The sequence below is a fragment of the Solanum lycopersicum genome, chromosome 12 (assembly GCF_036512215.1).
Source record: "Solanum lycopersicum chromosome 12, SLM_r2.1".
Classification (NCBI taxonomy): domain Eukaryota; kingdom Viridiplantae; phylum Streptophyta; class Magnoliopsida; order Solanales; family Solanaceae; genus Solanum; species Solanum lycopersicum.
In genome coordinates this window covers 14759383-14831471 of record NC_090811.1, presented here as the reverse complement: position 1 = coordinate 14831471, position 72089 = coordinate 14759383, and the positions used below count along the sequence as shown (strand labels likewise).

At 36.2% G+C, this 72089-nt stretch overlaps 3 protein-coding genes across 8 annotated transcripts; 1 reads left to right on the top strand and 2 right to left on the bottom strand.

Moving 5' to 3' along the window:
* Positions 1–42025: 42025 nt before the first annotated feature.
* Positions 42026–42865, bottom strand: LOC104644884 (uncharacterized). Its single transcript, XM_010315716.4, has one exon. It carries the CDS (start codon positions 42863–42865, stop codon positions 42026–42028), a length of 840 nt encoding a protein of 279 aa, XP_010314018.3.
* A 10384-nt stretch (positions 42866–53249) lies between these two features.
* LOC101249246 (homeobox-leucine zipper protein REVOLUTA) lies at positions 53250–58922 on the top strand. Of its 6 annotated transcripts, XM_069292524.1 has the most exons (6): positions 53430–53836; positions 56929–57017; positions 57145–57255; positions 57346–57430; positions 57767–57922; positions 58655–58922. In XM_069292524.1, the coding sequence occupies exons 4-6, from the start codon at positions 57416–57418 to the stop codon at positions 58733–58735; spliced, it is 252 nt and encodes an 83-aa protein (XP_069148625.1). In that variant the 5' UTR covers positions 53430–53836; positions 56929–57017; positions 57145–57255; positions 57346–57415; the 3' UTR covers positions 58736–58922. The 6 variants fall into 6 exon arrangements, 4 of the variants coding, with proteins under 4 accessions (XP_069148623.1, XP_069148624.1, XP_069148626.1 ...); XR_738772.4 differs by lacking the exon at positions 57145–57255 and having other exon boundaries at positions 53250–53836; positions 57275–57430; positions 57772–57922; XM_069292522.1 differs by lacking the exon at positions 57145–57255 and having other exon boundaries at positions 53250–53836; positions 57275–57430.
* A 4073-nt stretch (positions 58923–62995) lies between these two features.
* On the bottom strand, positions 62996–71826 carry LOC138340230 (uncharacterized). The gene is made up of 5 exons (XM_069291939.1): positions 71670–71826; positions 63995–64605; positions 63774–63884; positions 63389–63571; positions 62996–63277 (listed from the first exon to the last, which is right to left on the bottom strand). The coding sequence occupies exons 1-5, from the start codon at positions 71824–71826 to the stop codon at positions 62996–62998; spliced, it is 1344 nt and encodes a 447-aa protein (XP_069148040.1).
* Positions 71827–72089: the final 263 nt, after the last annotated feature.

Genomic DNA, 72089 nt, shown 5'->3' with positions numbered 1-72089 from the left:
TTCTGCCTGGGATTTGCGCAACCTGTGACGGGCCGTCGTGCCTGCGACGGTCCGTCCTGCAGGTCGTCGCAAAGTTCAGAGAATGGATTTTCACTGAAGTCTCCATGACGGTCCGTCACGCCTGTGACGGTCCATCCTGCCATTCCGTCACGAAGTTCAGAGAGTCGATTTTCAGTACCCAATTTCAGATTTTCTAAGTGTTTTGAAACGAGACCCTCCGACGGTCCGTCGTGCCCTTGACGGTCCGTCGTGGGGTCCGTCGCTTCTGCCAGTTTTTCCAGAATTGAAGTCTGTTGCTCAAAACGACTAAACAGGTCGTTACAATAGATACCAATTTACCCATCGTTCGTCCCCGAACGATCAAAAGAAGGAAAACAAGGGCGAAAAGGAGTACCTGAATCTGTAAACAGATGTGGGTATTTTTCTCGCATATCCGCCTCCTTCTCCCAAGTGGCTTCTTCAACGGGTCGATTCTTCCATTGCACCTTGATGGATGCAATCTCTCTTTACCTCAACTTGCAAACTTCTCTATCTAAAATAGCAACAGGCTCCTCCTCATAAGACAAGTTCTCATCAAGCAAAATTGAATCCCAACGGATGATGTAGTTTCCATCCCCATGGTATCTTTTCAACATCGACACATGGAATACCGGGTGTACTCCGGACAGCCCTGGAGGCAAGGCTAACTCATAAGCCACCTCCCCTACTCGCTTAAGTACTTCAAATGGTCCAATGTACCTTGGACTTAGTTTACCCCTTTTTCCAAACCGCATCACCCCTTTCATGGGCGAAACTTTCAACAAGACTTGTTCACCTTCCATGAACTCTAAGTCTCTAACCTTTCGATCTGCATATTCTTTTTGTCTACTTTGCGCCGCTAGAAGCTTTTCTTGAATAGACTTCACTTTTTCCATCGAATCCCTCAAAAGGTCAGTACCCCAAGGCCTAACCTCAAATGCATCAAACCAACCAATGGGAGACCTACATCTCCTATCATACAATGCTTCGAATGGAGCCATATCATTACTTGAGTGATAGCTATTATTGTATGAAAACTCCGCTAAGGGTAGGAAGCTATCCCAATGACCACCAAACTCTATCACAAACGCACGAAGCATATTCTCCAACACTTGAATCGTCCTTTCAGACTGACCATCGGTCTGAGGATGGAACGCAGTACTAAGGTCCAACCTAGTACCCAATTCCGCATGCAATGTTTTCCAAAACTTAGAAGTAAACTGCGTACCTCTATCTGATATGATGGATAGTAGAACCCCATGCAATCGCACCACTTCCGAGATGTAAAGTTTGGCTAACTTTTCTGCATTGTAAGTCACCTTGACCGGAATGAAATGAGTAGATTTAGTTAACCTATCAACAATCACCCAAATGGAGTCATACTTACCCATTGTCTTCGGAAGACCAACCACAAAGTCCATTGCAATTCTTTCCCACTTCCATTCCGGAATGGGCATTCTCTGAAGTGTTCCTCCAGGCCTTTGGTGTTCATACTTTACTTGTTGACAGTTTGGACATTTGGCAATAAAATCCACAGTGTCACGCTTCATTCTACTCCACCAAAAGTGTTGTTTTAGGTCATGATACATCTTGGTTGCACCCGGATGTATAGAATACCTTGAACTATGAGCCTCTGTCAGAATAGTGTTGATCAAATCATCGACGCGGGGTACACATACCCTTCCCTTGATTCTCAAAACACCTTCCTCATCGATTTGTGCTTCCTTAGCCTCTCTTTGCAATACCTTATCTTGGATTCTTCTTAGTTTCTCATCATCAAACTGTTTTCCCTTAATTTTGGTAAGAAAAGAAGATCTTGACTCCACAGAAGCCAATAATCCTCCCTTCTCATTTACTTCTAATCTCATCAAGTCATTAGCTAGAGTCTGAACCTCTCTAGACAAAGGGCGTCTAGAAGCTTGCAAGTGAGCTAGACTTCCCATGCTTCCCGCCTTTCTACTTAAAGCATCCGCCACAACATTCGCCTTTCCCAGATGATACAAGATAGTGATATCGTAGTCCTTTAGTAACTCCATCCATCTCCTCTGTCTTAAGTTCAAATCTTTCTGAGTAAAGACATACTGTAGGCTACGATGATCCGTATAGATCTCACACTTAACCCCATACAAATAGTGTCTCCATTGCTTTAATGCAAACACCACCGCAGCCAATTCCAAATCGTGGGTCGGATAGTTACGTTCATGCACCTTTAGTTGCCTGGAGGCATAAGCAATCACACTCTTCTCTTGCATTAGTACTGCACCAAAACCAGAATAGGATGCATCGCAATAAACAATGAAGTTCTTACCCTCTACTGGCAAGGTAAGGATAGGTGCGGTAGTCAACAAAGTCTTGAGCTTCTGAAAGCTTTCCTCACATTCGTCCGACCATACAAATGGAACATTCTGCTTAGTCAAGTTCGTCAATTGCGAAGCAATAGAAGAGAATCCCTTGACAAATCGGCGGTAGTAGCTAGCTAACCCAACAAAGCTCCTTATTTCTGACACATTAGTGGGTCTTACCCAATTCTTCACTGTTTCAATCTTAGAAGGATCCACCATCACTCCTTCCTTAGAAACCACGTGCCCCAAGAAGGACACTGCATCTAGCCAAAACTCACACTTAGAGAACTGGGCATAAAGCTTTTTCTCCCTTAACATTTCCAATACCAATCTCAAATGCTCTTCATGTTCCTTCTTGCTCTTTGAGAATAACAATATATCATCAATAAATACGATCACGAAGAGGGCTCTGAGAGGGCAGCACCCTGAGCCCCTACCCAGGTGCACTCCGACTTGGCTATTTCCCCAAGCGCTTAATATCAACTATACCATCAATATATGAAATATTCTAATCAAATTCACATCTAAAATCATGAATTCTGATCGAACAACTTCTCAAAAATTTCAAAAAATCAAGAATTCAATCGATTTTCAATAAACCCGTTAAGAACTCAATTTATCATATATTTATGCGTGTGCGTGCTTGAGTGAACGTGTGTTTAATTTAATCATGTTACACAATAAATTTATATATGAAAATAGTATATTTTACACTTAATTAATTTGGTATTAACATCGAGAGAGATAAATAATTGTTAATTTTTAGATATATATATCCAAAATAATATGATTTTCTCATACCAAACATACCCTAAATGATAAAATATAAAACTCTAAATTTCCATAATTTTTAATCGTAAACCTCTATTACTATTTTAACATTAGTTACAAATTCATGACAATCTCGTGGTTTAGGCAACATGAGTGGTACTTAATAATTAACTAAAGAAAAGAAAAATAACTTAATTATTTTAAGATTCCATTCAAGCAAGAAATTTGTAATGTCTCATACAAAGCAAAATTCAAATTTGATCCGTAATACCGTTAGAAAATGACAGTTTTACATTAAAATATATTTTTACTAGAAAGAGAATTATCACTCACATAGATGACAAGGGATTTGATTAGTGGGAAAATCATTGTACACTGTTTAAATTTGATTGATACTAAATTTCATTTTTATTATTAATGTTGAATATAACTTAGATGTAAAAAAGATTCCCTTAATGATTTTAAAAATTCTTTTATAATGTCATTTCATCAAACCATATTATACTTTTAATAGAAATATATAGTGCACATCATCAACCCATGTTTATGTCACGACCCAAATCCGGGCCGCGACTGGCACCCACACTTACCTTCCTATGTGAGCGAACCAACCAATCTAAACCTTAACATTTCAATGTAATATCAACATAAAGTAATGCGGAAGACTTAAACTCATTAATAAAATCAATAACTATTATTATCCCAAGAATCTGGAAGTCATCACCACAAGAACATCTATGATCAAAGTACTAAACTAAGAGTATTCTAAAAAGCTAAAACAAATAAAAGCTAGTCCATGCCGGAAGTTCAAGGCATCAAGACATGAAGGAGAAGATCCAGTCCAAGCTAGAAGCGTTAGCTCACCCTGAAGATCCGGTGTGACTAAGACTGGCTAGAATTACTGCTGAGTTGAAGACGACGGCACGTTTGCTGCACTCCACAAATAACAAGAAGAAAAACATAAAAGTAGGGGTCAGTACAAAACACGAGTACTGAGTAGATATCATCGGCCAACTCAAAATAGAAAACAATATATATCAAGTAATATCATAAAATCAACTATGATACTCAACATGTAGCAACAGCAAGTACTATATCATTAACAATTACCGTCAAGTTCATACATGAGGACTCAAGCCTCAATACCATACTCATTTGGGAATTATGTACATTAGATTGAGTATATTAACATCTTTCAAGATTCATTATCTTTATTTCTCTTGTGTCGGTACGTGACACTCCGCTCCCTCATATTCATTAATCCTCTTGTGTCGGTACGTGACACTCCGATCCCCTAAATCTACGTGTCGGTTCGTGACACCCGATCCCCTAAATCTACGTGTCGGTTTGTGACACCCAATCCCCTAAATCTACGTGTCGGTTCGTGACACCCGATCCCCTAATTCTACGTGTCGGTTCGTGACACCTGATCCCCTAATTCTACGTGTCGGTTCGTGACACCCGATCCCCTAATCTCATTCTATCAACTCGTCAAGCCTTCTCCTTTACCAAGGCATCATCAATCTCATTACTTTAGTTCATCAAGCCTTCTCCCTTACCAAGGAATCATCATTAAAAAGAGATTAGGTTTTTATCAAGATTTGGGATTCAATAACTTCATCATGCTTAATATAATCACAATTATATAATCACGTTCATGCATGCATACAATTAAGCACATAGCAGGGTTTACAATACTATCAATACATATCATTCTCTATTAAGAGTTTACTATGAAAGCATGAAAACCATAACCTACCTCCACCGAAGATTCGTGATCAAGCAAGCAAATTTTCCCAAAGCTTTGTGTTTTTCCCCTTCTCGATCGTCTCTCTCTCTATCGATTTCCTTCTCTCTCTTTCTATTCTTTTCTTTTTCTTATTCCAACCCTCTTTCTTTTACCCTAATTAGTATATAATTAAGAATAAAAGGTGGCAATAATGACCCACTAATTAACTTAAGGTTACCTCTTTTAATCCCCCAAGTAATTAGACTTATTAACATTAACCCACTAACTTTATAATTAAAGCAGAAAAAGTCAAAAACGTCCCTTTAAAACTTAACCAAAATTTCGACTTCAACTGGGATTACGCAACCTGTGACGGCCCGTCGCGCCTGCGACGGTCCGTCATGCAGGTTCGTCAGAGACTCGATTTCCTTTAGGAGTCTGTGACGGCCCGTTGTACCTACGACAGTCCGTCCTGCACTTCCGTCACGACGTTCACAGAATCGTTCCCTGTACCAAATTCTCAAGAGTTGAAGTGTTTTGAAACGGTAGATCACGACGGTTCGTCGTGCCTGTGACGGTCCGTCCTGCAGGTCCGTCACAGAGTTCAGAGAGTCGATTTCAGCACCCAAATTTCATAATTTCTTAGTGTTTTGGGATGAGACACCTTCGACGGTCCGTCGTGCCCATGACGTTCCGTCGTGGGTTCCGTCGTCTTAGCCTGTTTTTCCAGAAATAAAATCTGCTGCTCAAAATGACTAAACAGGTCGTTACATTAGATACCAATTTACCCATCATTCGTCCCCGAACGATCACAAGAAGGAGAATAAGGGCGAAAAGGAGTACCTGAATCTGTGAACAGGTGTGGATATCTTTCTCGCATATCAACCTCCTTCTCCCAAGTGGCTTCTTCAACGGGTCGATTCTTCCATTGAACTTTGATGGATGCAATCTCCCTTGATCTCAACTTGCGAATTTCTCTATCTAGAATGGCAACAGGTTCCTCCTCATAAGACAAGTTCTCATCAAGCAAAACTGAATCCCAACGGATAATGTAGTTTCCATCCCCATGGTATCTTTTCAACATCGACACATGGAATACCGGATGTACTCCAGACGGCCCTGGAGGCAAGGCTAACTCATAAGCCACCTCCCCTACTCGCTTAAGTATTTCAAAGGGACCAATGTACCTTGGACTTAGCTTGCCCCTTTTACCAAACCGCATCACCCCTTTCATGGGCGAAACCTTCAGCAAGACTTGTTCTCCCTCCATGAACTCTAAGTCTCTAACCTTTCGATCTGCATATTCTTTTTGTCTACTTTACGCCGCTAGAAGCTTTTCTTGAACAGATTTCACCTTCTCCATCGATTGTTGCTTCCTTAGTCTCTCCTCGCAACACCTTATCTTGGATTCTGCTTAGTTTCTCATCATCAAACTGTTTTCCCTTAATCTTGTCAAGAAAAGAAGATCTTGCCTCCACACAAGCCAACAATCCTCCCTTCTCATTTACTTCTAACCTCATCAAGTCATTAGCTAGATTCTGGACCTCTCTAGCCAATGGGCATCTAGAAACTTGCAAGTGAGCTAGACTTCCCATGCTCCCTGCCTTTCTACTTAAGGCATCTACCACAACATTAGCCTTTCCCGGATGATACAAGATAGTGATATCGTAGTCCTTTAGTAGCTCCATCCATCTCCTCTGTCTCAAGTTCAAATCCTTCTGAGTAAAGACATACTGAAGGCTACGATGATCCGTGTTGACCTCACACTTAACCCCATATAAATAGTGTCTCCATTGGTTTAATGCAAACACTACCGCAGCCAATTCCAAATCATGAGTTGGATAGTTACGTTCATGCACTTTTAATTGCCTCGAAGCATAAGCAATCACATTCTTCTCTTGCATTAGTACTGCACCTAAACCAGAATAGGAGGCCTCACAATAAACAATGAAGTTCTTACCCTCTATGGGCAAGGTGAGAATGGGTGCGGTAGTCAACAAAGTCTTGAGCTTCTGAAAGATTTCTTCACACTCATCCGACCATACAAATGGAACATTTTGTTTAGTCAAGTTCGTCAGTTGGGAAGCAATAAAAGAGAATCCCTTGACAAATTGGCGGTAGTAGCTAGCTAACAAAACAAAGCTCCGTATTTCTGACACATTAGTAGGTCTTACCCAATTCTTTACTGTCTCAATCTTAGATGGATCCACCATCACCCCATCCTTAGAAATCACGTGCCCCAAGAAGGACACTGCATCTAGCCAAAACTCACACTTAGAGAACTTGGCATAAAGCTTTTTCTCCCTCAACATTTCCAATACTATTCTCAAATGCTCCTCATGTTCTTTCTTGCTCTTTGAGTATATCAGTATATCATCAATAAATACGATCACGAAGACGTCCAAATATGGCTTAAAATCCCGTTTATCAAGCTCATGAACGTAGCAGGGGCATTCGTAATACCAAAAGACATCACTACAATTCGTAATGCCCATACCTCGTTCGAAAAGCAGTCCTTGGCACATCCGTTGCCCGTATTTTCAATTGATGATAACCAGATCTCAAGTCAATCTTAGAGAAGACACAAGCACCTTGTAACTGATCGAACAAGTCATCAATGTGAGGAAGAAGATACTTGTTCTTTATGGTTACCTTGTTCAACTGCCAATAGTCTATGCACATCCGAAAACTCCCATCCTTCTTCACAAACAAAACCGGAGCACCCCAAGGAGATGCACTTGGTCTAATGAAGCCTTTGTTCAAAAACTCTTGAAGTTGGGCTTTTAATTCTCTTAACTCCGCGGGAGCCATTCTATAAGGGGGTATAGAAATGGGGCGAGTACCCGATTCAAGATCAATACAGAAGTCAATATCCCAATCTGGTGGCATACCAGGAAGATCTGCAGGGAACACATCCAGAAACTCACGGACCACCGAAACCGACTCAATCGAAGGTACTTGGGTAGTGTCATCCTTGAGATGTGCCAAGAAAGCTAAACACCCTTTACTAACCATTTTCTTAGCACGAAGAAAGGAGATGATACGCACCGGATTGGAAGTGTAGTCACCCTCCCAAACTAATGGATCTGTCCCAGGCTTGGCTAACGTCACCGTTTTAGCATTACAATCCAAGATCGCAAATTGCGGAGAAAGCCAAGTCATACCCAGAATTACATCAAAATCATCCGTTTCTAAGATAACCAAATCTACATAAGTGTTGCTCCCCACAAAGTTCACCAAACAAGACCTATATACCTTTTCAACTACCACAGACTCACCCACCGGAGTAGAAACACGAATAGGCATATCAAGTAATTCACAATGTAAATTTAGACCATTAGCAAATGAGGAAGATACATCAGAAAATATGGATCCAGGATCAAACAATACAGAAGCCATGCAATCACAAACCAGAAGATTACCTGTGATGACAGCATCAGATGTCTCCGCCTCCGATCTCCCAGGGAAAGCATAACAATGGGCCCTTTCATTTGTTTATCCGTTGCCCCTACCATATTGTGATGTAGTGGCTCCAGTTTGCCCTTCACCTCGACCAATTTGGTGACCACCATTACCTCGACCACCACGTCCTCCAGAATAACGGCCTCTACCATGACCACCTCTACCTCTAGCCATTGGGGGTCTATAACTCTGTTTGGGACAATTCCTCCTAATATGTCCAGTCTCCCCACATCCATAACACTCTCTAGAGTCAAGCATAGGTCTCACAGAAAAGTGTTGATCGGTCTGAGGTGGACCCCCAACTACAGTCTGTAGTGAAGATTGAATGGGTCGAACTGAGTAACCTCCGGAATCCTGTCCTCTAGAGTAAGAACCATTAAACTCACCTCCCTTTCGAAACCTCTTTGATGTCGATGCCATGGTGAATTCATCTGGCTTCACTCCTTCCACCTCTACCATGAAATCTACCACTTCTTGGAAGGATTTTGCCGTAGCCGCTACCTGTAAGGCTGAAATCCGCAACTCTGACCTCAACCCCTTCACAAAATGACAAATCCGCTCTTGTGGACTGAAACAAAGTTGGGTGGCATATCTTGATAGTGCACGAAACTTAGCCTCATATGCATTGACCGACATCCTACCTTGCTCTAGGCTCAAGAACTCATCCCTTTTCCTATCCCTCAAAGTTCGGGGGATATACTTCTCCATAAACAAGTTAGAGAATGAGGCCCAAGTCATAGGTGGTGCCTCTGTTGGTTGACACTCAACATGTGACCGCCACCACATTTTGGCGTTCCCTTGAAACTGATAACTCACAAACTCAACACCAAACCGTTCTACAATACCCATCTTGTGTAGTAGCTCATGACAGTCAACCAGAAAATCGTAAGCATCCTCAGATTCAGCACCCTTGAAGACTGGAGGTTTCAATTTCAAGAACTTACTGAAAAGTTCATGCTGATCATTTGTCATTATAGGCCCAGTAGTTAGACGTGGAAACGTGCCTATATCTAATGAGGCATCCATACGAGGAGCCATAGTGGCTGCATGTTGTACCTCTGAAACTGGAGGTGTTGGTGCAGAAAACACTAGAGGTGCCTGACCTTGATCAGACAACCCACTGAGATAGGCGAGAACCTAATTGATCATCTCTGGGGTAGGTTGGGGTGGCAATCCCTCATTCTGCACTTGTTCATTTTCCCCATCCTCCCCTTCTCTTATTACTTCCTCAGTCGGTGGAGGAGCCACTGCCCTAGTATCAGATGGACTAGGTGCTCGTCCTCTTCCTCTAGAGGACGTCCTCCCACGACCTCTACCACGGCCTCTTGCCGCTGCTCTTCCTCGAGCTACAGCCCCAGTGGCTGGCTCAGACGCACCCTGTCCCGCTGGTGCTGGTGTTGGTGTTGGCGTAGTCGTTGCTCTAGTTCTAACCATCTGTGAAATCGAGTGAAGATGGTCAGATACCAATTTGTATCACCTAGATACCAATTGGACCCAAGTAATAGCATGAAAGAAGAAAGAAAGAATGGAATTTTCCTAAAGTCTTATAGCCTCTCAAAGAAAAGTAAAGGCGTCCCCCTACCGTTCCTTAAGACTCTACTAGACTCGTTCTTGTGTGATGAGACCAACGAACCTAATGCTCTGATACCAATTTTATCACGACCCAAATTCGGGCCGCGACTGGCACCCACACTTACCCTCCTATGTGAGCGAACCAACCAATCTAAACCTTAACATTTCAATGTAATATCAACATAAAGTAATGTGGAAGACTTAAACTCATTAATAAAATCAATAACTATTGTTATCCCCAAAATCTGGAAGTCACCACCACAAGAATATCTATGATCAAAGTACTAAACTAAGAGTATTCTAAAAAGCTAAAACAAATAAAAGCTAGTCCATGCCGGAAGTTCAAGGCATCAAGACATGAAGGAGAAGATCCAGTCCAAGCTAGAAGCGTTAGCTCACTCTGAAGATCCGGTGTGATGAAGACTGGCTAGAATTACTGTTGAGTTGAAGACGATGGCACGTTTGCTGCACTCCACAAATAACAAGAAGAAAAACATAAAAGTAGGGTCAGTACAAAACACGGGTACTGAGTAGATATCATCGGTCAACTCAAAATAGAAAACAATATATATCATGTAATATCATAAAATCAACTATGATACTCAACATGCAGCAACAGCAAGTACTATATCATTAACAATTACCGTCAAGTTCATCCGACCATACAAATGGAACATTTTGTTTAGTCAAGTTCGTCAGTTGGGAAGCAATAAAAGAGAATCCCTTGACAAATTGGCGGTAGTAGCTAGCTAACAAAACAAAGCTCCGTATTTCTGACACATTAGTAGGTCTTACCCAATTCTTTACTGTCTCAATCTTAGATGGATCCACCATCACCCCATCCTTAGAAATCACGTGCCCCAAGAAGGACACTGCATCTAGCCAAAACTCACACTTAGAGAACTTGGCATAAAGCTTTTTCTCCCTCAACATTTCCAATACTATTCTCAAATGCTCCTCATGTTCTTTCTTGCTCTTTGAGTATATCAGTATATCATCAATAAATACGATCACAAAGACGTCCAAATATGGCTTAAAATCCCGTTCATCAAGCTCATGAACGTAGCAGGGGCATTCGTAAGACCAAAGGACATCACTACAAATTCGTAATGCCCATACCTCGTTCGAAAAGCAGTCTTTGGCACATCCGTTGCCCGTATTTTCAATTGATGATAACCGGATCTCAAGTCAATCTTAGAGAAGACACAAGCACCTTGTAACTGATCGAACAAGTCATCAATGCGGGGAAGAGGATACTTGTTCTTTATGGTTACCTTGTTTAGTTGTCTGTAGTCTATACACATTCGAAAACTCCCATCCTTCTTCTTTACAAACAAAACCGGAGCACCCCAAGGGGATGCACTTGGTCTAATGAAGCATTTGTTCAATAACTCTTGAAGTTGTGCCTTTAACTCTCTTAACTCCGCGGGAGCCATTCTATAAGGGGGTATAGAAATGGGGCGAGTACCGGGTTCAAGATCAATACGGAAGTCAATATCCCTATCCGGTGGCATACCAGGAAGATTTGCAGGGAACACATCCAGAAACTCACGAACCACTGAAACCGACTCAATCAAAGGTACTTGGGTAGTGTCATCCTTGAGATGTGCCAAGAAAGCTAAACACCCTTTACTAATCATTTTCTTAGCACGAAGAAAGGAGACGATGCGGACCGGATTGAAAGTGTAGTCACCCTCCCACACTAACGGGTCTGTCCCAGGCTTGGCTAACGTCACCGTTTTAGCATTACAATCCAAAATTGCAAATTGCGGAGAAAGCCAAGTCATACCCAGAATCACATCAAAATCATCCATTTCTAAGATAACCAAATCTACATAAGTGTTGCTCCCTACAAAGTTTACCAAACAAGACCTATATACCTTTTCAACTACCACAGACACGAATAGGCATATCAAGTAATTCACAATGTAAATTTAGACCATTAGCAAATGAGGAAGATACATAAGAAAACATGGATCCAGGATCAAACAATACAGAAGCCATGCAATCACAAACCAGAAGATTACCTGTGATGACAGAATCAGATGCCTCCGCTTCAGACCGCCCAGGGAAAGCGTAACAATGGGCCCTATCGTTCGTCTGTCCGTTGCCCCTACCATGTTGTGATGTAGTGGCTCCAGGTTGCCCATCACCTCGGCCGTTCTGGTGACCACCATTACCTCGACCACCACGTCCTCCAGAATAACGGCCTCTGCCATGACCACCTCTACCTCTAACATTTGGAGGTCTATAACTCTATTTGGGACAATACCTCTTAATATGTCCAATCTCCCCACATCCATAGCACTCTCTGGGTTCATGCATAGGTCTCTCAGAGAAGTGTTGACCGGTCGGAGGTGGACCCCCAACTACAGACTGTAGTGAAGACTGAATAGGTCGAACTGAGTAACCTCCGGAACTCTGTCCTCTAGAGTGGGAACCATTAAACTAACCCCCATTTCGAAACCTTTTTGATGTCGGTGTCGAGGTGAAGTCATCGGGCTTCACTCCTTCAACCTCTATCACGAAGTCTACCACTTCTTGGAAGGATTTTGCTGTAGCCGCTACCTGTAAGTCCGAAATCCGCAACTCTGATCTCAACCCCTTCACAAACCGGCGAATCCTCTCTTGTGGACTGAAACAAAGTTGCGTGGCATATCTGGATAGTGCGCAAAACCTAGCCTCGTAAGCATTAACCGACATCCTACCTTGCTCTAGGCTCAAGAACTCATCCCTCTTCCTATCCCTCAATGTCCGAGGGATATACTTCTCCATAAACAAGCTAGAGAATGAGGCCCAAGTCATAGGTGGTGCCTCTGTCAGTTGACACTCAATATGTGATCGCCACCACATTTTGGCGTTCCCTTGAAACTGATAACTCACGAACTCAACACCAAACCGTTCTACTATACCCATCTTGTGTAGTAGCTCGTGACAGTCGACCAGAAAATCATAAGCATCCTCCGATTCAGCACCCTTGAAGACTGGAGGTTTCAATTTCAAGAACTTACTGAAAAGTTCATGCTGATCATTTGTCATTACAGGCCCTGTAGTCAGACGAGGAAATGTGCTTATTTCTAATGGAACATCCATGCAGGGAGCCATAGTAGCCGCATGTTGTACCTCCGGAGCCTGAGGTGCTGGTGCAGAAAACACTGGGGGTGTCTGGCCCTGATCAGATAACCCGCTAAGATAAGCCAGAACCTGATTGATCATCTCTGGGGTAGTTTGGGGTGGCATTTCCTCATTTTGCACTTGTTCATTCACCCCATCCTCTCCCTCTCTTATCACTTCCTCAGTCGGTGGGGGAGTCACTGCCCTAGTATCAGATGGGCTAGGTGCTCGTCCTCTTCCTCTAGAGGACGTCCTCCCACGACCTCTACCACGGCCTCTTGCCGCTGCTCTTCCTCGAGCTACAGCCCCAGTGGCTGGCTCAGACGCACCCTGTCTCGCCGGTGCTGATGTTGGTGTTGGCGTAGTCGTTGCTCTAGTTCTAACCATCTGCGAAAGAGAGTGAAGATGGTCAGATACCAATTCGTATCGCCTAGATACCAATTGGACTCAAGTAGTAGCACGAAAGAAAGAATGAAAGAGTGAAATTTTCCTAAAGTCTTATAGCCTCTCAAGGAAAAGTAAAGGCGTCCCCCTACCGTTCCTTAAGACTCTACTAGACCTGTTCTTGTGTGATGAGACCAACGAACCTAATGCTCTGATACCAAGTTTGTCACGACCCAAATCCGGGCCGCGACTGGCACCCACACTTACCCTCCTATGTGAGCGAACCAACCAATCTAAACCTAAACATTTTAATGTAACATCAACAGAAAATAATGCGGAAGACTTAAACTCATTAATAAAAATCAATTCAATAACTATCAATATTCAACATCTATTATTCCCAAAACCTGGAAGTCATCATCACAAGAACATCTACATTAAACTACTAATTCTAAGAGTTTCTAAAAGCTAAAAATACATAAGAAGCTAGTCCATGCCGGAGGTTCAAGGCATCAAGACATGAAGGAGAAGATCCAGTCCAAGCTAGAAGCGTTAGCTCACCCTGAAGATCCGATGTGACGAAGACTGGCTTAAGTTACTGTTGAGTCGAAGATGACGGCACGTTTGCTGCACTCCACAAATAACAAGAAGAAAAACATAAAAGTAGGGGTCAGTACAAACCACGGGTACTGAGTAGATATCATCGGCCAACTCAAAATAGGGAACAGTATGTATTAAGCAATATCATAAAATCAACTAATATCCTTAGCATGCAGCATTTATAGTTACCATAACCCTTGGTTACAACACCAAGCACATTAATGAGGACTCACACCTCCTCATCATACTCATTTGGGAATTTAGTTCATTAGATTGGATATATTATCATATTTCAAGATTCATTATCTTTATTCCCCTCGTGTCGGTACGTGACACTCCGCTCCTCAATATACTATCCTGGTGTCGGAACGTGACACTCCGATCCTCATATACTATCCTGGTACCGGAACGTGGCACCCGATCCATATTCTATCCTGGTGTCGGAACGTGACACCCGATCCATATTCTATCCTGGTACCGGAACGTGGCCCCCGATCCATATTCTATCCTGGTGTCGGAACGTGACACCCGATCCATATTCTATCCTGGTGTCGGAACGTGACACCCGATCCATATTCTATCCTGGTGTCGGAACGTGACACCCGATCCATATATTCTATCCTGGTACCGGAACGTGGCACCCGATCCCCTAATCTCACCACTTTCGTTCATCAAGCCTTCTTTTCAAGGCATCATCATTAACAAAGTAGATTAGGGTTTCTTTTCAAGATTTGAGATTCAATAGCTTCATCATGCTTATTTATTCACAATTACATAATCACATCATTCATGCAAGCATACAATTAAGCATATAGAAGGTTTACAATACTACTAACACATATCATTCGCTATTAAGAGTTTACTACGAATAGCATGAAATAACCATAACCTACCTCCACCGAAGAATTGAAATCAACAAGCTATCTTCTCAGAATCCTTGCTATCCTCTTCGTTTCTCTCTCTTTCTACTCGTTCTCTTTCTTTTTCTGTCTCTTTTTGTTCTTTCTTATTTTTTTTATTCAAACCCTCTTTCTTTTACCCTAATTAGTATATAATTAAGAATAAAAGATAGCAATAATACCCCACTAATTAACTTAGGGTTACCTCTTTTAACCCCCAAGAATTTGAGTTATTAATATAAACCCACGAAATCTATAATTAAGGAAAGAATAGTCCCAAAACGTCCCTTAAAACGTGTAAGGAAATCCAATTCTGCTTGGGATTTGCGCAACCTGTGACGGGCCGTCGTGCCTGCGACGGTCCGTCCTGCAGGTCATCGCAAAGTTCAGAGAATGGATTTTCAGTGAAGTCTCCGTGACGGTCCGTCACGCCTGTGACGGTCCGTCCTGTCATTCCGTCACGAAGTTCAGAGAGTCGATTTTCAGTACCCAATTTCAGATTTTCTAAGTGTTTTTAAATGAGACCCTGCGACGGTCCGTCGTGCCCTTGACGGTCCGTCGTGGGGTCCGTCGCTTCTGCCAGTTTTTCCAGAATTGAAGTCTGTTCCTCAAAACGACTAAACAGGTCGTTACAGAATTTGATTTTAATGCTTAAATAGTAATATAGGCTTTAAAATTCAAAATAAAATCACGAAAATTTAGAGTTTTATATTTTATCATTTAGGATATATTTGGTACAAAAAATAATAGTTTTTTAGATATGTATATCCAAAAAATAATAAATATTTATTCCTCTCGATATTAATACCAAATTTATTTAGTGTAAATATTTAGTATCTTTCATATAAATCTTCAACTATTGATATTGGACTTATTAATGCAACAAATAAGCATAACTATTAGAGTATTACCATAAAAATATGATTTAGTGGAAGAGGCTGCTTCTTTAAACATAGATCTTGGGTTCGATCATGAATATGGAAAATTTTTTATAGATAGCATTTCCGTAAAATGTGTGTTTTTTGCACTTGACTAGGTGGACAGTTGACTAAAAAATAACTTCGATTCGCCTGGCTAGCAGGCGGACGTCGTGCTTATCTTGTGTGACAACATTATAGAGTGAGTTGCTCTTCTATCCTATACAGTACAAATTTGAATTAGTTGAACTCTTATACGAATACCATAGAAAAAAATAATATACTTATTGTTTTGATTTAAAAAATTATTGTTCGTTTAGCATATGACAATGTGAAAAAAAATAAATTACCATGTGACACAAAACAATAAACGTGTTAGTAATTATGATGATGATTTGTTTTTATTTATTATCTTTATCAGCTTTCTAATTATTATTTCTCAGTTAATATTTTTGTTGTTCACAAAATTATCGTGAATTTAACTGATAATTATTGTATGAGAGCTATTAAAACATTGCAAGTGGTAAAGTAGGCCCTATCGTCCAATTATGTTGATGATGATTTGTTTTTATTTATTATCTTTATCACTTTTCTAATTATAATTTGTCAATTAATTTTTTCGTTGTTCACAAAATTATCGTGAATTTAACCGATAATTATTGTATGAGAGCTATTAAAACGTTGCCAAGTGGTAAACTTGCCTTAGCGGCCAATTATGCCTTTTAGTTGAAATTTTGCAAAAACAAATATTTCTTCCTTCATCCGTTAAATTCATATCATATTCAAAATCGATCTTTCTCTCTGACCAACTATATAACAGCCATAAATTATTGATGATGTCATAAATTAGAGCTAGATTTTTTTTTCATGTTTGAGCCCCTTCTTGTTATTTTTGTGTGTATTATTTAATAATTTTGGAATCTATTTAGATTAATTTAGTTTAAGTGGTTTTAAGTTAAAAGGATGTTTAAGTATTTTTTTATCAACTTTTGAGTAAATTTAAAATTGTTTATAACTATTGCAATCACAGCTAAAATCTATAGTATAATATAAAGCTAGATGAGAAAACGGTGATGTGACACTCTCTATGAGCTTCAATGTTATTTATCCTTTTTCTTTAATTTTTTGGGCATTTTTCTAATATTGAAAGACTTAATTTTATTTAAAATATTTACAAAACATTAAAAATTGTCAATTAATAATAGAACCGAATTTGTTGAAACTCCGCTATTAAGTGTCCATAAAGACACATTAATTTGAAAAACTAAATTATAAACTTATTAAATTTAGAAATAAGTAACGGTAATCATATTTAAAGTTTATGAGCACATTAATTTTTTTAAATATTAGTTTATCTATTTAACTTCATACCAGTTACCAATAAAATCTATAAATTATTATACTAAAAAATTTTGTTTCTTCATCTTGTCTCTTCTTGGTATCTAAATTTTACGAACAAAAAATCTTTATAATCATTTATGTTGTTGATTTGATAATGGGCTGATTTTGAGTTTTTCTGTTCGTCGTTGAATATCTTCACGAGTTCACTAATCAACAAAAATATAAATCACTTGAAGGATTTTGTTACATGCGAGGCATCAACTTTTTTTTAAAATAAAAAATCCATGTTTATTTTGCATTTTTTTATATTTTCATTGGTCTTTATTATTTTATTGACATAATTTTATGTAAGCAGATTTTTGTTATGAGTATAGTTATTTAAGATGTGCTAAATTATCAAAAAGAATTGAATATAGATGTTGGATGCGAATCTATCTTAATGTATTGAAATTTATTAATTTTATTATTTTCATTCTTTCTTAATATGAACGATTGATTTTAGTCTTTGAAAATTGTATGGTTAAATTCAAACTCTTGTTTCTTATGTTTGGGTCAAGATTTATTCCTCAATAAAAGAGTATGAATTGAATAAAAATAATTTAAGGATAAACTTAATTTATTCTTATGATTATTATAATAGGATAATTTATTATACTTAAATTCTCTGAGTTTATTATTAACAAACAGTCTTAAATGAATTTAATATTTTACTTAATCAATATGTTCGATTTTTTAGGAGGGTTATATGCACCTGTTTCATCCCATTCCATAATTCAAATTAAAAAAGTATAATAGAGGTGAGAGATGTGAGATGGGAGGGATGTATCATATAGGAGAAAGATGTATCCGAGAGGGCGATAGAGATGTATGAGCTGGGGGGGGTATGTATTCGGATAATTTTTTTGAATATATTAAAAATATCTAAGTATGAACATGATACAAATTACTAAAAATATTATGTAGTTTTAATCGAGCAAATATCTCAAATGAGTCTAAGTAATGTAGATACTTGGTCAATTAGCTGCTTAAACTTAAAATGACATGTTTATGTATAATATTTGTATATTTAAAAAATAATAATAAATTTGATCAATTATTTGTGAAACATACCGATGAAATTACGGGTATTATATTTAAAATTTTAACTTTTACATTATTTTCAAGTAACTAAAAAAAATTACTTTATATGTGCTATTTGCTAATAGTACAAACTTATATTCTTGCATAACTCTCTTATATTGATTTATTATCTATACATGGTGGACAAGCCTCAAGGCGTTTGTCGAGGTTCTTGAGTTTTGTTGCGGATTTTCACCATGGGTTTGATCTCTAAGTGGTATGTAAGCTTCCACAGTATTGGGTTCGTTCACCCACCCACCAACCATATTATTTCAAGCGTAATTTCATTCTCAAAAGTTGAAGGAATTGAGTTCTTGATCAGTGTTCTTGAAGTTCATTCTATATCTCTTTTTGTTGGGGTTTTGATGAATTCTTGAGACAAAAGTTAGTTATTTGTTATTTTGAGTAAATTAGTGTGCATTTAGGTTGGTTAATTGAATCTAAGGAAAACTTGAGAAAAGAAATCCATTAAACGTAATTTAGGATCAGAAAATGAGAGACGCAATTCGTCGGATTTTTATGGGGAAATGGTGGTGCGACGCGCCAGGATTATGTCTCTAAAGTTTGGGGCTGGTGCTCCGCACCAAGAATGTGCTAGTATCTCCTGCCCCAACTCCTTTTCTGTCAGTTCTCCCATTTGAATGTCACGACTCAACTTACACACTGGGTGGGACAGACACTCGAGAACCATTGTTGTCCCCAAGCAAATCCTTGGCCTGACTTACTTACTCAACGGATGAATTTTAAGCATTAAGATGAGAACCCATATACAAGATAACCAAATATTCTCAAAATTAAAATCATAATGTTTTAGAAATAAATATTTAACTTAGACAAAGCGGCAACTCAAATCCGAGCATAAGACAATAACAAGGTAATGATGAATGAACTAACATCTGACTATCTATCAGTGAAATCTCTATACAACTGAGATGGATATCAGGAAAAGACCTACGACATCCTAATGAACTAACTAATAGTGAAAGTAATAAAAAGGATACTTCAAAATCAAGGAGGCTTACTAACAAGTCTGGAGCTCAACTAGAATCAACGATGCACTGGATGTTGATCCTGATTACCTGTATCTGTATCACTAAAGGATATAGATCTAAAGACATCATTACATTGAATGTACTAGTATGCAAGGGGAATTTTAAAACAATATATAAGATTGAAATGAACTGATGAACTTACCTGGCTCACCTCAAACTTAACTGAACTCATTTACATATAATGAAGTATAAAAGAAGTGCAATACAGAGAGAAGGTTTTTAAAACGTGGATATCAACTCTGTGTATTTGGAAATACAATTTTATTGCGTGTGTATGCAAAAATACAATTATAACTCTGAAATATACGTAAATATATGATTAAACTGTGTATATAAAAATACAAATACTTTTATGGGAGTTTCTCTTACCAACAACTATCATGTAAGATCTATTGTGATGATACAATATTTTGCCTCATGCTGTCATGGACGTCCTATACCTTCCCGAGGGTATAGAACCTGACCACTAAGTGGATAAATTAGTCTATGCCAAAAAGCACTAAGGAATCATAAAAAAATTATAACCTTATTCTAACCATGGTGGCTACATGGTTTATGGGGACTGGAGGTTGTCTGAACTGTCCCTCATATAGGTGCTCAATAGTACTCCCAAAATATCTATTATGTTAAATTTGTACTTCTTTCTTTGATTTGAGATAATTGCTCAGAAACTTAGCTCAAGGGATATCTTAGAAATCAAAGTTTCCTCTCTTGCTTAATTGTGAAAGCATTTACTCTTTTCTGAATACTAGCCTAAAGACTCTTAGGAATCAAGGTTTCCTTTTCTTGTTTAAATGTGAAAACATTTTAAACTTTTTGGGAATGCATAGTCCCCATGTATTTTTGAAGAAATGAACTTCAATATTTACTCTTTAGTCTTTACTCAATCAGAAGCTTATGTCTTAAAATAGCATTAAAACATTTGTTAAAGACTTTTGAAAACTTTATGAACTTCTCTTGACCTGATTCTTAACTTCTAAACTTGACTATTAACTTTTATTAAATTGAAGTATGGATTCAAGGTTCATGATCTCATGTTTATGGATGAATTCAAGATGTTTAGATGTGCATTCGAGTGTTGGAATCAACTAGAATACGCAGTATGTTACTAAGAAACTAATACGGAAAGTTAGGTGGAAGAACTGGCGTTCCTGGCGCTCTGAGAGGCGCGGGGTGCCAGCCCTAAAATTTATCGGCTTCGTTGGGGAGCTCTGGCTGGCGCTACACCCTAAAGCCCAACATTAAGAGACCCCTTCTTGGGGCTCTGAGAGGGCAGCACCCTGAGCCCCTACCCAGGTGCACTCCGACTTGGCTATTTCCCCAAGCGCTTAATATCAACTATACCATCAATATATGAAATATTCTAATCAAATTCACATCTAAAATCATGAATTCTGATCGAACAACTTCTCAAAAAATCAAGAATTCAATCGATTTTCAATAAACCCGTTAAGAACTCAATTTATCATATATTTATGCGTGTGCGTGCTTGAGTGAACGTGTGTTTAATTTAATCATGTTACACAATAAATTTATATATGAAAATAGTATATTTTACACTTAATTAATTTGGTATTAACATCGAGAGAGATAAATAATTGTTAATTTTTAGATATATATATCCAAAATAATATGATTTTCTCATACCAAACATACCCTAAATGATAAAATATAAAACTCTAAATTTCCATAATTTTTAATCGTAAACCTCTATTACTATTTTAACATTAGTTACAAATTCATGACAATCTCGTGGTTTAGGCAACATGAGTGGTACTTAATAATTAACTAAAGAAAAGAAAAATAACTTAATTATTTTAAGATTCCATTCAAGCAAGAAATTTGTAATGTCTCATACAAAGCAAAATTCAAATTTGATCCGTAATACCGTTAGAAAATGACAGTTTTACATTAAAATATATTTTTACTAGAAAGAGAATTATCACTCACATAGATGACAAGGGATTTGATTAGTGGGAAAATCATTGTACACTGTTTAAATTTGATTGATACTAAATTTCATTTTTATTATTAATGTTGAATATAACTTAGATGTAAAAAAGATTCCCTTAATGATTTTAAAAATTCTTTTATAATGTCATTTCATCAAACCATATTATACTTTTAATAGAAATATATAGTGCACATCATCAACCCATGTTTATGTCACGACCCAAATCCGGGCCGCGACTGGCACCCACACTTACCTTCCTATGTGAGCGAACCAACCAATCTAAACCTTAACATTTCAATGTAATATCAACATAAAGTAATGCGGAAGACTTAAACTCATTAATAAAATCAATAACTATTATTATCCCAAAAATCTGGAAGTCATCACAACAAGAACATCTATGATCAAAGTACTAAACTAAGAGTATTCTAAAAAGCTAAAACAAATAAAAGCTAGTCCATGCCGGAAGTTCAAGGCATCAAGACATGAAGGAGAAGATCCAGTCCAAGCTAGAAGCGTTAGCTCACCCTGAAGATCCGGTGTGACTAAGACTGGCTAGAATTACTGCTGAGTTGAAGACGACGGCACGTTTGCTGCACTCCACAAATAACAAGAAGAAAAACATAAAAGTAGGGGTCAGTACAAAACACGAGTACTGAGTAGATATCATCGGCCAACTCAAAATAGAAAACAATATATATCAAGTAATATCATAAAATCAACTATGATACTCAACATGTAGCAACAGCAAGTACTATATCATTAACAATTACCGTCAAGTTCATACATGAGGACTCAAGCCTCAATACCATACTCATTTGGAAATTATGTACATTAGATTGAGTATATTAACATCTTTCAAGATTCATTATCTTTATTTCTCTTGTGTCGGTACGTGACACTCCGCTCCCTCATATTCATTAATCCTCTTGTGTCGGTACGTGACACTCCGATCCCCTAAATCTACGTGTCGGTTCGTGACACCCGATCCCCTAAATCTACGTGTCGGTTTGTGACACCCAATCCCCTAAATCTACGTGTCGGTTCGTGACACCCGATCCCCTAATTCTACGTGTCGGTTCGTGACACCTGATCCCCTAATTCTACGTGTCGGTTCGTGACACCCGATCCCCTAATCTCATTCTATCAACTCGTCAAGCCTTTTCCTTTACCAAGGCATCATCAATCTCATTACTTTAGTTCATCAAGCCTTCTCCCTTACCAAGGAATCATCATTAAAAAGAGATTAGGTTTTTATCAAGATTTGGGATTCAATAACTTCATCATGCTTAATATAATCACAATTATATAATCACGTTCATGCATGCATACAATTAAGCACATAGCAGGGTTTACAATACTATCAATACATATCATTCTCTATTAAGAGTTTACTATGAAAGCATGAAAACCATAACCTACCTCCACCGAAGATTCGTGATCAAGCAAGCAAATTTTCCCAAAGCTTTGTGTTTTTCCCCTTCTCGATCGTCTCTCTCTCTATCGATTTCCTTCTCTCTCTTTCTATTCTTTTCTTTTTCTTATTCCAACCCTCTTTCTTTTACCCTAATTAGTATATAATTAAGAATAAAAGGTGGCAATAATGACCCACTAATTAACTTAAGGTTACCTCTTTTAATCCCCCAAGTAATTAGACTTATTAACATTAACCCACTAACTTTATAATTAAAGCAGAAAAAGTCAAAAACGTCCCTTTAAAACTTAACCAAAATTTCGACTTCAACTGGGATTACGCAACCTGTGACGGCCCGTCGCGCCTGCGACGGTCCGTCATGCAGGTTCGTCAGAGACTCGATTTCCTTTAGGAGTCTGTGACGGCCCGTTGTACCTACGACAGTCCGTCCTGCACTTCCGTCACGACGTTCACAGAATCGTTCCCTGTACCAAATTCTCAAGAGTTGAAGTGTTTTGAAACGGTAGATCACGACGGTTCGTCGTGCCTGTGACGGTCCGTCCTGCAGGTCCGTCACAGAGTTCAGAGAGTCGATTTCAGCACCCAAATTTCATAATTTCTTACTGTTTTGGGATGAGACACCTTCGACGGTCCGTCGTGCCCATGACGTTCCGTCGTGGGTTCCGTCGTCTTAGCCTGTTTTTCCAGAAATAAAATCTGCTGCTCAAAACGACTAAACAGGTCGTTACATTAGATACCAATTTACCCATCATTCGTCCCCGAACGATCACAAGAAGGAGAATAAGGGCGAAAAGGAGTACCTGAATCTGTGAACAGGTGTGGATATCTTTCTCGCATATCAACCTCCTTCTCCCAAGTGGCTTCTTCAACGGGTCGATTCTTCCATTGAACTTTGATGGATGCAATCTCCCTTGATCTCAACTTGCGAATTTCTCTATCTAGAATGGCAACAGGTTCCTCCTCATAAGACAAGTTCTCATCAAGCAAAACTGAATCCCAACGGATAATGTAGTTTCCATCCCCATGGTATCTTTTCAACATCGACACATGGAATACCGGATGTACTCCAGACGGCCCTGGAGGCAAGGCTAACTCATAAGCCACCTCCCCTACTCGCTTAAGTATTTCAAAGGGACCAATGTACCTTGGACTTAGCTTGCCCCTTTTACCAAACCGCATCACCCCTTTCATGGGCGAAACCTTCAGCAAGACTTGTTCTCCCTCCATGAACTCTAAGTCTCTAACCTTTCGATCTGCATATTCTTTTTGTCTACTTTACGCCGCTAGAAGCTTTTCTTGAACAGATTTCACCTTCTCCATCGATTGTTGCTTCCTTAGTCTCTCCTCGCAACACCTTATCTTGGATTCTGCTTAGTTTCTCATCATCAAACTGTTTTCCCTTAATCTTGTCAAGAAAAGAAGATCTTGCCTCCACACAAGCCAACAATCCTCCCTTCTCATTTACTTCTAACCTCATCAAGTCATTAGCTAGATTCTGGACCTCTCTAGCCAATGGGCATCTAGAAACTTGCAAGTGAGCTAGACTTCCCATGCTCCCTGCCTTTCTACTTAAGGCATCTACCACAACATTAGCCTTTCCCGGATGATACAAGATAGTGATATCGTAGTCCTTTAGTAGCTCCATCCATCTCCTCTGTCTCAAGTTCAAATCCTTCTGAGTAAAGACATACTGAAGGCTACGATGATCCGTGTTGACCTCACACTTAACCCCATATAAATAGTGTCTACATTGCTTTAATGCAAACACTACCGCAGCCAATTCCAAATCATGAGTTGGATAGTTACGTTCATGCACTTTTAATTGCCTCGAAGCATAAGCAATCACATTCTTCTCTTGCATTAGTACTGCACCTAAACCAGAATAGGAGGCCTCACAATAAACAATGAAGTTCTTACCCTCTATGGGCAAGGTGAGAATGGGTGCGGTAGTCAACAAAGTCTTGAGCTTCTGAAAGATTTCTTCACACTCATCCGACCATACAAATGGAACATTTTGTTTAGTCAAGTTCGTCAGTTGGGAAGCAATAAAAGAGAATCCCTTGACAAATTGGCGGTAGTAGCTAGCAAACAAAACAAAGCTCCGTATTTCTGACACATTAGTAGGTCTTACCCAATTCTTTACTGTCTCAATCTTAGATGGATCCACCATCACCCCATCCTTAGAAATCACGTGCCCCAAGAAGGACACTGCATCTAGCCAAAACTCACACTTAGAGAACTTGGCATAAAGCTTTTTCTCCCTCAACATTTCCAATACTATTCTCAAATGCTCCTCATGTTCTTTCTTGCTCTTTGAGTATATCAGTATATCATCAATAAATACGATCACGAAGACGTCCAAATATGGCTTAAAATCTCGTTTATCAAGCTCATGAACGTAGCAGGGGCATTCGTAATACCAAAAGACATCACTACAATTCGTAATGCCCATACCTCGTTCGAAAAGCAGTCCTTGGCACATCCGTTGCCCGTATTTTCAATTGATGATAACCAGATCTCAAGTCAATCTTAGAGAAGACACAAGCACCTTGTAACTGATCGAACAAGTCATCAATGTGAGGAAGAAGATACTTGTTCTTTATGGTTACCTTGTTCAACTGCCAATAGTCTATGCACATCCGAAAACTCCCATCCTTCTTCACAAACAAAACCGGAGCACCCCAAGGAGATGCACTTGGTCTAATGAAGCCTTTGTTCAAAAACTCTTGAAGTTGGGCTTTTAATTCTCTTAACTCCGCGGGAGCCATTCTATAAGGGGGTATAGAAATGGGGCGAGTACCCGATTCAAGATCAATACAGAAGTCAATATCCCAATCTGGTGGCATACCAGGAAGATCTGCAGGGAACACATCCAGAAACTCACGGACCACCGAAACCAACTCAATCGAAGGTACTTGGGTAGTGTCATCCTTGAGATGTGCCAAGAAAGCTAAACACCCTTTACTAACCATTTTCTTAGCACGAAGAAAGGAGATGATACGCACCGGATTGGAAGTGTAGTCACCCTCCCAAACTAATGGATCTGTCCCAGGCTTGGCTAACGTCACCGTTTTAGCATTACAATCCAAGATCGCAAATTGCGGAGAAAGCCAAGTCATACCCAGAATTACATCAAAATCATCCGTTTCTAAGATAACCAAATCTACATAAGTGTTGCTCCCCACAAAGTTCACCAAACAAGACCTATATACCTTTTCAACTACCACAGACTCACCCACCGGAGTAGAAACACGAATAGGCATATCAAGTAATTCACAATGTAAATTTAGACCATTAGCAAATGAGGAAGATACATCAGAAAATATGGATCCAGGATCAAACAATACAGAAGCCATGCAATCACAAACCAGAAGATTACCTGTGATGACAGCATCAGATGTCTCCGCCTCCGATCTCCCAGGGAAAGCATAACAATGGGCCCTTTCATTTGTTTATCCGTTGCCCCTACCATATTGTGATGTAGTGGCTCCAGTTTGCCCTTCACCTCGACCAATTTGGTGACCACCATTACCTCGACCACCACGTCCTCCAGAATAACGGCCTCTACCATGACCACCTCTACCTCTAGCCATTGGGGGTCTATAACTCTGTTTGGGACAATTCCTCCTAATATGTCCAGTCTCCCCACATCCATAATACTCTCTAGAGTCAAGCATAGGTCTCACAGAAAAGTGTTGATCGGTCTGAGGTGGACCCCCAACTACAGTCTGTAGTGAAGATTGAATGGGTCGAACTGAGTAACCTCCGGAATCCTGTCCTCTAGAGTAAGAACCATTAAACTCACCTCCCTTTCGAAACCTCTTTGATGTCGATGCCATGGTGAATTCATCTGGCTTCACTCCTTCCACCTCTACCATGAAATCTACCACTTCTTGGAAGGATTTTGCCGTAGCCGCTACCTGTAAGGCTGAAATCCGCAACTCTGACCTCAACCCCTTCACAAAATGACAAATCCGCTCTTGTGGACTGAAACAAAGTTGGGTGGCATATCTTGATAGTGCACGAAACTTAGCCTCATATGCATTGACCGACATCCTACCTTGCTCTAGGCTCAAGAACTCATCCCTTTTCCTATCCCTCAAAGTTCGGGGGATATACTTCTCCATAAACAAGTTAGAGAATGAGGCCCAAGTCATAGGTGGTGCCTCTGTTGGTTGACACTCAACATGTGACCGCCACCACATTTTGGCGTTCCCTTGAAACTGATAACTCACAAACTCAACACCAAACCGTTCTACAATACCCATCTTGTGTAGTAGCTCATGACAGTCAACCAGAAAATCGTAAGCATCCTCAGATTCAGCACCCTTGAAGACTGGAGGTTTCAATTTCAAGAACTTACTGAAAAGTTCATGCTGATCATTTGTCATTATAGGCCCAGTAGTTAGACGTGGAAACGTGCCTATATCTAATGAGGCATCCATACGAGGAGCCATAGTGGCTGCATGTTGTACCTCTGAAACTGGAGGTGTTGGTGCAGAAAACACTAGAGGTGCCTGACCTTGATCAGACAACCCACTGAGATAGGCGAGAACCTAATTGATCATCTCTGGGGTAGGTTGGGGTGGCAATCCCTCATTCTGCACTTGTTCATTTTCCCCATCCTCCCCTTCTCTTATTACTTCCTCAGTCGGTGGAGGAGCCACTGCCCTAGTATCAGATGGACTAGGTGCTCGTCCTCTTCCTCTAGAGGACGTCCTCCCACGACCTCTACCACGGCCTCTTGCCGCTGCTCTTCCTCGAGCTACAGCCCCAGTGGCTGGCTCAGACGCACCCTGTCCCACTGGTGCTGGTGTTGGTGTTGGCGTAGTCGTTGCTCTAGTTCTAACCATCTGTGAAATCGAGTGAAGATGGTCAGATACCAATTTGTATCACCTAGATACCAATTGGACCCAAGTAATAGCATGAAAGAAGAAAGAAAGAATGGAATTTTCCTAAAGTCTTATAGCCTCTCAAAGAAAAGTAAAGGCGTCCCCCTACCGTTCCTTAAGACTCTACTAGACTCGTTCTTGTGTGATGAGACCAACGAACCTAATGCTCTGATACCAATTTTATCACGACCCAAATTCGGGCCGCGACTGGCACCCACACTTACCCTCCTATGTGAGCGAACCAACCAATCTAAACCTTAACATTTCAATGTAATATCAACATAAAGTAATGTGGAAGACTTAAACTCATTAATAAAATCAATAACTATTGTTATCCCCAAAATCTGGAAGTCACCACCACAAGAATATCTATGATCAAAGTACTAAACTAAGAGTATTCTAAAAAGCTAAAACAAATAAAAGCTAGTCCATGCCGGAAGTTCAAGGCATCAAGACATGAAGGAGAAGATCCAGTCCAAGCTAGAAGCGTTAGCTCACTCTGAAGATCCGGTGTGATGAAGACTGGCTAGAATTACTGTTGAGTTGAAGACGATGGCACGTTTGCTGCACTCCACAAATAACAAGAAGAAAAACATAAAAGTAGGGTCAGTACAAAACACGGGTACTGAGTAGATATCATCGGTCAACTCAAAATAGAAAACAATATATATCATGTAATATCATAAAATCAACTATGATACTCAACATGCAGCAACAGCAAGTACTATATCATTAACAATTACCGTCAAGTTCATACATGAGGACTCAAGCATCAATACCATACTCATTTGGGAATTATGTACATTAGATTGAGTTATTAACATCTTTCAAGATTCATTATCTTTATTTCTCTTATGTCGGTACGTGACACTCCGCTCCCTCATATTCATTAATCCTCTTGTGTCGGTACGTGACACTCCGATCCCCTAAATCTACGTGTCAGTTCGTGACACCCGATCCCCTAAATCTACGTCTCGGTTCATGACACCCGATCCCCTAAATCTACGTGTCGGTTCGTGACACCCGATCCCCTAATTCTACGTGTCGGTTCGTGACACCCGATCCCCTAATTCTACGTGTCGGTTCGTGACACCCGATCCCCTAATCTCATTCTATCAACTCGTCAAGCCTCTCCTTTACCAAGGCATCATCAATCTCATTACTTTAGTTCATCAAGCCTTCTCCCTTACCAAGGCATCATCATTAAAAAGAGATTAGGTTTTTATCAAGATTTGGGATTCAATAACTTCATCATGCTTAATATAATCACAATTATATAATCACGTTCATGCATGCATACAATTAAGCACATAGCAGAGTTTACAATACTATCAATACATATCATTCTCTATTAAGAGCTTACTATGAAAGCATGAAAACCATAACCTACCTCCACCGAAGATTCGTGATCAAGCACGCAAATTTTCCCAAAGCTTTGTGTTTTTCCCCTTCTCGATCGTCTCTCTCTCTATCGATTCCCTTCTCTCTCTTTCTGTTCTTTTCTTTTTCTTATTCCAACCCTCTTTCTTTTATCCTAATTAGTATATAATTAAGAATAAAAGGTGGCAATAATAACCCACTAATTAACTTAAGGTTACCTCTTTTAACCCCCCAAGTAATTAGACTTATTAACATTAACCCACTAACTTTATAATTAAAGAAGGAAAAGTCAAAAACGTCCCTTTAAAACTTAAATAGAATTCCGACTTCAACTGGGATTACGCAACCTGTGACGGCCCGTCGCGCCTGCGACGGTCTGTCATGCAGGTTCGTCAGAGACTCGATTTCCTTAAGGAGTCTGTGACGGCCCGTCGTACCTACGACGGTCCGTCCTGCACTTCCGTCACGACGTTCAGAGAATCGTTCCCTGTACCAAATTCTCAAGAGTTGAAGTGTTTTGAAACGGTGGATCACGACGGTTCGTCGTGCCTGTGACGGTCCGTCCTGCAGGTCCGCCACAGAGTTCAGAGAGTCGATTTCAGCACCCAAATTTCAGAATTTCTAAGTGTTTTGGGACGAGACACCCTCGACAGTCCGTCGTGCCCATGACGTTCCGTCGTGGGTTCCGTCTTCTCAGCCTGTTTTTCCAGAAATAAAATCTGCTGCTCAAAACGACTAAACAGGTCGTTACAGTTTAATATCATCTTGTCAGATATTTCAATGTATTCTTACATAGTTTTATAAAAATAGTCATTTCTTCTCTTTTTTATTTTCACACCTAAATCTTTTTTTTGTAGCAAAATAATATTTTTCTACAAATAATAGCTTCTACGAGGTAATAGATCCATTTAATTTATCTAAACTCAATTTTCAGTAAGCAAGTTTGTGTTATCTTTTCGAGATATGTTCATGCTAGGAATCAACATAGCCGACCTACATTCATTGACCACAAGGTCGGATATCCCCATAACAAATTTGTTCAACTTAGCCTTAGAATCCTCCACCATAGTAGGAGCATGCTTGGATAACTGATTGAACTTGATGGTATACTCCTTCACACTCATATCCCCTTGATGAAGGTTGATGAATTCTTGAATTTTCCTCTTCCTTAATTCGAAGGGAAAGAACCTATCAAGGAAAGTCATCTTGAATGATGCCCAACTAACCGTACCTTCTCTAACGGGCCTCTCCTCCTTCCATTTCTCATACCAAACTTGAGCCACATCCTTGAGTTGGTAGGAGGCTAGTTCTGCCTTTTCTTGAAAAGACACACCCATAGAATCTAGCACCTTGAACACTTCATCAAGGAACCCTTGTGGGTCCTTCTCCACTTTGGAACCAAGGAAAGTAGGAGATTCATCATTTAAAAATCCTAATCCTAGAAGCGCTAGTGCTAGTAGCATAATGGTTCACTTGCACCCTAGTATCCCTAGCAACTTGAGTGGCTAAAACTTGAGTCAAGCTATGAATAGCCTCCCTTACCTCAACATTAGACATAACCCTTTATTCAATAGGAACTTGAGGGTTTTGAGGAGCTTGAGGGGGAACCACCTCATTCACATTCTCCTCTTCGACCCTTCGAGCGTTGTTCCTTCTTATATTAATTTCCTATAAGCACAAGAAAAGGATTTGAAGAAAATGACAAGATAGATTTAAGACTCTTAGGCACAACTAAGAAATAATAAAAGAGTGAAAGTTCCTAAACATATCATATCTTCTCATTCATAAGTGTGGCGCGCTTCACACCTATGAACAAGACTCCACTTGATGTGGTATTTTGTGACATAAATCCTACATTGTTCACAACCTTATTATCTAATACCATGTTTGTAATGACCCAAATTACCCCCTATGTGTTACTGGCATTTTCGTCCCATTCGTCATAGCATGTATCATAGAAAAAAATGCGGAAAATTTTAAAACTTTTACTTTGGAAGTTCACTTCGCTTCATATATGAAAATAGAGTCTAAATTCTTCACTTCATACCATCTAAACATAGGAATATAGAAAGCATGGACTTAGCCCATACATCGATGAGAACATCTTGAATTAGATATTAAAATATTGTCTTTCAAACATGACAAAACTAGAAAGCTAGAATATGTGGCTTCGTCCTTGGACTTGAGGTCTCACCAACTTGGAGAAGAAAGTTCCAAGTATCCTTGAAAAGAGACCTTGATTCCTCAATTTTCTGAACCTACATTGTTGGGGAAAAGGGAAGAAAATATGGGTTAGTACATCACACGTACTAAGTATGGCTTCTATGCATAAAAATCATTAATGCATGTATAAAAGGACATTTTTGACAAAACATGCTTTTTACAAAGTAAATCCAATATACACATAAAGTGAGAATCATAAGTCAAACCAACATGTAGACAACCCAAACAATACTTGTCCAATGCAAAGAATAGAACACCATAACCTTATTCAAAGCTAAGTATCACCGTAAACCACCTACTTCATACATAACAACATAACCTCTTATTTCATCATGACATGTTTTATTAATATAGATCACACATAGCTTACCAACACATAATAGAAGAACACTACCAGAACCATCTCTTACGATCCCACAAGTGCAAGGTGTAAGAGAAGTCCCTTCACCTCCCTCACACTATGTAGAAACCCTTCAATAAAAGCCTAGTGAGAGTCCATACATTTAATTTATTCACTTACATTTACTTTAGGCAATGAGGTTGCAATAACCGACATTAGACCATGTGAGCTACATGGAATCCGGTGTTCTACTCCCACACGAAAAAAAGAGGGTTAACCCTTGCCTAAGGTATGACCTTTCTTACATAACTATCTAGGTGGATCCACTAAGCTAGAGTCCTATGTGGGCACATAGTTAAGGGTCAAAGAGATTATTACTAGAAACCCTAACTTGGTAAATATGGGGGTTTCCATCTCATGAGATAACACATATATTGGAAATCCAGACTTACAAATCGTGACAAACCTATGTGGGGAGCCGGGCTTACTAAATGTGAGACTCCCATCTCATTTACATGCCCTTTAGGTGCTAAGCATCTATTACCTTTAGTAATCATCTTTAGTCATCATATAAGTTCATATTTTGTCTCTACTATACCCCTATGTAAACATCTCATCATAATAGATCATTGGTGATCATAAGTGAGAACAATCCTTTCACTTTAGGAGGACTTTAATCATTTCATTATAATCATGAGAACTAACTTTCATTCATATAACCATGATACCATAACATAACTTCATACTTCATATCTAATTCAAGATTATAGGGTTAAGGGTGAGGGAACCTTGTCATCAACACCACAACAACATATTAGCTACAACATAATTACTATCCAAGTAATTCATCTTACATAATTAACTTAAAGAAAGACCCAACATTTATACCTTCTTTCCCTTCATCTGACACCATTCTTCAATCACCCAAGAATGCATAATCAATACATAAACCAAGATAATTCATGAAGCAATACTATAATTAACATCAATGGAACCAATTAACATATTCATCATCTTCTCAATTCACCATATCAATTCAAGGTTTTCATGGAATTGGGGAAGAACATGTTTCCATGGTAATCTTGAGTGAATAACAAGAATTAACCATCAATAGATACTCAAACAACATTAATTGATCATAATTCATCACAATTGATTCATAATTTCGTTCTTCAAAGAAGACCCATGTGTAGAGAAAAACCCTAGTTTTGGGAGAGTTTTGAAATCATCTTTTGGATGGACCTATTGAGGAAAGGAATTCCAAGAGTGAAAAAAAACATACCTTAAAGATGATAAAGCCAAAAATTTGAGTAGAAAAACATGGAGGATTGATCTTCTTCTTAAAGCTCCAAAAGCTCTTCAATGGAAGTTGGATAGAGAGAGAATTTAGAGAGAAGTGAGTGATTTTTGGTTTCAATTGGGAATTTGATTTGGGTGGGTAAAAATGACATAAAACTGACCTAAAATCAATATATACTCCTCCCCTAAAATACCCTAAAGACCCCTCACTTAATTAGACCTTTTTGTGAAGTCAAATTGACTTAAAAACGATGTGACCAAATAAGGGACATGGCTGCGCGTAGCAGGGGCACCTTCAAATCTTTTTTTCTAGAATTTATTTGAGGCAGAGAGGTTCGTGATATCCCCGCATCGCAAGGCAATTTTTTCCCTTCGAGTGCTGGTTGTGCGACGCGCAGGAACCCTTAAAAAGGGTTGTTTTGCAGGCTGCTTTGGCAGCCTTCTCGCCAACGTTTGGGCCCTCTTCAAGGACCACTAGTATGGTCCTTCGGGGGGTGTTGTTACTGGACTTTTTGAGCCTATAAAAATTATTTTACGTTGTTAAAATATCTTCAAAATTTTTAGATTCATACTACACTCCCAAACCTTCACAATACATAAGGACGTCTACTAGTTCAATTTTGCTAGTTTCCAAACGTCATGGTCGTCCCTTGACGTTTAGGGTCTAATACTTCTAAATAAAGTTTATTACGTCTAGGTATGGAAACATCGTTTTAAATTATTTAATAAGTGAGGCTCTAGTCTAGGTCGTACAAATTTCTGGAGTCTTACACATATGCAGTTCAATGGAAAACATGTATGTAAATGAGTTTAAATAACAATAATGATCACAACTAGATAATGAAATCCATAAAAATAGAATCCATGAGGAATGAAATGAAAAACTAATCAATTGGATTGAAATTTTACTTGGAGATTGGGAAACCTTGGAGATCAATGAGTTAATGGAATCCATTAATGAATCCCCACATAGCTTGAGGATTAATGCCTAGAATCAATAGTGAAAATGAGTCTTGAACTTGAAATCTCAGCTTCTTTTTCCCTATTTCTCGAGAGCAAAAATTGAAATGATTTAGGGATTCTTGGGAGAATGATTTTGTAACGGTTAAATTATCACTAAAACAATTATAGGGGCTTAGTTATTGGAAAAATGACATAGCATAGGAATTTGGTGCATAGAAAAAGACCAAAACATTCTTTATGGTTGCAACCTATGAACAATAGAAATTCCTATGGGCTCATGTATTGTAGGTTGAGTGAGTGACTGGGGCCTGAAATTAAGGGAAAATCCTACAACTCGTTCTACGGACAATTAAAATTCATGGGGTCTGTAACCACATGTGTACGCCTCAACTTTCAGCTAGAAATTTCACCATTCTGGGGCCTTTCTATGAAACCTTTCTACAGTCTATACTCCATTTGACGAAGCACCCTAGACAATGTAGAATGAGTTACTGGGCTTGTTTTGTAAAAAAAAAATTTCACTTCCTATAAGACTTGTCTACGACCCATAGAACATCATACGAACCATTTGCTTGTCTCATGGAGTCAAACTAGAAGCCATTTATGGCCTTCTTTCGTTCTCCAGATTCTGAGGTGTTACAGTTGTACAACTGGTGTTTCATGTCTCCATGCTTCAGAAGTATATTCCATATGAGTCTCACATGATTTCACTCAATTAAGTGGAGTTGTATACATACATGGTTTGTGAATGTAAATAGTAAAATGCTTCTTCCCCACGAATGTAGGAGTAGGGTTAGCCTTGACAAGCCTCCACAAATGCACAACATGATCCATGAATGCAAAGAAAAAATCAAGATTCACTGACAACAACTACATCAGTTGAACTTTTTTAAGAGTTGAAAAATACTCTTATGGGGTGCTTAGGATTATTTTGGAACCCCATGCATGAAAATGAGATACAAAAAGTTCGATATTATGGATTCAACAAAGATGTCAAAACTTCAAATTGAGGTGGTCTCCACAAAATATAGCCTCATACCCAGACTCTACTTTAAGAAAAAAAATCCATAAGATAGCTCTGAATGAAACTAGAAGCCTCAGAATCCGCTCTGAATGTCCTTTTAGACCAAACATGACAAAGTTAATGGAACTGTCAAAATCGCATTATGAGGTCGTCGACCTGAAGTATTGACCAAGATCGACCATTCAAATTTTAAAAGCTCTAAAATATGAAAACTTATACAAAACTCAAACAAATGACCCAATGACCTAGTAACTATAAATGACTTGAGACAACTATAAGAAAATTCTAAACACTGAAATTATTAGAAAATGGTGAAAAAGACCTAGAGGGTCATTATAATACCACATGAAGTGTAAATGTAATTTTCATAAGGAAAGGAAATAAATGTTTGATCTTAAAAATAGGGGTTGAATCAAACATTAAATTATAATACAATAGTACTTATTCCAATTAACACTATTTTTTTATAATGGATTTTATAATAAAGAAAATGTTATACAATATTATAGTGTGGATGTCCACTACACCAAGAAGTTACTCATCCATTATATCCACTACTTTCCTCATTATGAAGATGACCATAACCTCCACCTTTATAACCATTATTCTTGTAATCTTTCACTTTCATAACCTCCCCATTATATTCATGTGAATGTCATGTTTATGACTAACCTTTGTATGCCTCTATGTTACACTCTAAATAGAGGCATAAGGGTTCATATTGTATACTTTGAAGATTTGGTGAAAACTTGAAAGAAAGAAAGTTATGTCATATTGTTCCTCTTGTCTTATATTTTTAATGTCTTCATCTTTATATTGTTCTTTTCTTCTTAAGTTTTACAACATGTTATCAACACAAGTTGTTCATTCTCCGTCAAGAATCAATGGTAGGTGATTTTTATGAATTATCCTAGTAAATATGTGGTTGCATGGTATACTTCATATCTATGTATTATTTGTACTAACAAAGCTTGTTTTGTAGTTATTATAAAATAGTTAGTAAATTATAATAATATCCATAACAATGTTGAGAGGGCCTATTAAAATATTTGAATTTATTTTAAGTTGGGACTCTTATATGATTCTATATGTTATTCTAATAAATTGATTTTGTTCATTTTTTCTTGTATATTAAGTCAAGTTCAAAATCAAATTTTCGATTTTCGATAATTATTTTTTTATAAGCATTTGTTTTTTTAAGGTATTGGTTGAGGGTATGACGGTGAATTCAGGTTTCACCGCACCAAGTGGGTAAGACATCGAGTTAATGTTTTGGTGCACCATGATAATAAGAAGTTGGGTTCAAGTATCATTGATTTATGATCAAAGATGTGGGTAAGACATTGGGTTTAAGTCCTAATGCACTATAGTGATGATATGATGATGACTAGCATAGAGTTTTATACTTTTGACTGAAAGTTATGAAATTTACCCAATTAATTTGCTCCATTCTCTTATGTGAATGTGGTAGCAGTGTATTAATTTGTCTGAAAAATGATAAGTGGTTGAATGTATGAACATGGGTATGGTAAAATGTTAATGATCATCATTGTGGTAATTAAAAGGAAGAAAATTATAGGTTCTTAAGATGTTCCTTCAAATGAGAAGGTAATTTTGTCCATTAAAATTGTATAAAAGGTTATTGGACACATTGTTTCTTAAGATGGTCCTTCAAATGTGAAGGTAATTATTAAAGGTAATTTTTATCCATCAAAGTTGTATGAGAAGTTGGGCACATTGTTGTAGGTACAACTCAATTTAAAAAGCTTTTAAATCATCTATCAAAATAAAGGAATACAAAGTGGTAATACATTTGACACATTTAACCTCTTAAAGTTATGTTGAGGTGATTCACATAATGCTAAAACATGACAATGAGTAAAAACTTATGGAACATGTACAAATGGTTATGTTCCATTTCTTGAAGAAAATATGACTTGTGTTTGTATGGTTAAGAACATGTTCATGTATTGTTGGATGAATGTCACATCTCACCTCTACAAGAGGTTTGAGAGACTGAAAGAAAATATTTTGACATAAATGGTTATTTTGGTTATATATATATATATATATATATATATATATATATATATATATATATATATATATATATATATATATATATATATATATACTTTGAAAACTACACAAATATTGTGGTATGTTTTGTAATGAACTATTGGAGGATAAAAAGAAAGAAAGAAATATTTTCAGTAAAGGTTGTGGTCATAACCAAAATAAATGTTATTCTGTGGCAACATAAATTTGGCATTGGTTATCAAGAAATAATTCTAGAATGTAATAATTTTAACCATGACAATAATAATAATTTTCTCCTTGAAGGAGATGGTCAACATAAAGATGGCGTTGTGAAAATTGCGGTAGTACATAAAATTAAGTGATAGTTTCGACAGAGCTAATTTGTTACTATCTAGAGGAATGAAAATATTCATAATATTGGGATTGTACAAGTCTCAAAAGAAACTTTTTATTTTTCAGAAGAATTGAAAACAAATATTATATTGAGACTATGAATTATGAGAAGATTTAATATCTTCAAATTACTAAAATCAAATTGGGTATAAATATTTACAAGATTATCAATTTTTTTGTTGTTTGTTGTATACAATTATGGACATGGTGATGGAATCACATGCAAAAGTAAACTAGAAGTTTACTTGAATAAATATTTGTTGTCATAATCGGTTGGTCAGTATGATTCAAATGTAATGCAAAATAAATTAAGAATTCATGTGGCTATATGTTGAAGAAATAAAATATTCATCAAGAATTTTCTTTTGTAGTTTGTTCTCGTGATAAATTAGCATTGTACCAGCTAAAGTTGGGATTGAATCCCCTTAAATTATTTGAAACATATAAAAAGGTGAATATGGGCCCGTTCACCTGCCAAGTGGACCATTTACTATTATGATTTAATAGATGCATCTATGGTATGGTCACACGTGCATTTGTATCAACTTACAAATTGATTTTTGTAAGGTTGTTTGCTCGAATTATTAAATAAAAAGCATAGTTCCAAACTAAAAAGTCATGTTGTTAATGTTGGTTGGTTTAGCAGAAATTGTATGCCTCCAATTATAGCTAGACCATTGATTATGAGAAAAAATCTCTCAAATAAAATTTGGTATGAGATGAGTTTATTTAACATGTATGCATCAAGCCAACAAGGTTCTCCCAACACAGTTGGTTCAGGGTTAGGATCCAAATAACTTCCATCTAAAAATTTGATGTGTGCACATATGATTTCATTGCTCCACGCACCAAGATGGATCCCAAATGAGATTGAGGGTGAATGTTAAATTTCCTAAAATTAAGTGGGGGTATGTGCAACAGCTGAAAATTATGTGTGGGTGAATTATCTAGATCCTTATTAAAAAAATGTGAACTTGAAGTTCAAGAGATAATTCATTTCCAAAATGTTGCAAGTAACTTGCCAGATGTATTTACTGACCCAATATTTTAATTAAGGTGCAGATGTTCCAATAAATAGTCCTTGAAGGACAGAGTCTATGGTACGTCAGAAGAGTGATACACCAATCGATTCCAAATGTAAAACTCCTTGATAAAGGAGAGGAGCAAATTATCAAAATGGTCATTGCTAATGAGGCAAGTGCTTTGAAAGAGCACTATGACATAACATTTCATAAAACCTTGTCAAAGGTTCAGGTACCTGAAAATGAAGAAAAATGAGGACATTTCGATAAGATAAGTTGTATTGGAATCGATATCCAAAATGGTCGTCGAAGGTATATTTGATACATGTAGCACTCAATGATATAAATGGTTACGAGGATCTTAAATTGAAATATGTCATATAGTGTGGATAGATAAATGATTGACACTATTCAAGTATATTTTGTTTCATTTAGAAAAGTGATGCTTTTGAACATATAGTTCATAGATCAAAATATATCTCAGTGAGGGTACAAATGAATTATTGTGAGAAAGTATAACTGTAAGATATAAAGTATGGTTCGCGCCTCGGGGCATAAATTATTTTTGCATAAGTCCTGACATTATTAAATGGAGAATATGTTCTCCAATGAGACTTATTTCAGTCTGGCAATAAATGAAATACTTGAATATGTATAATGACTAATTATCATGTTTAACTAGACGACAAATATTATATGAAATATTTTGAACGATTTAAAAGGTCTTAAAATAATTTCATTGAGTACTCAATGGTTCTGGGATTGCTTACAAGTATTTAATATTTTCAACCTCATGAAAATTATTATAAATTCCATGTATTAGTGAAATTGATGCACTTATAGATTGTGGGTTATGCAAACGCTAGAAGATTATTTGATATACACAACAAAAATTATGTGAAGGAATTGTCATATTATCGTTCAAGCTATGCCAAGAAACTAAAAGATCAAGTGACTCAACACAAAGAAGATGTGTGATTTTCTTTGAGAAGAAAAGACAAACTTCAATAAAATTGTAATGATCAATCTCTGAGTTAGAAACTATTTGATTATATAGATATAGAATATTTATTTGATCTGCATAAAGTTTGATCGTAAATGAGGTATTTGTTTACATATGGAGGCACAACAATATCTTTACATTTAAAGAATCAACACTAGTAACCCCTTCTTCAAATCATACAAAAATAACATTGATCATGAAGTAAGTTGCGAGTATGTTTGGTATGAATTATGACCTATCATATTCAGGAAGTATGTAATTTTCCTTTGGCAAAGGATATTCTAGCCACCATATACGAAAATAATATATAGATAAATTGAATGGAAGATACAATCAATGGAGATCAGACAAAACATGTTTCACCAAAAAAAAAAATTACACATGATCTTCAACAAATTGTGAGATAGATATTCAAAGGCTCGTTCAAGTGATAATCTTGTAAACTTATTCACTAAGGATTACCTACATCAATATTTGAGAAGTTGTGATATAATATTGGAATGCATCGTCTCCAAGATATCAAGTAAAGTTTTTATCATGGGGAGAAAAATACGCGTTGTACGCTTTTTCTTAACCATGATTTTGTCCCAAATGAATTTTTCTGGTAAGGTTTTTGACGAGGCAACATTCAAGCGTATTAAAATATATGTGTACTCGTTTTCCTTTATTAGGATTTTTTTCCCACATGGTTTTCTCCTAATAAGGTTTTTACAAGGCATATTATCTATGGACATCAAAGAAGGGGTGTTAAAAAATATGATAGTATGGATGTTCACTACACCAAGAAATTACTCACCCATTATCTCCACTACTTTCATCATCATGAAGATGACCATAACCTCCACTTGTATAACTATTATTCTTGTAACATTTCACTTTCATAACCTCCCCATTATATTCATGTTAATGTCATGTTTATGACTAACCTTTTGTATGCTTCTAGTTATACTATAAATAGAGGCATAAGAGTTCATATTGTACACACTTGAAGATTTGGTGAACACTTGAAAAAGAAAGTTATCTCATATTGTTCTTCTTGTTTTATATTTTTAATGTCTTCATTTTTATATTGTTCTTAAGTTTTACAACAGAAAACACTATTTTTTTACTATTCATAATCATTACTCCTCCAGTTTCAATTTATTTGTCTTGCTTTTAACTTTTGTTCATTTAAAAAATAATGTTTCTTTCCTTTTGGCATCTGTTTCATTCTAACTTCATACATGATAGGTTTAAGATCAGAAGATGGAAGGACATATTAATGCATGTTATTTATCTTAATTTAAAACCAAAAAATTTAAAAATCTTATTTACTTTATCAAATTTCAGGCATTATCAAAACAAAATATATAAATTTAAACGAAGGGAATAGTATCTAAAAGTAATACTATCTCTGATCTGTCCCTATTTAGTTGTCCACTTTAGAAATGACACACAAATGAGGATATAATAGGAAAAAAATTGTCCTTTCATGATTTGTCAAAATGGACAAGTAAACAGGGACAACTAAAAGAGAAAATATAGACAAGTAAATAGGGACAGAAGGAGTATAAAATAATCAATTAAAAAAATGGCAACTGTAATATGAACCTCCAATTTTTTTTCTTCAAGAGGAAAAATCTAAGTCCTAAAATGAATCAAATCAAAGGTTATTGTCTTTATTTGTTGATTTCTCTTTAGAAGAAGTAACAACAATTTTTTTTCCTTTAGGCAATTATATCGAATATTTTAAGGGCATTAGAAGCATAATATACCTTCTCTTTTTCAAAATTGAATTGGTTATTGCCACTTATCATAAGAAATCTAAATCATTAATTGTGTGTTTCTTCTTTGACTACACTAGTCACTTTAGGTTAATATATTATTTGGGTGAAACTTAATCAAGTTAGAATTTTGTGATTTCTTAAACAAATTAAGATTTCAATGGGCTAGTTCAATGTAAATAACAATTGACGAAAGATACATCTCTATTTGTTTTACCCCTTGTTTGAATAATTAACAAATTAAATGGATATTGTTTTTGCTTCAAAAGAAAGATGGTCCAATGATGAAAATTGAATTTTTTTTCTCCAAACCATTATATATGGTGTGTAAATGGCACATATTACACATTTATTAATTTAAATGTTAAAAAAAAACTTTGAAATCTATAACTACAAATAAAGATAAAAGGAAAAGAATATTAAATCCTTTTTGCATTTTTGGAATAGCAGTAGGGCGTTGAACTTGGACTTAAAAAATTAAATTTTCTTTTGAATATGTCCAAATCAACCAGAAATATATAACACAAATGGTCTTACATACGTCCAAACACATTAAAGTGGTGTAATTTAATTATTATTTCAGTTACTTTTGATTTTTCAGTATTGTAGTCTTTTTCTTTTTCTATTATCTAACACAAAAATATTTCACTAATTTTTAATCAAGTTAGCTTGTTGAATTCATTTACACAACAATTATTGAATAAAACTATATGTTTTTTGAACATATTCTAGAGGCTCGGAGAACATAAAAATTGGAATTGATAGGTAGAGGATAAGAAAATATATTAGATACACACATTAAACGATACTTATAATTCACTATTATATCAAAAACATTTATTGCATTACATATTAAGGGTCCTCAAGAGGACTACATGAAGTACAAACTAAAATATGATTACTTCTACTCCATTCTTAGAAAGATAGACATACATAAAAGGAGTAAATGATTTTTGCAAATTCTAAGACATTATTTATGGGAAGGAAGACTTGCCATTTCTTTTGACATATTTCCTCATCCACACATGCTTCCCATTAATACTAAATTTAACTTTTGGTTCATCTTTAAGAATAAACTCTACAATTCCAGGTTTATCAAACACGACTCGAGCATAAAGAGCTTGTTCATTGGATTTCACATCTTGCATGATAATGGACTCAATGTTGTCTCCAAAATATGATGTAAAGAATTCCCTTATTTCCCATTCTGCAACAGGATATCCCTTGGAGAAAGTAAGAAACATGCTTCTTTCTTCATATGGTACGTTACTTCCCTTCATCCTCCTAGTAGACATGTCACCTCCAAGTCTTAGACGAGACATTCTATCACTTAAAGATAACTCACTAGGAGATGGCACCATTGGTAGTTTGCTTTCAATCAAGGGTTGTTTAGAACTTCTACTCATCATGGCCTTTTCCATGATATCTTGAAATGCCTTGTGACAAACCTCATTTAGAATCTTTCTCATCTCACTATTTGCATTGTCTCGATTTTCATGAAAAAATTGGAGAGTTAAGTCTTCTCTAGTGAGGTGTTGAGTTAGCGGAATTTCACTTGAATAAGTTGAGACCAGGCCAAACTGATTGTCCTCAATGCATTTGAGACAAGCTGCACCCTCATCAGCAAGTTCATTAATGAAAAAATTAGGTTGGGATACGATCTTACCAATAAAATTTTTGAAATGACATGTTCGCTCCAACCAAATCCATAATGCCAATGTATGCATTGATTCAAAAGGATCACGCTCAAGGTTAATAACAAGTAAAGAATAAAGTTTTCGATCAATCTTATGAAAATGCTTGAATTCATCCATAGTGATTTGGAAAGTTGAAGAATCCATACCAATTCACATTGATAGTGATCAAACCTGAAAAGCAACAAATTAAATTATAATGAATCAAGAAGGTAAAAAATAGCCCTAATTTTGTCAAACAAATAAGCAAACAAAATGTAACAAAACATGTAAATCAACAATCGGGAAATACACATTTTCATCTATGTAGAGATTTAAACAAACACAAAAAGAAGAAATGCTTAGGCTACAAAAATGAAAAATTTTAATAAGGTGAGGAAGAACAAACCAAAAGATAACTTCAAGGGAAGGTTGTTTTGAAGAACTCAATATGACAAATAACTTGACAAGCTAACACATTTATAGGTGAAAATTTTTCATTAGTCAATGTTCTAATAAAGTTGTTCTTATCAGTATTCTACTAAAACAAAGTAGAGTAAATTATAAATTTTGAAAAAAAACTAGAGCAGTAATTACAATTTTGGAAGTATTTATAGAAAAAAATAGGACAGTAATTACAAATTTTAATATTTACACAAAAGTCTTGTTTACTAGATTGCAATTAATTCTTCTGAATATTATCCAAGAAATCATGTTGAATTGTTGATAGAACTTCATACACATTCTATACAAGAAATGATGAGAGAACAAAGTTCAAGATCACCTAGAATAACTTACATAAGCACAAAATATAAAAAGATGTAGCGATTAATGTTCTACTTATCAAAAGAAAATTTCTTGTTAGATATGGAGATATCAGTCTAAAATATCAATGTAGAATAACTTGGTAATAACTGATCCTTTATCTATGTTTAATTACTTGTACACTTTTGAATTGACATACACATTAAGACAACAATGATTGACATAGTAGTTTACCATTTTTACCCTATTAATTATGAAATCAATGAATTAAAAATCTAAGATTTTCAAGAAATATTACATTTTTCAAAATAATTAATTGAGGGTATAATAAGTTGTGACTTTTTTCAAAGGATTGTGATTTTTCGATAAGTTGTGATTTTTTTCAAAGAGTTGTGACTTTTTCAATAAGTTGTGTCTTTTCCAAAGTGTTGTGACTTCTCGGAAAGGTCATGATTTTTCAGATAAGACACGAAAAAATATTTGCTCATACTACTTTGTTGACTATAAATAGTGGCACTTCCTCTCATTTTTCACCCAAATCTTTTTAGTCTTCTACTCTTCTTCTTCTTCTTGCATTTTAAAATTTTTTTGGTGTAATTTATTGTCGTTGAGTGTGTTCGAAAGTTAGCAGAATATGAAGTATCACTATTAAGTCATTCTATCCTAACAAGGTATATTCATGACCTTGAGTAATGAGAAAAAATAACATATTTTTATGAATATAATAATTCTTTTTGTTTAATATACACATTAGTATGTAATGATCCAATATATAAAGTTAACATGATATCGTCTAAATTCATTTTTTTTTGTTTACAATTTCTCTTGTTATGTAGGTATATGCTTTCCAAAATTTAGAGAATTGTAACCATTTATTTTTTATGTTCAAGATAAAAGAACGAATTTATTTATCAAAGCTACTTATGTGATTTAGACTCTGAGAAAATTTTCTTTAAAATAGTTATTATTATATTAAGATTGCCCATTTATTTTACTTTTTTACTATTTCTTAATATTTCAATACTTTAGAAGAAGAGAAGTTCATATGACTTTTAATAAAGTCAGTTAAAGTTTGTATTAGTTCAATTTTTGTTATTTATTCAATATCTAAATATTTGTATTAATTTCAAATATATATATTTATTAGTTAATCTACTTGCATACAATCCCCTATCAATTGTAATCATATATATTACACCACTAATAAACTTTGTTTCTCATCCTATTATTGGTTCACCTACTCAAATACAGTCCCTGACAATTTTAAATACATACTTTACATATATATGTTACTTCAAACTGTAACACCCCGAATTCAAAACAGGACAAAAATCATCTTTATAGAAAAATCTGCAGGTGCAACCAGCATCGACGGACCGTATCCTGATCCACGGTCCATCCTGAACATCCGTTGATCGGGTCAAAAACTCCCAAAAATCTCAGCCCAGAAAAATTGGTTAAGTCTTGATCGACGGACGGACCTACCGTTCGTAGGTCAGACAACGGTCTGTAGTCCGTGACCGTTGATCGACACCCCATTTACCCACTCTCTAACAAGAGCCACGGATGACTAGCAAGGTCTATAGGTCTGACCGTAGAATGGAATTAGTAGACAGTTAAGGGAGGAGTGCAGTTGAGTCAACTTAAAATGGTCATAACTCTTAGAAGAAAAGGAATTAGGTGTCACATAACCTACCCACAGATAGATAATTGAATTAGCTTTCCATATTCACCGACCTTGCTAAAATAAGACATCCGAGTAAAACGTTATGCTCATTTTTTAAAGGTCTATTGAACAGGACCAACCTACAAACTCAAAGACGGGGCATTGATCAAACGACAGACCGTCTGTCCTGGCCGTCGTTTGGTTCGACAGCAACTTATCTAGGGGTCCTTTGGTCTTTTTCCAATTCGTTTAAACCTTAATATACGTTTTTTGACCCTAAATCATTAGATTTTAGTCACTTTAAGTCTAAAAACATTAGTAAAAATTACCTAAGTCAAAATCATAAATCAAAACTTAGAAAATTAGAAGCAAAAAGGGAGAAAAAGATCAAGAACCCTAGTTCAGGAACGAAGCAAGTTTCCAGTAGTTTCAGCCTCGAAATCTAAGTGTTCCTCCGTGAATTTCATCACCAGGTATGTGGGATTTCACTAGTGGTTTCTTTCACTCATTGGGTCCCTAGTTTTCAGTCAGTTCTTGATTCTCCTATCATATATTAAACCTAGGGTTTCTAGAATTTCAGCAGAACTTCATGATTTAGTTAAAATATATGTTCCAAATCAGATTATCATGTTATTACTTAGATTATCGCATGAATTTCAGAACCCTAGCTTTGTATTTCTTTAATTCTTGAATTACACCTGCTAGGTCAGATATTTCAGTTATGCAATTGTACATGCTTCAGTTTTAATGCATCATTATCAGATTAAATGTTGCATTCCCAGTTTGTATGTTCAGTTTCGAGCTACCCAGTATTTTCAGAAAATTCAAAAATAATCAGTTAACTACATAATTCAATGGGATAGCATAATATCGAGTTAGACTAGGGTTCAGCGCACCAAATAGTCCCAGAACTACTAGCCAAGTAGGTTGTAAGTTCCCCATGTGGGCAATAAATTTAGTGATCACGCCAGCATGCCCTTATACCTTTGGTAGGATATATTGGGTCCTCTCGATTGGGCGTATACATCGGACTCCACATTTAGCTCATGTGGTTTTATTATCGGTTATTAGTAGCTCCCACAGTTCAGTCACTCTCTTGCATTGACCATTTATCAGTATATTCAGTATTCAGTTTTAGCATAGTATAAATTGGTCATTGCATTCAGTTAGCTCAGAAATTCAGTATATTATGTTCATATTATTATACTTGCTTTTGTGCTTGTTCAGTTATGTTTTATTTCAGCTTTACTCTATCCTACATGCTTAGTACCTTCAAGTACTGATGCATACGTGCGCTGCATCTTCTCGTAATGTAGGTTCAGGTTCTCAACATCCAGATCAGGCATAGATCGATTTTCCGATCCCCAGTTCAGTAGATTCAGTGGTGAGCCCTCATTCTCCGAGGACAATAGTCATGAGTTTATTTCAGTCTTTAGTCATTTAGTTTCAATATTTGCTAGATTTAGCTAAGGCTTGTCCCAGTATTTCTAGTAGTTTAGAGGCTTATCTCAGACATAGTTAGTTTCAGCTTAGTGTTGAGTTAGTAAATTCATTGTATTAAACTCATCAGTCTTCATATTATATCAGTTTTAGCATATGGGTATTCCCTATCTTTTTATTATAAATTATGATTTAACATCCGCATCAGTTTATTATCTTTAGTATGCTCATGATTATGCTAGCAGAGTTAGCTTGAGATCACTTGTGGTCCTAGGTTCCGTGTCCGCATCTCAGGGGTAGCTCGGAGCGTGACACTGACCTTAGTTTAAGCGCACTTTATAACTTAATGATACCCTCTTTTATGCATCAAATCCGGGCTTAATCATGCAGATTTCGACCATTTGTCGCCCTCATGAATGGTACTAATATACAATAACGCCTATAATTAACATTCTCTCTCTCATCTCCCAATGGTAGTCATCACGCTCCAGCCCACATGGCGACTGAAATTGAACTAACAAAATGGAATGTACAAATAAACAAGATACCAAAACAGTCCATTAATTCAGTGATAAGAGTTTTAGTTATTTAAAGAGATTGAATAATACCTTACAATAATTCAGGGCATGAAGGGACTTTCAGAACAATAATATTAGTTAACAAAAAGGTAATAACATTGACATTTTTAATTACCTTATTATTGTATCATTCATGTTTATTCTACTTATACCCCACACCTTTGCCAAATACTAGGTACAAAAATTCAAGCAATACTATTTAATAATCATATCGAAACATGGAATGACTACTTGAAATCAAATTAGAGTTACTACATTGCTAAAGGGCGCTTACATTGCATCAACCCCAACTATTATTTCGTATATAAATAAGTGAATTGGCATATACAAATACCACAATCATAAAGACTACTGATATTGAGATTACAACACATATTTTTGGTTTGCTTTGTATCATTGGATCATGTTGATAAATTACCTAATGGTGTTATTCTAGGTAACTATGAACTCAAATAATTTGTTATTTAATTTCATGTTCTATTACGTAATCGGTATCACTAATTTACATTACATATTTTATGATTTGATTTGCATTTTAGTTTCAATGAGTTCCCTCATTGAAAATATATATACAAAGAGAGGGGAGATAATTATTACAAATGAGAAGTATGTTTTGAAGATGCCTAAACTACCGTGAATATAAAGACATGTTGAAGTATAGACATTTCGCTTCTATATGGTAACTCAACATGGAACATGCAACTGTTACTCTGTTTGCAAAAAATGATGGTCTTTTCTACAAAAGATGAACGATGATAAACCTACACTTGACTTATGTGACGTTAGAATCTCAATATATAAAAGCATTGGAAAGACTACTTTATGTTTTTTTTTAATAATAAACAGAGTATAGTTTTTTCAAATTTGAAACAACCTCTTGTCACACTAGCCACTTTTGAAATATCTACTATTTCCATGAGTAACGTCTTGATCAATCCATAATTTCAAAAAACCACGAATCTGATACATTAGTTAATGACACATATGTTTTGCAATGTTATTTAAATCGGATTGTCACAACTAATGTACGTGCTATACTTTTTGCATTGTAGGAAGGTTACTTTAAAAATTCGCTATACTGTTTGCATTGTAGGAAGGTTACTTTTAAAATTTCTATAACAGGACACAATATTTCATTTATTATTGTTTGTTTATTACATACTACAATTTCTAAGTTCCCAAAACCTTTTCACCGAGCTCATCTCACTCAAATAGGTGACACACTTAATTTATCTTATTTAAAATACATGCATTAAATGATGAAGGAAGAAAATAAAGATTTTATGGAAACACCAACTAAGGAAATGAGAAGAGCTAGAGAAGTTTTGTTTGTATATACTATAAATGAATTTGCAGCTGATTCATAAGTACATATAATCCTATACTTCTACTCTCTGAAAATAATAACAATTTTAATATCAAAAATATAATCACAAATATGGTTTAGTGGCGATGTGCATAATTGTTTTTACAAGTTAAAAGAAACAATTGAGGACATACTCAATAAAGATAATCTGTGTTATTCGTTTTGCGAAAAATACAACAAAAAGAAAAAGTTATAAAACATATTGTATCTTGTAACAATTGCAACAAAGAGAATGCAAAACATGAAATGAGGTTAGACTTAGTATAAACTTGATTCTACATTTACTAAATAGGACACAAATTAACTTTAACTTTTAAATGACTCCCTTTTAAAAAACAAATTCTGCTTATGACTTCAAGTTTTTGGTGGAGAATAATATGCCCGATTATAGTGTTTGAAGCTGCTATTTGCTAGGCTGTAGCATTCAAGATTACACAGAATCGACATTTGTAAATATATGAACTGTATTTATACCTAAAAATCTTAATATCCAATGGACTCCTCCGCATAGATACGTTGTCTAAGTCATCCTAAGTTTTACAGTTATCTTATTGTAATACTTCATAGCACAAAAGAGAATAACTGAATTACCCTATTACATATAGATAATAATTGATTATTCAGTTAATTTTATACGATAGGTTAATTTTTAAAGAAAATGCTCCTATCATGGTGCAGAGAAAATTGGACCCCTCAACATGGCAGAGTTAAAGGCAGCAGCTTATGGATTGGAGTGGTGTCAACAACATGGCTACAAAAAAATAGCTTTGGAGGTAGATTCAGAACTACTATGCAAATGGATCAATAACACAACTCGCACACCTTGGAGATGCCAACTACCTCTCCAGCAAATTCAGCAAATACAAAGTAAGTTGGAGTATTTTCATTGCAGACACATCTATAGAGAATCAAATAGCACAGCTGATTTGTTAGCAAAATTGAGTCACACTATGGATATCCCTCAACACTTCTACACTTCACATCAATTAATGGGAGCTATTAGAGGAAGCTACATATTGGAAAAGATGGGCATCCGGAATTTTAGGAGAAGGAAGATCAAAAGAATCAAATATCCACCATAGAAGGACTTTAAGGAAGTTTTGAATTTTGTAAAACACCAAATGACATTTAAACATATCTTTGGCTTGTAATAGTTATTAGATGTGTTTTAATCTTTTATATTAGTGTAAAGGGGAGAGTCTCCCTTATTCAAGTATTCTTTGAAAGTTGTATTAGGAGAGGAGTCCTCTCTAGGATTTTCTTTCTTTTATATGCATTATATTGTATGAAGGTTAAATTGACTAATCTTAGTAGAGAAGTCAATTATAACCAACAAAATTTAGAAGGTAAGGTTTATGTCCCCCTTCATGTAAATTTGATTTTATAAATGTTAAGGCCTGGGGGTGATGCTAAGCCCTGACCCACCTCAAGGGTCGTTCAACTAAAAAAAATAAAAAATGGGACATGACTGATTTGTAGAGGCTATGATGAGAATTTCATGCATGCTTAAAAACAACAGGTCAATATGCCATAAACCAGATATTTAATCCAATAATAAAACTATCAGCCCCCCTCATCCCCGCGAAAATGAAGGATACCCTTTCAAATTTATTCAGAAACAATTTTCAATATGTCAATGTTTTTAAAATGATGATAAATAAAGCTAAAGGTCAAACGATGTCAAATGTAGAAGTATACCTACCACAACATGCTTTTTCGCATAACAAACTATACGTTGCACTATCTAGAGGAATATCCATTCTAACAAAAAAGTACATGTGATGACCGAAAAACCAAATTTATGTACTGAGACATACACAAGAAATATTGTCTACAAGACATTTGATTAATACCAAAATTATAAGAAATCAAACGGGAAAAACCATAAACCACACATGTAGCTAATGAATATTATATTGAATAAATTCTTAGGGTTGTCTACATTATTCATTTATTTTTTAGTTTCTCTTATAAAGAGTATAATATCTATTTACATTGGTTCCGCCCTCAAGTTTATTGTCTTGATTAACGAACACCTTATAATTAAGAGTAACTTACAAAAATGACTAGTTATAGGGTTATTTGAAGTTCAATAACTATAAGTATGTTATTTTCTAAAAATGACTATAGTTTATATGTATATCTAGCTGTATTTTATTTTTAAAAAATATTGATACAATGATACATTTATAATTATAATGCACTAAATAAGATATTTTTAGGTATGTTAAATGACTAAAATCACTCCTAAAAATTTGCCAGTTGGAATATGTAGTCTAAAGTGACAATCTAACATTATTTATTTTGAAAATTCAAAATATTTAAACTGAAGACAAAAAATTTGGTAAAAAGAAATTGAAAATCGAGAACACTTGTATGTTAAAAAAATATATCTCAATATTATAATTATACATATAATTTATAAAGTACATGTAGATGAAAATCATATACAAATAAAATACATACAAATACAATTACGTAAAAATCAACTAGTCTTCTAGTCTATTATATATTATACTTATACTTGAATACAAACACACATGAATACAAAAATATAACAATTAAATAGACTTTATTTCTATTGTATTTGAAATCTTTATTTGAATACAAATACAAATGAATTTAAGTTCATAACTATCAATCGACTTTTAATTTATATGTATTTGATACTTATATTTGAATACTAATATAGAGAAATAAAATTATATAACTACTAATTTGCTTTCATTTATAATGCATTTAGTACTTACATTTGAATATATAAATATAAGTGAATACATTTATTTATATATATTTATATATATACGAATACAAACATTTAAATTTATTTATATTTAAATACATACACATATATTTACATTTGAATACAAAATACAGATTAATAAAAATTCAGAACATAGTGTTTTGATTTAAAATACAAATGAGTACAAATACAAAGCAAAAGATGATGCTTTGTTTGGTCGGCCATTAGAGTATACCTTTTGCTAGCCTCTTCTTGTTTTTCACGAGAGTAAGAAGTTTTGGAGTTCCGTTTGGTTAATTCTAATTGAAATCATAGAAATTATTGAATACGGACACAAAAAGTTTTATCTCAAATCGAATTCCGCCATTGTAATAGATAAAATCTTCAATCGAAACCCAATAAAAAATAGATGAAACATATAGATATATACAAATATAATCTACATAAAAATATGAAAAAATGCAATTAGAATATACTTAATGAATGAAGATGAATCACAAAATTTTTTCCCACAATCCTGCAAAAAGATAGTGAATCAGAATGATTTTTTATGATATATAAAAATTTGAAAGAGAAAACATTGAAAAAGATAAACATGGAAACCAACACCGCAAAACATGCCTTACATAATTTATTAGGCATGTACTAATTACTTCGCTATTTAATATTTGTTAATATACATATAAAATTGGAAAAAAATTATTATTCATGTGTAATTGATTAACTTTTTGCTATTTAATATTAAATTTTATCCATATAATATAAAATAAGTAAATTATAGCTATTTATTTTAAATATATATTAATGTTCGCTATATCTTGTAGTTTTTCCTATAATTAACTCTCATAAGATGCATGTAAAAAGTACACGGTGCATGTAAACGTTACAATTTAATATCAATTGTGTATGTTGGCTCCACCAACTTCTAAAAACGAAAATAATTCAAGTTACTTGATATATAATAGGCTGAAACACAACAAAACATAATTATTTCATTGTCCACCATCAGTCATCCAATCAATTTTTTAGGGCCTTGCAATACTCTAAGACTTGTCTAAGTAATTGGTAATAGCTTCTACATGTTTTTTGTTTAATAAATTCAATGTTTTGTTTCATAATTTGAAGTATCATTTTAACATTGTTATCTTCTCCTATCAAAATTCCAGGAAAAGGGTGAGTACTAGTGGACGTCTATATATAGGTAAATCCAATCACTTTCACATACAAAATATACTGTGAGAGAAAATGATAATATATGGAGAAAATTAATTTATTCTAGTTTTGACATGATACACATTAATTAAAACCAAGATGTAAAGAGAACACTAGATCAAATCTTCATTCAAGATGCTAAATGAAGAAACAATTTAGCTAAGCTACAACCAAAAGTATTTATTTAAAAAAATCCTCAATTATATCTAAGCACTTTATATTCAATATTTATTACTATATATTCACGATCCCATTTTTTAGGTCATAATGACACCTATTATATTTCACATCCCGAAATCAGGGGCAACAAATATGGAGGAAAATTGAGGGGAACAGTAAACATTATCAAAATAGGAGAAGTAGGCAAAAATAATACAAAATAATCGCAATAGCTGACATTAGTTAGTAGTTGATCTTCTAATAAAAATAGGAGTACAAAACTTAAAGAAAAATAATTATATATATAGAGCTTTTTTCATAATAATACAAAATAAATGCAAGACCTAGTAAAAAACAGAGGGAAACTGGCCTATTCTCCATATCCCAAACACTGCTCCGCGTGAGGCCTAAATCAATGGTGAGAACTTGTACTATAAATCGTAGGATGTATGATTGTAGTGGTACTCACTAGGCATAGGTCGATTGAGGTCCAACAATAAAGACATCATAAATAGAGAGTATATAAGGAAAGTATAACACAAAAAACTAAGGAAAAGACATTATATAGTTTAATATGAACAACACTATAAAAGAATAGAATACAATGAAAAGGAGACCGAGTGTAAGTACCTGACCTGGTCATTATAATAAGCAAATAGTTAAACAATTTGGGTCAGAAAACCTTTCGGGTAGTGACTTAAATTTTGTTTGCTAGGCTAGACTCAGATGGAAACTGTGTATGGTCACATCTAGGAATATCTGGGAATGTGTAGTGTGCGAAATTGAGGTTTGGTTGATACTTTATTATATCAAAGACATTAAGGAGTCAGCAGAAATTTTCAAAATTGAACTCAGATAAGTATAACTTCCAAAATTTATTTTGGCGTGGACTATGTAGGAACATCAAGGGAAGAAGTTGTGCTTTATTTTCTCAAATTTTGAGGCTATGAAATTTCATCAAGCCCATTGTAGCAGGAGGCATTACTCTACACTGATGCTAAGACCACTTTAGTGGGTAAGTATTGTTATAGTGGCGTCGCTAGAGTAGGTATAGTAGAGAGAGAAACAAGATTTATATGGAAACAACCATAAAGACCCTATTTTCGACACTTCATATTCTTGGACATGGGAGGGGCAATTTCGGACGGTCTTCACTATTTTTCCATGAGATTCTTCGTTAAAGGTAAGATTTTGACCCTCAAACCTTGTTCAATAATTCTTAATCCTTCAAATATAGGTTATTACTCTTGGGGGAAGGTTTTAAAGTGGAGATGTTCATATCCTGGGGTAGAGTTAGCATTTGTTGACAATCTGGGTAAAATATAGGACATTAGTGATTGATCGTTGCTTTAATTAATTGTTTTATACTAATAACAAGCAAAGACACTTCCCAAGTTGAAACCTCGAGTTATTTAGAGTTTCTAAGAGGCTTGATTGGAGATAGGTGATGTTTGCATTTTCTGATTTTTATATGTATGCATGTTTGTTGATTAGTAGTATAATTTTTACAATGCAAGGTAGGAAGACATACAAAATTAAATCATATAGGTAATCTCATGCAGTGAACTTGTTATTGTCACTTGTGGTTTTCAAGTGGTAATGTTCATCGTACTATATGATTGTGCATTATTGTTTGTGATTGTTGGTTAGCTCATGTACCAAACTAGTACACCAACTACCGATTGCTTTGGTACCACACCGGTACACTAATTTTGGATGGATCGAGTACCACATCGTTACACTACTAGTTTGGGTTTGGGTTCTATAAGTGGACCATGTATGTGATTGTGGTTCAATGAGTGGACCGTACATTTGAATTTGTGATCATATGAGGACATGTCTGCACGTTTTATTGTCATTTCATGACATGTGAAGGATAGTCTTTATGGTTGGTATTTGTTGTTATATCTACTGTTCAGTGTTACCGCTTTGTTGTGAACTCTTTATATTCATATGTTGGATTCACTACAAAAAAATACATAAATTATGGAGGTTTTATCACGGAGTTCAACTCAACCCCTAGAAGTTGTATCAAATTATGGAGGTTTGATTAACCCCTGCAAATTTTTGGTACAGTTCTGGGAGTTAATAACCCCAACAACCTAAAAGTTGAAATTTTATAATATCTAGGCGCTAATTTTTATATGCCTTGCTCATTTTTTCTCAAGCAAAAAAAAAATCCGATTCTATTTTTTCGCCATTAGGACCGAAGATAAACTGAAAAATGAGATCTGTAGAATTCATTGTGGCTTAGCTACCACCGTGTTCTTCCATATTAGCAGTGGTTGGAGCAGCAAGAGATGGCAGGGAGTTGTTGGTTCATGGAGGCCATGGTTTATGGCATAATGTGATGATGAAAGTACCTTCAGTATTGTTTGTTCTACACTTGGCATTCAAGCCAAGAGAATCTTCTCGAAGGTTTTTAATGGAAGATCACATATCGTAGTTGCTCTCTATGTCATTCTCTAACTTGTCATCATCTTCTATTTCCGCTAAATACTCAAATTTTTTAATTTTTCGTTCTGAGATTTGTACATACATCTTCATCCACAATCAAGTCTCCAACGCTCTGCCTCCACACTTCTCTTTTCTTCTATCACTTCTTTGTTTTTTTTTAATTTAATGATTGCACCCTAATTTAGACACTGAAAGCTTTGAAGGTGAGCCTCCAGAGTTGTGAGTTCTCTTTCATCAGTTTCATGCATTATCATTCTGTAAATCAACTGAGTTTTGTTTTTCAACTTTGAATTGTTTCTAGAATAGTTTCGAGTATTTGTCAATTTTGGAGCAAAAGAAAACTGCGCAGTTGTACGTTCGACACCATGGAGAAGCTTCCACTAAGTATTTTTTGAATTTTCCCTAAATCTCAATTTTTTAGAGTTTCAATGTGGATAAACAGACTAAATAAGGTTTACGTGGAGGATAACATAGTAATTCATTTTTTATTAGATAAATTAACTTCTTAATTGGTTGTTGTTAGTGAATCTGGTAGATTTGAGAGATATGATTTAAGGTGGTGATGTTGGAGAAATGTGGTACTTGCTCTACTTGTTTAGACAACAATACAGAATTGAATCCTAAAACACACATCTTATTATACATTTTTTATGTGTAATTAATCTCAATTTGCTAGATGACTGAATAGGTATTTGATATTAAGATGAAGTTATTGTGATTTAACTTCTTCTTTACAGTTGTTCCTGCTTGTATATATATGTTATCCCAAACATTTTCACCTTTACCTTATTGAGGAAAATGTTTTCTTGAATGATGGTGTTATCTAGAAAATTAGTAAGTTTGATATGTAACCAAAAGATATTATCTTAAAACAGGGAGTATATATAATCTAGACAAATATTATTGGAGATGGGGTCAAGGGTAGGGGTAGGGGTAATCAGTGATCACGATGAAGAATGTTGGAGAGTTGAAATTACACAATCAATGTCGAAGCAATTTGTGAAACATGTTTTTCTACTTTTGATGAAGTATTTTCCTTATTGTTAAGGAATTTATTTTTCTAGAGAATATGTTTTCAAAATTTTGATAAACTAAACATAAAAAAACCGGAAAACATTTTTCACACCCTTAAATCCAAATGAACTGTATTGCTTTTTATAAAGTATTTGGGGCTGGAATTTTGAGTATCTACTTCATCAAAGTAATTCTGATTTGTGTAATTGCTATGTGCTTAATATAAACCTGCAAGATGAAAGTTGCTTTGGCCTTTTCTAAGTTCTAGCCAAAGTGGTTTCGTATACGTAAATCATAATTAGTTATATTAGGTGTCTCCTGGCCATCCACTATAGGTGTTGTTTCTCATAGTTTTTGTTCAAAGTAATTTGGTTTGCCTAAATCTAGTTTTAGTTGAATGGTTTCAGTCACTGGTGTGTGTATAGTTGATTCCTCTTCCATGAATTTATGTTTGTCTCCTTTGTATATCTGTTTTTATTGATGACATGCATATGGAAAATAATATTGAAATCAAAGGTGATATCCTAACTTGTATTGTGTACAAGATCCTGTGACATCATTATACACAGATATATTAATAAATCTCTTCACATGAATAAGAAGTCCTTCCTCATTTTTGTTTCACCTTTTGGTTATAGAAAGTGTGAAGGAATATAATTCATTCTAAGCTGTAATGTTGGCATAAGATTTCTTTTTCCTTCAAAGATCTATTCTTCACCAGAGTTCTAATTAAATTACATAAACCGTTTAAGTTACAGATTATTCTAAAGATATTTACTATTTTAACTAAAATTACTATAACAGATTCTATTAAACAAGGAACTGAAGAAGCAAAGAGAAATGGCAGCTGCAGCTAAGGAGGAAGAGAAGAAGACGTATAACTCGACTATTGAGTATGACACACCTTTAAGTTTCTCTTATGAGTTCTGAATGTTCAGCTGCCATGTTGCTTTATTTCTAGGTTTGGTCCTTTTATGATTTTAGATATTGTTGGTTTTATCTAACTAAAATATTTTATAGACTGCTCAAATCCTCAAAGATCGACCTTTTTGGTTTTGGGACTCCCAGAATCTTGAAATTTTCGTTATGTGTTCTGCATGAAATAGTGTTATTGAGCTTTTGTATACACAGGTGAGTACCTTCTCTTTAGTCTTTATGTAGGCAAGCTTCTGATTGGATTAGCTTCAGCATTGAGGGGATCAACTAAATCATTTCTTTCAGATATATGTTCCTATCATTCTGGCTCATGCAAGTGATTTTTGGACGTTGAGATACACAACCACCCTAGACAATGGTAGCATTTATGGTAAGAAATACTTCACAATAGAGTGAGCTTGTGTTGGTGACGTGGAAACTTTTATACTTAGTTCTTACATTCCATATTCAACTAGTCTTTTAGCATCCCAACCCTTCAATCCTTGGATTGATTCGAGAGTCTAGAATTTTAATATGTTTGGGTTATATTTAACTAAATGCCGCATTGTAATTTCCATCTAGACCTTTGAGGATCTAGCTACTTCAGTATGACACTTGGCTCCATTATTTATGATTCTTAATAGCGAATTCTATTAGTTGTGTTATTTCATATATGTTACTGACAATTTCTTTTTGTGTGTGACATCAATTCCTCCTTCTGACCAAGGTTAGTCAAAGATTCCTATCTGTTACCGGGCTTGAACCACATCCTGCTGCTGTTTCCCAGATTGTTAGAGCTCAAATGGTTTCATCTAGATATCTGATCCAGTCCTGTGACAATGGAAGATCAATCATATATATTGTTGACCACCTGAATCTTGAGGTTAGATTTTGTATACTACTGTTTACCTTTCTCGTGAACCACTCATTCCTCTGTTTGTTCTGCAACTCAGTCACTGGCCATGGTCTGGTCCTGTACTGTATTCCTCTTGAAGAAATGCTCAACTTCTCATTATTTTGTATCCAGTCTTCTTGTGTCAAACCTTTGCTTATTCTGGTTAATTAACAACACGTATACATATTCTTTGAGAATTGTGGATCCAATAGCTTCTACTCTTATCATGAAGTTGATTTATAAGTAGAAAGCACACTTTTTGTTCATTCCAATTGTTTGATGCATCTTAGCGTTCAATACTGTAATATGTGGCAAATGTTTGATTAAAGGTAAAATCTATATTGTTATTTTGTAGTAATATGTGCATCTTGATATTCGTTTTATTTGTCATCTCAAAGTTATCAGATCGTACATCTCGCGACTCGCCAAGATTCTAACGCACCCTTAACTAGTGTTGCTTATGATGTTGTTTTGTTGTATTGTGTTTAGCTCTGTTATCGGATCGATTGGTGATTTGATTTGAAACTAGCTAGAATATAGTTTGTTTACAAAATTCAATTTCATAAAGTAGTTTTGCTTTGCTAGAAAATTTCACAGCCAATGAAATATTATCTACATAAATGCAATAAAATTATTGCAATTCAAAATTTTACTACTTGAAATTAGAATGTATCTTTTGCAGTCATCATTCAAAATATCTCATTGTGTTTTTTTTTGCAGCCATCTGATGTAGCTATTGAATCATTTTCCTTCAAGCACGCAAGATCATTGGATGATAATTGTTGTAGTGGCAACCATTAGTGTTTTGTAATAGTACTATAAATTGTATGATCGATCGGATCATAATGATTAGAGTGAATGATGTATTTAGCAATTAATTGCAGTAGTAAGGATAACATTAGTGTACTCATGGTGGAGTTGAATACATTTGTATGGCATAATTAAGCTTTCACAATCAAATGATATGAAAACAAGTTTATGTTAGATATGTGAAGGTTCTCCTTAATTTTTCTTTATTGTTGGCAGCAATCATAAATTTATGGTTTTGTTAAACTATTGTTAGCTTAATTAATTTTAGGCTTTAGTCAAAAGCATTGTTTTATTGATGGCTAAAATATATAAAGATAATTCACAAATTGGTGGGGGTTTCAACCCCCGCTATTTATGAATTTGTGGGAGTTCAAACTGCTGCAAAATAACCCCTGTTGCTTGCTATAGGGGTTAGTGAAAAATCCCCAAATATTAATTGTGGCAGACCTAACAACGAGAGTTGTTGAAACCTCTGATACAACAAATCTTGAGGGTTCTTAACCCCCGCAATATGTAAAATAAACCCCTGCTATGTAGGCTTATTATTTTTTGTAGTGATTAGATTGTGATCATACTAGTGCACTTTGGTTTGAGTACTTTTTTTAAATCTTTTTTTCCTTGTTGGAGTATATGACATCTTCCTTTATCTAATCTAAGACCTTAGTTGAGGAATGCCTGATTCTAACTCCTAGGATAAGCAACATCTTTCAAGTTGCCATGAATTCTTGTGCATTTCTTGTCCATATTTTTTGGCACAAACATAAGACTTTAGATTTATGTTAGTTTTGGGTTTCGTCCCCAACTTGACTACTATAGTGTTTTAATGTGATGACTTTCAGTTTTTAGGGTTATTCCGTATTAAATATTTTTAGAATTTTGGGTTGAGTTTATGGGGACTCAATTCTTTAGGAAATAAATTTTTCCTTATCCAATATGATATGCTTTTCCAATAAATGGTGTTGGGTTGGTTTTGGGTTATTATTTGGTTCTCCCACCATGTGGTTTAGTGTATCTGCCACTCACACGATAGGGTCTAATAAACTTGGTATCAGAGTCCTAGGTTTGTTGATCTCCTCATACCAAAAAGAGTCTAGTAGAGTTCTATGAAAAGGTAAAGATACATATGAGAGACTACATGACTCAAGGAAATTCTCTTTCTTTGTTTCTTTCTTTCTTTATGTTATGACTTGATTCCAATTGGTATATGTTAATCCAAATTGGTATATAACTCTTCCACTCTTTTTTCCATTGAGGGTTGACACGATGTAATAATGCAGGGGTAGTAGCTCCATCAGTAAAGCAATAACTAATCCCATAGTGAGATAATGTTGTAGAGGAAAAGGTAGAGGTAGAGGAAGGAAACACCCATTAGAGGTTGAGAATACGCCGAGAATGTACCAGGGGAAGAGATCTCACCCCCACCCTAGGATTCAGTGGAGGAAGAGTTGAGATTAAGATTCAAGAAGATATTGAATTAGATGTGAGAACGCATGTATGGATGAAGGACTATTTAACATGTGATAGATTTACTATGTGGATTAGAAGGTATTGAAACCATTCCCATGGTTTAGACTACTCAGATCCTAGTCAATCATACTATCGTCATTACGATTCCTAAGATTGTAGGAACTTCAGTGCTGAAAGTTTGTTTTGTCCATTGATTATGTCACACGCCAAGCTACCCCTGAGACGCGGACACCAAACCTAGGACCACAAGTGATCCCAAGTTAACCCTACTGGCATGATCATGGTCATACTAAAGATAATAAAACTGATGCGGAAGCTAAATCATAATAAATCTGAAAAGATGGGGAATACCCATATTCTATAACTGAGATATTTGAAAACAATGAGTTTAATACAAAGGAAATGTTAAATCAATACTAAGATGAATCTAACTATGTATGAAATAAGCCTCTAAACTGGAGTAGAAGTACTTGGAAAAGCCCCCAGCTAATTCTAGCAAAAAATGAAACTAAATGACTAAATATTGAAATGACACTCATGACTGTTGTCCTCAGAGAATGAGATTCACCACTAAATATGCTTAACTAGAGATCAGAAATTTATCTATGCGTGATCTGGATGCTGAGAACCTGAACCTACATCACGAGAAGATGTAGCGCATGTATGCGTCAGTACTTGAAAGATACTGAGCATGTAGGATAGAGTAAAGCTGAAATAAATCTTAACTGAACAACATAAAAGCAAGTATAATAATCTGACATGATAAATTGAATTCTGAGCTAACTGGATGCAATGACCAATTTATAACATGATAAATTTGAATACTGAATATATAGATAAATTGTCAATGCAGAGAGTCTCACTTATCTGTGGGAGCTACTAATAACCGATAATAAAACCACATGAGCTAAGTATGGAATCTGATCTATACGCCCCATCAAGAGGACACAATATACCATGCCAAAGGTATAAAGGTATGCTGGCATGATCAATAAAATGATTGCCCACAGAGGGGACTTACAACCTACTTGGATAGTAGTTCTGGGACTATTGGGTACGCTAAACCCTAGTCCAACTCGGTATTATGCTACTTCCATTGATTCTGTAAATTTACTGATTATGTTTTAGTTTCTATAAATACAGGATAGCTCGAAACTGAACATGCAAACAGAGAACGCAACAATTAATCTGGTAATTATGCATCTATGACTGAGGCATGTGTATCTGAAGTGTTTGAAATATCTGACCTAGCATGTGTAATTCAAGAACTAAAGAAATACAAAGGTAGGGTTCTAAAATTCATGCAATAAACTGAATAATAACATATGATAATCCGATTTGGAATATATAACTAATAAGTTCATGAAGTTCTATTGAAGTTCTAGAAATCCAATGTCTAATCATGATATGGGAATCAAGAATCTGACAGAAAACTAAGGACCCAATGGGTGAAAGGAACCCACTTGTGAAATCTCACATACCTGGTGATGAAGTCCACAAAAAAAACACTTAAGTTTTGAGGCTGAAACTGCTGGAACTTGTTGCGTCTTGAACTAGGGTTCTTGAGCTTTTTCTCCTCTCTAGCTTCTAATTTTATATGTTTTGATTTAATGATTTAACTTAGATATGTTTTTTTTATGTTTCTAGGCTTAATCTGACTAAAATCTGATTATTTAGGGTCAAAACGACGTAACTTAAGGCTTAAACGAAGTGGGAAAATATCAAAAGACCCCTGGGTAAGCTGCTGTCGGACTAAATGACGGCCAGGACTGACGGTCCATCGTCTGATCGATGCCCCTTTGTTGGGTCCGTCGACTGGGCCTGTTCAACAGACCTTTATTAAAATGAGTATAACTTTTTACTCATAGTTCTGAGTTTAACAGGTCGATGGCTATGGAAAGATAATTCAATTATCTATCTGTGGGTAGGTCATGGGACATCTAATTCAGTTTGTTTTAAGATTTATGACCATTTAAAGTTGACCCAACTGCATTCCCCCTTAGCTGTCTCTAAATTTTCCACCTATGGTCCATAAGTCCACCTACGGACTGTGCTGGTCATCCGTAGATCTTGTCAGAGAGTGGGTGAATGAGGGTATTGATCGATGGTCACGGACTACGGACCGTCGTTTGACCTACGGACCATAATGGTCATCCGTAGCTCTTGTCAGAGAGTGGGTGAATAGGGGTTTCGGTCGACGGTCACGGATTATGGACCGTCATATGACCTACGGACCGTAGGTCCGTCCATCGATCAAAACATAGCCAAATTTTTCACGGCTGAGTTTTTGGGAGTCTCTGATCCCATCGACGATTGTGCATGACAGATCGTGGATTAGGCTATGGGCCATCGATGCCACTGTTGGTTGCACCTGCAGATTTTTATGTAAAGCTTGTTTTTAATATATTTTGGCTACGTGGTTTTACATTATCTCCCCCTTGGAAACACTCATCCTCGAATGAAGACTAAACTAGCTTAAATAGAGGGAGAGAGTTGCAAACCCTACTACTAAACACTGAGAACTGAGTTTCTAACTGAATTGAGTTATGAGTACATGCAAATACGCTTAAAATGCAAGTACAAATTGAGGGAACATGATTCTAAGACTGAATTCACCTATGAATGACTGGAAAACTGAAGAGGAATTACTACCTCAAGCTGGAGTGGAATCGGAAGGTAAGAGGTGAGGATACATCGCTTTCATGGCTGCTTCTGCTTCCCAAGTAGCTCCCTCTACAGACTAACTCCTCCATAAAACCTTGACTGAAGCGACTTCTTTTTTTATCAACCTTCTGACCTGAGGTCAAGAATCTCGACTAGTACATCCTCATAAGAAAGATTATCTTTCACCTCCACACTCTTTAATGGCACTACAGAGGCTGGATCACCCACACAGATTTTCAAGAGTGAGATGTGGATGACCGGATGCACTGCTACTAATTCTGCTAGCAACTCTAACTCATATGCCACCTTGACAACCCTTTTCAAGATCTTGTAAGGGCATACATATCTAGGACTGATCTTCCCTTTCTTTCCAAATATCATTACCCATTTCATAGGTGAGACCTTCAGAAAAACCCAATCATCAACTTAGAACTCTAATTCCCTTCTACTTAAATCTGCATATGATTTCTAACGACTTTGGGATGTCTTAAGTCTATCTCTAATGAGTTGCACTTTCTCCATAGCATAGAGGACTGAGTTTGGACCTAACAAAGTTGCTTCACCTACTTCAAACCAACCAACAGGATATCTACATATACGCCCATATAAAGCCTCACAAGGGGCCATCTGAATGCTGGAATGGTAGCTATTATTGTAGGCAAACTCAATAAGAGAGAAGGTGATCATTCCAACTACCTTTGAAATCGACCACACAAGATCTCAACATACCCTCTAAGGTATGAATGGTACGCTCTGCCTGCCCATCCGTCTGTGGACGAAATGTTGTACTAAGGTTAACTTAAGTACCAAGACCTTTCTGAAATGACTTTCAGAAATGAGAGGTAAACTGAGGACCTCTATCTGTGATTATAGACCAAGGAACCCCATGTAATCTCACAATCTCATTAATGTAAAGCCTTGCATAGTCTTTTGCCAAATATGTAATCTTGACCGCCAAGAAGCGAGAAGACTTAGTAATCCTATCAACTATCGCCCAAATGGAGTCATGCTGTCGCAAGTACAGGGTAATTCTGTGATGAAGTCCATATTGATCACATCCCACTTCCAAGTAGGAATATCGATCTCTTGAGTCATACCCCCTGGTTTCTAATGTTCAACCTTGACTTGCTGGCAATTGGGGCATTTACTCACAAAGTCTGCTATATCCCTCGTCATGCCATTCCACCAATAGACTTCCCGCAGATAGTGGTACATCTTAGTGGCACTTGGATAAATAGAATACCGAGAGTTATGGGCTTCTGCAATAATACATTGTCTTAGCTTGCCCACATCAGGAACACACAATCTATCCTGGTAGCGAAGTACACCATCTCTGCCTTGGGAGAAAACCTCCACTCTGTGATTATGTACTGCACCCTCAAGTTCAAGCAAGATTGGATCCCTGTATTGATTTTCCTTAACCTCCACTACCAAAGACGATTCTGATCCATTCTGAACTGTTACACCATTGTCTGATATACTCATAAGGTGAACTCCCAAGCGAGCAAGCCTATGAACATCATTCACTAGCTCCTTCCTTTCTTCCTTAATATGGGCTACACTACCCATAGATAATCTACTAAGAGCATCTACTACTACATTAGCCTTACCCGGATGATAATGTACACTCATATCATAATCCTCAAGGAACTCTAGCCATCTCCTCTGGCGAAGATTCAACTCTTTCTGGGTGAATACATACTGAAGGCTCTTATATTCAGTGAACACATCTACGTGAAAACCATACAAGTAGTGTCTTCAAATCTTGTGCGCAAACACCACTACTGCAAGCTCAAGGTCATGAGTTGGATAGTTCTTGTCATGAACCTTAAGTTGTCTAGAGGCATAAGCTATCACCTTACCTCACTGCATCAACACAAAACCTAGGACAACTATAGATGCATCACAATAGATCACATAACCATCTGATTCCTCTGGTAGAGTCAAGACAGGAGCTGTAGTCAATCTTGTTTTCAACTCTGCAAAACTTTTCTCATAATTATTTGACCATTGAAACTTGACCATCTTCTGAGTCAATCTAGTTAATGGTGAGGCAATGGATGAAAATCCTTCCATGAACCTTCTGTAATAACCCGCTAAACCTAAGAAACTTCTTATATCTGCAGTAGAGGTAGGTCTGGGCCATTGTTTCACTACTTATATCTTTTGAGAATCTACTCGAATCCCTTCGTTAGATACAACGTGACCAAGGAAAGCAACAGATTGCAACCAAAACTCACATTTGCTAAACTTAGCGAATAACTGGTGATCCTTAAGAGTCTGTAACACAATTCTCAATTGGCTCCCATGTTCTTTCTCATTCCTAGAGTAAATTAGGATATCATCAATAAAGACGATAACAAACAAGTCCAAGTACTGTTTGAAAATTCAGTTCATCAAATCCATGAGAGCTGTAGGAGCATTAGTTAGTCCAAACGACATAACTAAAAATTCATAATAACCATACCTAGTTCTAAAAATTGTTTTTGGAATATCACTATCTTTGACTCTAAACTGATAATAACCTGATCTGAGGTCTATCTTTGAGAAATGGCTAGCACCCTAAAGTTGGTCAAATAAGTCATCAATCCTGGGGATGTGATACTTATTTTTGATTGTGACCTTGTTCAACTGTCTATAGACAATGCACATTTTGAGAGAACTATTTTTCTTCCTTACGAACAACACTGGTACACCCCATGGTGAAATATTAGGTATGATGAAGCCCTTATCTAGAAGGTCTTTCAACTGATCTTTTAATTCCTTAAGCTCCACCACCTGATTTCTTCTGAGAATAGTCATAGTTTCCAGTCCTAGCCTTCTTATTTTCCTTATCCTGTTACCTAAGCTTATCACCCTCAACCTGCTGAGCATAAGTCATAAGTCTAAAGATACTCATATCTCCAAGTAACATCACAATTCTGCACTCAGTTTTCACCAAATCCGACACTCCATCCAAAAACTTATTCATCTGAGCCCTGGAGTCAACAACTATGTGAGGAGCATACCTGTAGAGTTGGTTAAACTTGAGTCCATACTCTTGGACTGTCATGTTACCCTACCTTAAGTTCATGAATTCCTATGCCTTTGTCTCTCTCAACTCTATTGGAAAAAACCTGTCGAGAAAAGTATCACCAAAGCAATCCCAAGTGACAAGAGATGAATTTGCACCCCTATTCTCCTTCAACTAAGAGTAGCAGATATGAGCAACATCCTTCAACTGGTATGATCCTAACTCAACCCGATCATTCCCAGTGACTTGCATTACCTCAAAGATCTACTTGATCTCATCCAAGAAATTCTGAGGATCCTTATTAGCTTGCGATCCTAAGAACTCAGGAGGATTCATCCTAATAAAGTCACGGACCCTTTCTGCCACTGATCCACCAATTTCATTCACATGAGCATGAATCCGATTGTTCTGGTTAGTCATACTTTGAGCCAACATATGTATGGCATTTCTGAATTCAGCATTGGAGATTTCCTAATCTAGGGCTGGAGGAGTTGCGTTTGCATTCATGGCATTCATATTCCTAACATTAGCTCTACAAGGAGGCATGATCTGAAACGTAGAACGTCAAGTTAGAATGGAATAAGATCATTTTTCATGCACGATAAGAATACCAAGAAAGTTAAGTTTTTTCCTAAAACACTTCATAGCCTCCCTCTCATTAGATGTGGTGCACTTCACACCCATGAAAAAGATTCTACTTAGTGCGACTTTTCAGACATCCTAGGACACTGAAACCTAGTGCTCTGCTACTAAGTTTTGTCACGCCCCGAGCTACCCTCGGGATGCGGACACGGAACCTAGGACCACAAGTGGTCCAAAGCTAACCCTGCTGGCATGATCATGAGAATACTAAAGATAATGAACTGATGCCGAAGCTAAATCAAAATTAAATCTTACAAGATGGGGAATACCCATAATCTATGACTAAGATATTTGAAAACAATGAGTTTAATACAAAGGAAATATTAACTCAATACGAAGATTAATCTAGTTATGTCTAAAATAAGACTCTAAACTGGACTAGAAATACTGGGACAAGCCCCCAACTAAATCTAGAAAAAAACTGAAACTAAATGACTAAAGACTGAAATGACACTCATGACTGTTGTCCTTAGAGAATGAGGATTCACCACTGAATATACTGAACTGGAGATCAGAAATCGATCTAATGCGTGAACTGGATGCTGAGAACTTTAAACTACATCACGAGAAGATGTAGCGGACGTATGCGTCAGTACTTGAAAGGTACTGAGCATGTAGGATAGAGTAAAGCTGAAATAAATCATAACTGAACAGGCATAAAAGCAAGTATAATAATCTGACATGATAAACTGAATTCTGAGCTAACTTGATGTAATAAAAAATTTATAACATTCTAAAACTTAATACTGACTATACTGATAAATGGTCAATGCAAAGAGTTTGATCATCTGTGGGAGCTACTAATAACCTATAATGAAACCACATGAGCTAAATGTGGAGTTCGATGTATACGCCCCATCGAGAGGACCCGATATACCCTGCCAAAGGTATAAAGGCCTGTTGGCGTGATCACTAAACTGATTGCTTACAGAGGGGACGTACAACCTACTTGGCTAGTAGTTATGGGATTATTGGGTACACTAAACCCTAGTCCAACTCGGTATTATTTTTTTCCCATGAATTCTGTAAATTTACTAATTATGTTTGAGTTTCTATGAATACTAGATTGCTCAAAACTGAACATTTAAACTGAGAATGTAACAATTAATCTGGTAATTATGCATTTATGACTGAGGCATGTATATCTGAAGTGTCTGAAATATCTGACCTAGTATGTGTAATTCAAGAACTAAAGAAATAATGCTAGGGTTCTGAAATTAATTCAATAAACTGAATAATAACATGATAATCTGATTTGGAATATATGACTAATAATTTCAAAAAGTTCTGTTGAAGTTCTAGAAACCCTATGTATAATCATGATATGGGAATTAAGAATCTGAGTGAAAACTAGTCAGCCAATGGGTGAAAGGAATCTATTAGTGAAATCCCACATACCTGGTAATGAAATCTACAGAAAAATACTTAAAAGTTTTAGGGGCTGGAACTGCTGGAACTAGTTTAATTCTTGAACTAGGGTTCTTGAGATTTTTCTCCTCTCTTGTTTCTAATTTTCTAAGTTTTGATTTACTGATTTGACTTAGATATATTTTAGTTATGTTTCTAGGCTTAAACTGAGTAAAATCTTATTATTTAGGGTCAAAATAATGTAAAGTAAGGTTTAAATGGAGTGGAAAAAGACCAAAAGACCCCTGGGTAAGTTGCTGTCAGACCAAACGACGGCCAGGACGAACGGTCCATCGTCTGACCAACGCCCCGTCGTTGGGTCCATCGACTAGGCCTGTTCGACAAGCCTTTACTAAAATAGGGATAACCTTTTACTCGGAGGTCTGATTTTAGCAAGGTCGGTGGATATGGAAAGATAATTCAATTATCTATTTGTGGGTTGGTCATAGGATACCTAATTGATTTTGTGGTAAGAGTTATGACTATTTGAAATTGACCCAACTGCATTTCCCCTTGAGTGTCTGCAAATTTTCCTCCCACGCTCTGTAGATCCACCTATGGACCGTGCTAGTCATCCGTAGCTCTTCTTAGAGACTGGGTTAATGGGGGTCTCGATCGATAGTCACAAACTACGGACCGTTGTTTGACTTACGAACCGTGTTGCTCATCCATAACTCTTGTCAGTGAGTAGGTGAATGAGGGTCTCAATCGACGTTCACGGACATCGGAGTGTCGACTGACCTACAGACTGTAGTTACGTCCATCAATTAAGACTTAGACAATTTTTTCTAGGGTTAGTTTTTGGGAGTCTCTAATCCTATCGACGGTTGTGCAGGATGGATCGTGGGTTAGGCTACAGTCCGTCGGTGCCATCGTTGGTTGCACCTGTAGATTTTTGTATCTAAAGCTAGTTTTTGGTTTGTTTTGTCTACTGGGTGTTACAGATTATCCCTGTAATAATCGATATAAAATATAAGACGTTGACCAAATTTTAGAATCTTAAGTCTCTAATATTTCATGTTTATCAGAATTATGACACGTTTGAGTTTATCTTGGATTGGTATAAGAGGCTTCATAAGCTGGGTATCACGCAACAACATAGAGTGGAGTTTGTGGCTCTCCAACTTCACCAAAGCAATAATGGAAAGAATTTATGGAATATTGTTCATTAATCTTACCTCTATTTTCTTGAGTATAGTTCAACACCTTGTTCTTGTAGAAGTATGTGCCTAATACCTTGAGAGATAGAAAGAAGAATGAGCTTATAGCTCTTAAGTTAAGGGAAAAAAATTCTGGCTACTTATGAGGTGAAGTTTCATGCCCTATCTCAGTATGTTGCACATCTAGTGACACTGAAGAAGAAATGAACCAATTATTCATTAAAGGTTTGAATTTTCAATTAAAGGTTTTCTATATCCCTAGGACCTCTACTTGTAAGAATTCCAATGAGGTGATTGACTTCTTGAAAAAGGTAGATGGAGTTCAATAGGTTAGAAAGGCCAAGACATTGGCTAAGAAATAAAAGATTATGGGTGTCATGCCTGGGCTACCCTATAGACATAGACACGGGAACTCGGATCACAATCGACCCCAAGCTAGCTATCATGACCATAGTAAAGATAAACTGAGTGATAAAACTATGGGAAAGCTAAATAATTAGAGATACATAAAATGATGTAGCACAAAGCATGCTTTAGTACTTGAAAGGTACTGAGCATGCATGATAAATATAAGTGAAATAAATGTATAACTAAAAAAGAAATAAAGCAAAATTATAATCTAAACATGATATAGATACTGAATATTGAGCTAATTGAATGCAATAACTAAATGATAACATGTTCAGACTGAATACTGACTATACAGACATGTAATCAATGCAATGAGTCTAACTGGACTGGGGGAGCTACTAATAACCAACATAAAACCACATGAGCTAAGTGTGGAGTCCTCTATATATGCCTCATCGAGATGACCCAATACACCCAACCAAAGTTATAGAGACATGCTAGCGTGATCACTAAAAAGATGCCCAGAGAAGGGACTTACAACCTACGTGGCTGCGTAATTATGGGACTATATGGTGAGTGACCCTATTCCAACTCGGTATTATTTTACTCCTTATAGATTAAATGATTAACATATTATGATTGAATTACTGTAATAAACTAGATAGCTCAAAAACAACATGGAAACTGGGAATGCAACAATCAATTTGATAAATATGCATTAATAACTGAGGAATGAATGACTAAATACTAAAATATCTAATCTAGCATGTGTAATTCAAGAACTAGGGTTTTGAAATTCATGCAAGAACCGAAGTAATAATATGATAATCTTATTTGGAACATGTAAATAACTAATTCATGATAATCTGCTGATACTCTAGAAACCCTAAGTCTAGAAATGATAAGGGAATAAAAAATCTGGCTGAAATCTAGGGACCTAATGTAACATTCCAGAAAATGTATTTGTCTAGTGAAGGGTCTATTAGGTTTTAAGAATATGTATTCGGGTACATAGGCATCTCAATGCCCAATATTGAGTAATATTGTGAATGTTAGAGAATATTGGTTTAAGGGTGTTAGCCAATTTCTATATATTAACAAGTAACTTAAAATACACCTTGATGTTCAATTGCTCCAATCTAAGCTTGTTTAGGAATTGTACTTACAATGAAGACCCTAAGCTAAAAGTCTGAATTCTTAGCACATTAGGTACAAAACATCCAAGTGTCAAGCCTAGGTACCACGGCACACGATCATGTAGATTAAGCAGTTCAAAAGGACATAGTGAGGGTCCTTGGATAAGAAATGGGAAGAAACACATGTGCTAATCGGACAAGAGACAAGCAACCAAGCCCAACCAAATTTGTTTAAGGCGGTTAGGAGGCAGGCGCACACAGGGGTAAAGTCATGTGGGTCTTATCTTCCTAACCAACTCTAGGCTCTAACTAACTTACCTAACTAGCTAATTAACCTAGGACTAATTGAAATTAACTAAATAGCGTGCCCAAGATCCTAAAATCTAACCGGGTGACACTAGCCGGGTAACTAACTAAAGAAACATCCTAGTACCTAATCTAGGATGGTCCAAAGAGGTTGGTGATGGTCTGTAACACCCCGTATCCAAAACAGACCAAAAACAAACTTCACAGAAAATTCTGCAGGTGCAACCAATGGTGGCATCGACGGACCGTAGCTTGACCCACGATTCGTCCTGCACAACCGTCGATGGGATTATAAACTCCCAAAAATTTCAGCCTAGAAAAATTGGTAAAGTCTTGGACGACGAACGGACTTACGGTTCGTAGGTCAGGCGACGGTCCATAGTTCATGACCGTCGATCGAGACCCCCATTCACCCACTCTCCTAAGGGTCTTCATGCTTATTTTAAGTACCCTATGACGGACATCGACGATGAACCATCATTATCACGACGATCCATCCTGATTATCGTTCGTAACTGTCAGAGACTTTCATTCAGGGGTCTCCACATAAACATAGTTGAAGTAAGACATGACGGACCCCATGATGGTCCGTCATACTCACGACGAGTCATCACCTGGTCCGTCGTATTTCACTACTACTATATAGATATCATTACAACTCTCCTCTTATGAGTAATTTGTCTCGTTTTTGCTTGTCTTGTTTGCTCCTTCTAGTACTAAAAATGATTCTTTACAAGTACTATCTCTAATAGCAACGAAACAAGATCAAGTTCACGCACATGGGCGTTCAAAGTATGTCGCCCCATCTGCCCAACTGGTTATAGGCTCTGATGATGAGCATGATCCCGAGTACGTGCCCCCAGGCACTGCCACTCCAGCATGAGCTGCACGTGCAACCAGATCTATGCCCAAAAAGGTTGCATCCGGCGTAATCATTGTCTCCTAGTCTGATGAGGAGCGCACACCGAACGGCACACCTTCTGGGAAAACTATACAATAAGAAGGAGCATCTGGTTCCTTAGGAGTTTTGTGGTCAGAGGAAGGCTCGGGGTACGCAGAAGTCCCTGCACCCGCCACGTCTGCACAGTCTGCCTCGTCTGATGAGGCTGACAGTCCTGATTCCACTACAAGCTCACCGATTGGTGCTCTCGCCTCAATTGTTGACCAGCCTAACCGATGGTGTGTCGACGGGCAATACC

Bases quoted from the DNA above. Each gene is read 5' to 3' on its own strand.
- LOC104644884 (XM_010315716.4), bottom strand. From the start codon at position 42,865: ATGGATGAATTCAAGCATTTTCATAAGATTGATCGAAAACTTTATTCT.
- LOC101249246 (XM_069292522.1), top strand. The intron at 57,923-58,654 runs GTTAGATTTTGT...TTTTTTTTGCAG, and splicing joins TTGACCACCTGAATCTTGAG to CCATCTGATGTAGCTATTGA.
- LOC138340230 (XM_069291939.1), bottom strand. From the start codon at position 71,826: ATGATTACGCCGGATGCAACCTTTTTGGGCATAGATCTGGTTGCACGT. The intron at 64,606-71,669 runs GTGCGTGAACTT...GTTTTCACGTAG, and splicing joins GACATACTTTGAACGCCCAT to ATGTGTTCACTGAATATAAG. The intron at 63,278-63,388 runs GTGCAACTCATT...GTTTTTCTGAAG, and splicing joins TCCTCTATGCTATGGAGAAA to GTCTCACCTATGAAATGGGT.